Genomic DNA, 68,227 nt, shown 5'->3' with positions numbered 1-68,227 from the left:
AATGAGAGGCCTCCTTGGGAAGGCTGCTGGAGCTACAAGGAGAGAGGCATGTTCTGTGCTCTGGAATTGCTAAACTAGGAGAATCAAAGGGTGGAGTTCCCGGTGGCCATTTGCTCACTTAAAAAAAAAAAAAAAAGCCCAAGGATTGGTAGAGTGGATTTAAAAACATGATCCAACTATATACGGTATATAAGAAATTCACTTCAAATATAAAGATATATGTAGACTGAAAGTAAAAGGATAGAGAAAGATACACCATTCAAACATTAGTCAGTGGGAAGCAGGAGTGGCTATGTTAATATCAGATGAAGTAAACTTTAGAGCAATGAAAATTGCCAAGGATGAAGAAGGACATTACATCCTTTTTTTGGGAGGGGGGTCCTTTTATTTCAATTCAATTAATTAACATACAGTGTATTATTAGTTTCAGAAGTAGAGTTCAGTGATTCATCAGTTGCATAGAACACCTAGTGCTCATTCCATCACGTGCCCTCCTTCATGCCCATCACCCAGTTACCCCATCCCCCCACCCACCTCCCCTCCAGCAACCCCCAGCCTCTTTCCTATGCTTAAGAGTCTCTTATGGTTTGTCTCCCTCTCTGATTTCATCTTGTTTCATTCTTCCCGGGTTTGTTTTTTTTACTAACCAGAATCATGCTGTATGTATTGTTCTTTGATGTGCTTGTTAGAGACGTTCTCAGCCTAGCACACTCCTTTTATCCATTCTATATTCCACAGAAATAGTGTCACTGTTTGGGTTGCTTCATTCTGCTGTTATAATTATGCCCACTTTTGTGCACAAACTTGAGCACAGGGGATGGAATTTGAGGGGAAGAGTGCCAGTTTGAATCCTTGGCAATCTGAGGTGAAGGCGTGTTGACTTGGCATTGAGCAGGTGGCAGGCTGGGCATGATGACTCAGGCAGAAGGGCAGCTGGACTGTGAATTTGGGACCCACAGGCCGATGGCATCTTGTGTGACAGGGACGTGGCTGGTTTTGCTTTTAACTTTTGTTTTTCTGGGAAACTCTCTCTACTTCTATTCTAAATGAAAGCCTTGCTGGATAGAGTATTCTTGGCTATAGATTTTTTTTCCTTTTAGCAGTTGGAATTTATCATGCCATTCCCTTCTGGCCTGCAGAGTTTCTGCTGAAAAACCCACTGATAGCCGTATGGGGTTTCCCTTGTTTGTCACTGCTTTCCTTTCTCTTGCTGATTTTAAAATTCTCTCTTTATCACTACTTTTGGCCATCTTATTTACTTTGTATCTTGGTGCAGACCTCTTTGGGTTGGTTGTGTTGGGGGCTCTCTGTGCCTCCTGGATCTGGATTTCTCTTTCCTTCCCCAGATTCAGGAAGTTTTTAGCTATTATTTCTTCAGACAAATCTTCTGCCCCCTTTTCTCGCTCTTCTCCTTCTGGGATCCCTATCATGTGACTGTTATGCTTGACAGTGTCACTGAGTTCCCTGGGTCTGTTCTCATTCTGTGTATTTTTTTCCCCTCTCATCTGCTCAGCTTGATTACTTTCCATTACTCTGTCCTCCAGGTGGCTGATCCATTCTTCTACTTCCTCTTTGCTATTTATTCCAGGTGGTCTATTTTTATTTCCATTTAGTGAGTCCAATAGCTCTAACTCGTTCTTTTTTATGTCTCCTATCTCTTGGTGGAGGGTCTCATGGAGGTTCTGCACTCTTTTCTCAAGTCCAGTGAGTATCTTTATGAGCATTACTTTAAATTCTCTATCAGACATATTACTTATCCATTTCACTTAGGTGTCCTGCTCTGATTTTGTTCCACTCTTTCATTTGGGACATATTCCTTTGTCTCTTCATTCTGTCTATTGCTGTGTCTGTTTCTTTGTGTTAGGAAAGGCAGCTTCGTCTCCCACACTTGAAAGTAATGGCTTTATGAAGAAGAGGTCTTGCAGCGCAAGGTCTCCTTTTCACCAGAAAAGGGTGCTTCAGGGGGTGTCTCCTATACGTGTGTTGCTCCAGGGGGGTCCTACCATTGTGGCTGGGATGTGTTTGCCTTCAGTGTGGCCTGCGATGGCTCTCTGCCTGTTGTGGGCAGAGTCTGGTGCCCATGGTGTTAGTGGGCCGGTCCGGGGCTGCCTTGGGCTTGAGTTGAGTCAGACCAGGCATTTGCCAGAGATGAAGTAGCACCAAACTGCAGGCACTTTCCCTGTGTTGTCCCCTGAGAAGCTTTTGTTGGTGGGTGGGGCCTGCAGTCAGACCAACTACCTGCCCCCAGCCCACTGCTAGGGTCACAGTCAGACTGGTGTGTGCTTATCTTCTCCTCTCCCTGGAGCAGGACTCACTTTGGAGTGGCGCTGATCCTTGTCTGGGCTGCGTGCACACTGCCAGGCTTGTGGCACTGCTTTGATGGGCTCTTGCCAAGAGCGATTGGAGGGGGTGGATCTGCTTCACTGTGGCCTCTTCTCTCTGCCAGGCTGCAGAGAGTCTGTTCTGCCAGCTTTCAGGTTGCTTTCTGGGTTATTTATGCCGACGTGAGTGTTGTCTAGGTGGCCATGCGGCAAGAGGTGAGCCCAGGGTCGTCGTCCGCTGCCATCTTCCCAGCAGCCTCTAGGACATTACATCCTGATAAAAAGATTTGTCCACCAAGAAGGCATAGCGGTCCTAAATATGTATGGACCAAACAACAGAATTCTAATATACATGAAGCAAAATTGGTAGAACTGAAAAGAGAAACAGACCAATCCACAATTATAGTTGAGGACTTTTAACACCACTGTCTCAACAGTAGGCAGAATTACTAGTCAGAAAATCGTCAAGGATATAGAACAACACTGTCATCCAACAGGACCTAATCGACATTTATAGAACTACTTCACCCAAGAACAGCAGAATACTCATTCTTTTCAAGTGCGCATGAGGCATTCACTAAGGTAGACTATTTCCTGAAAACAAATTTCAGCAAATTCAAAAGAATTGAAATCATACAGAATGTGAACTTTGACCACAGTGAAATCAGACTAGAAATCAGTAATGGAAAGATAGCAGGACATTCTCCAAACACATGGACACACACACACAATAATCCATGTGTCAAAGAGGAAGTCTCAAAGGAATAGGTCACATTGAACTGAATGAAAATGCAGCATATCAAAATTTGTGGGACATAGCCAAAAGAGTCGGAGAGGGAAATTCACAGCACTAAATGTTCATGTTAGGGGCTCAAATCAATAATGTAAGGTACTACCATGAGAAACTAGAAAAAGAAAAGGAAAATAAACCCAAGTAACACAGAAGGTAGGAAAACATACCAACCAAAATCAATAAAATAAAAGACATAAAAACAACAAAGGCAATTAAACAGAAAGCTGTTCTTTGAAAGATCACTGAAATGGATAAGCCTCTAGCAAGGGCAATAAAGAAAAGACAAGGAAGACACAAATTATCAATATCAAGAAGAAATCATTGGATGACCAAGAACTGGCAGATCTAGGACAAGGAAACAGGCATGTGAGGGTCCGGGCAGTAAACCTCACTCTGACTCTATTACAGGTACCATGATGTGTTTTAAGTTCCTAAGTCTAGGCTGGCCCACCAGGGAAAGGGAAGTCTCCCCCAGAGAAGAGGATAGTAGTGAGAATGACATTCCACATCCACCATTCAACTCTGATCTGCCAATAGAAGTGGCTGGACACGTGTCCAGAGATGCAGCAGGTCGGGGCATACAACAAGATGGCACCGAGTTAATGGCCCCATGATGATATCCACTGAACATACCCAGCAGTGCCGTGATAATGATGTCTGTAGAGTAGCACCAAGAAGCCTGTGTTAGGGCTCACCTATCCCTCTTCTGGTATGTTTTAGAGGAATCAGTCCCCTTTCTCCCAGACCCAGGGCCTGCAGCAGAGCAATCTCCCCAATTCTATTGTCCAGAAAACCTACAATAGAATATACTCATCCTCACTAGAGCCACCCCACTCCTTAGGTCTGCCCCTCACCTTGGAAAGAAGATCTGTAAACCTTTTCTGAACAAGCTATCTACTTATTTCTACCCCTTGAGAGAAATCCCTGATTCTTATCACCTCACCAGTGCCAGGGGCCAGGAACTGGGCACGCATGCTGAGCACAGCACAGAGCAAACTATGGTATGGAGGGAAGCAGAGGACATCCGTATGGATGATTTTCCAGCCATTGTCACCATGGTCAAAACCATCACCAGAACCTCCGGAGGTCGCCTCCTCATCCAAGTTGTACCCAGCCAGGTCATTACAAAACACACACATGTGAAAGACAACCACAAGACCCACCAGTGAGTTGATGATGGGCAACCAATAGGTTTCCCGTGCTTGGGGAAAGAAGTCACCACCATCATCCCCACGACACCTGCCACTCCCAACATTCCACTGAAGTCTCGGACCAGCACACTCTGTGTGGATGAGGCCGTAACCCAGCGGGGCTGTGGGGCTTGACACCCGACACCGAGACATCGGCAAAATAATTCCATCTCCATGGATTCAATGTGGAAATCCAAAGGGGTCTAGAGTCCTATCTTGTGGCTGTGTGGCAGGAAGCCGCTCTGCCTCCTTGTAGCTGACAAAGCCACGGATTGGCAAGTCATCCACCAGAAATTGAAAGCCTTAAGCCTTGGTGGCGTGGTGCACATAGAGAGAGCCAGTCAGGAGTTGGACGAGGCTTCCCCAGGCATGGGATAAGAGCAGGGTTTCTCCACCTCAGCACTACTGACATTTGGACCAGATAATTCTTTGTTCTGGGCGGGGCTGTCTTGACATCGGCAGGATATTTAGCCTCATCTCTGGCCTCTTTCCACTAGATGCCAGTAGCATCTCACCAGTTGTGACAATCAAAGATGTCTCTAGACCTTGCCAAATGTCCCTTGGGGGACAAAATTGCTCCCTGCTGGAAACCACTGGGTTAGACCTTGGTATGTTGGGCGTCTCCAAGAAGAGGAAGAAGGCAAAGTTAAGGCCTAGAGAAAGGAGAGAGGCCAAGTGTGAGAAGGCCAGGAGTACACTAAGGGGAAAATCTGTAAGATAGGATTCACTCAAGGAAAAGCATGATACTGGAAGGTTAGGTAGAGAGTAAAAACACCAGTTAAGAAAGAGCCGAGAGGTAGGTATGGAAGGCAACAGAACTACGTGGGAGGAATAGTTGGGACCTTATTACCAGCAGGGAAGCTTGGAGTCAAGAGCCCTGGGCTCTGATATCAGCTCTGCGAACTTCTGTCCATGTGGTTCTAAAACAGGCACCTCTGAGCAGGTATGTTTCTCTGGCAGCTAAATGCCCATAAATACGCCTGCCCTGCCTGCCGCACAGGGTCGTAGTTAGAAGTCACATCAGACAATTTCCATAAAGATGCTCTGAAAACAAAAGAAAAAGCCACAAAGAATAAAATATTGGCCATTCCCACAAACTCCAAAGACCTTAAAAGGAGAATAAGGGAACACTAAATCGCTCTACCCATATGACTGCAACAACTTGGATGAAAAGGACCAATTCCTTGAAAACTACAAACTACCCAGACTCACTCAATATGAAATAGATGATTTTTGAAGTCTTGTAACAATTTGAAAAACTGAATTCTTCGTTTTAAAAAAACAACCCCCTGTCGCACAACTAGTTTGATGATTCACTGGAAGGACTCACAGGACCCCAACATAAAGTTATACTCAAGGTTAAGATTTAGTAGAGCGAAGAACAAAATGCAGGAACAGCAGGAAAAAAGATGTTTATAAGCAAAGGCTGGAGAGGTCAAATGCATGCTTTCGTAATCTCTCCGCAGGGATAGCACAGACACACCTTCTCCATGTGCAAACAGCAGGAGCATATCCAAGATGTCCTGGCCCAGGAAAGACCCCTTGAGTCTTAGGGTCCAAAGTTCTCAGAGCTACTTACATACCTGCCATGTGAGCGAGCATGGCCCCCAAACAGGCACCAGGCACCTCAACCATTCATGAGCATCATGAGTCTTTATGTTACCTTTTTTTCTTTTTTTTTTTAAGTAATCTCCACACCCAATGTGGGGCTCGAACTCACAACCCCGAGATCAAGAATCTCTTCTGACTGATCCAGCCAGGCGCCCCCTCCTTAGTTTCCTTTAAACACGCTGACAGCCTGGCTCTTCTCAACCCGCTGCTTTGGGCATCTAGAATAACATCTCCCCCTGCAGCTGTGCGAATGTTCTAAGAGTTCTGAGAGTCTGCCCAAAGGGTCATCACCATGGAAACAGATAAGTGAGAAATGGGTGACACAGAGCTGCTGTGTGTCTGCTTTTAGCTCACATTCTCAAAACTGAGAAAATTGAGTTTTGAGAAACCCTGGTCTAGACAAACAGTTTTCAGACGTGACACGGAAAGCAGGTTCCATAAAAGAAAAAAAAAATTGCTAAATTTAACCTTTATCAAAATTGAAATTTTTGCTCTGCTGAAGACCCCATTAAGAGGATGAAAAGACTAGTTACAGACTGGGACAAGATATTTGTAAACCGTATATCTGACGAAGGACTTATCTAGAAAATATGAAGAACTCAGTAGTAAACAGACAAGCAAACAAAACCCCCCAGATGATCCAATTAGGAAATGCGCAAAATATATGAACAGACGCATCGCCAGAGGTTATAAAATGTTCAACATCCTTAGGCATTAGGGAAATGCAAATGAAGACATAGCACTTAATCATCTGTTAGGTGGCTAAAACAAATTGGATCTCTTCTATGTTTCCATCTGCAGATGCCTGGGCCACCATCAAAACCAGAACAGCTTTCAGCTAAATTCCTACTTGAGCTATCTTGTACGACCTCTGAGGTGTAAATTGAGTCTACTATTCCTCAGGACGCCTGGGCTTGGTTTACTGTCTCACAGGGATCTTGCCCCTTGTGCCAAAAGAACATAGATTTACATCTGGTGTCACCTTACCCTGAGCATGTGTGTTGGGGGTAGGGGGGTGGTGTCCCTTGGACTTACAGTGCTGTCCTCCAGCCGTGAGGCCAGTGAACAGAAATGCAACTCAGTTTCACCGCAGCTCCCTGCAGAGTTGGCAGATGCCTTAAGGGCAAAAGCAGTTCTAAGAGTTCGTTTATACACCAAACACAAAGGCAACACAAAAGCAAACACATAAACAAGTACAACTACATCCAACTAAAAAGCTTCTGCACCATGATGAAGGAAACCATCAACAAAATGAAAAGGCAGCCTATGGAATGGGAGAAAAGATTTGCAAATCACATTTCTGGTAAGGGGTTAATCTCCAAAATATATAGGGAACTCCTAAAACGCAATAGCAAAAAAAAAAAAAAAAAAAAAACAAATAATCCAGTGAAAAATGGCAAAGGACCTGAATACCAACAGGACATACAATGAAAAGGTGCTCAACATCATTCATAATCAGGGAAATGCAAGCCAAAACCTCAGGGAGACATCACCTCACACCTGTTAGAATGGCTATTATCGGGGAGCCTGGGTGGTTCAGTCGGTTAAGCGTCCAACTCTTGATTTTGGCTCAGGTCCTGATCAGGGTCATGAGATCAAGCCCCGCATCAGGCTCGTGCTGGGCGTGGAGCCTGCTTAAGATTCTCCCTCTCCTTCTGCCCCTCCCCCCTAAAAAAAAAAGAATGGCTATTATAAAAAAGACAAGAGATAACAAGCTTAGCAAGGATATGAAGAAGGGGAAACATCATACTCTGTTGGTGGGATTGCAAACTGGTACAGCCACTATGGAAAATAGTATTATTTTAAATAGTAATTAAAAAATTAAAAATGGAACTACCAATGATCCAGCAATTCCACTTCTGGGTATTTATCTGAAGGAAATGAAAACACTAATTCGAAAAGCTATCAGCACCCCCATGTTAAATGCAGCATTATGTACAGTAGCCAAGTGGAAACAGCCCAAGTGTTCACTGATGGGTGAATGGATAAAGAAGATGCGAGAGACACACACACATACACTGGAATATTATTCAGCCTTAAAAAAAACTCCCTTCTCCACCTGATGTGCTTTTCCTTCAAGACTCAGCCCAAACAGGACCTCTGTGGAAAGTTCCCTATATCTTCTAAGAAACCTTCTAAGAAGGCGTCCCCAAACACTGTGCACACTGCACCATCACAGGCTTTGTCCTGTATTGTTGGTATGAGCATCGAGAAGCACTGACTATGTCTTCTTTCATGAAACAAATTATTTTGGAGTGTCTACATGGATTGGGCACTGGGCTTAGGAATGTGAACTTTAGTCCCTGACACCTCAAGGAAGTCCTTGTTCTAGAGAAGAAACAGCTGTTTGTGAATGAGTGTGATGTGAGCTTTGAAAGCTGGGGGCAGAAGAGGCTGAGGAGGGGCTCCTGGGTGGCTCAGTCGGTTGAGCGTATGACTCTGGATTTCTGCTCAGGTCATGATTTCCTGGGTCCTGGGATGGCCCCCCATCATCTGGACCCTGCTGCCTCTTTCGCCTCATCCCTGCCTTTCCCCTATTTATATAATGAGTCCTTCGGTTTCATTTCTTTGGAAATCCTTTATGATTTATTGAGCACATACTTTTTTTTTCAGGCAATGTGCATGATCTCATTTGATCCTTAAAATAAAATGAGGTGGTTATTTCCATTTTATAGATGACAAAACTGAGGCTGACAGAAGTTGAGACACTTGCTCAAGGTCATTCTGCTTTTAGGTACTGGACCTGGATCCAACCCAGGAGCACGACTCTAAGGTCCCATTCTTAGCCTTTGCAGTAAACTACTTGCTCCCTTCCTAGGCCTGGCCAGCTTTCCAAACTCAGCTCTGCGATCACCCCTTCAAAACTTTAAGGAACTTCGCAGTCTTGCATTCGCAACCCCTCCCCTCTGTGCCCTGATCACAGGCATGACTGAATAAAGAACACTTTGCCCATCAGGGTAATAATTGTTCTTCTGCACCATTTTCCCTCACCAGACAGCCAGTTTATGTTGAGAAGGCTCTGGGTTTTTCCTTATCCTTGTAGTTCCCACACTTAACATAGCAGCAGACGTGGGGTGGGTCCTGAATAAAGATTTGCTGTGTGGAATTTCTGGCTCTGCGACTTGCTAGCGTGTGTAAACTTGGAGAAGTTATGTCACCTCTTTGTGCCTCAGTGTTCTCATCTGAACTCGTGTCCTTTTCTGTAAAATGGGTATAATAATAGCCACGATGGAAGGTCACCATAAGGATGAAGGGAGAATTCATCTCCAGGCTGGCATATGGTCAGTGCTCAATAATATACACCCCAGCCTGGCCAGAGCAGGGAGGAAGGTGTGATAGGGGCTCACAGGTCTCCAGTCTTGCCCCTCACTGAGCACCAGACCTACCACCCCACAGGCTTCTGAAGCCTGGGTCGGCGCTCCTCTCTCCAGCCCCTCCAGCCTCACCAAGGGAGGCAGCTTCGCAGCTCCCTGCAGCAAAACACTGAGAAGGGTTTTCGGAATGGCAAGGGGCCAGCAGAGCGCTGTTCAGAGCCTCAGTGATCATAGGAGATGGACAAAGACCTTTGTCTTAGTGCCTTTTGGAGTTAAGCGCCAATATCTGAAAAACCATCTCTGCATTCCGCACTTATGGTGAACGGCAGAAGCAGAGAGGCCCGGGATACACAAGGCTTGTGGGGGGGGGATCAGATCCAGAAAGCTCTGGAATAGCAAAAATGAACCAAGGGAGAAGCGTATTGTGCACTCACCCAGACTTTGTGAAGAACATCTCCACAGAAGTATAAAAAGAAATGAGTCTTCTCATGCAAAATGACATTTCCATGTTGTATTAGCTTGCTAGGGCTGCTATAACAAAACACCACAAACTGGGTAGCTTCAAAAACAGAGGTTTGTTTTCTGTGTTTGCTGGACTCTCTGGAAGTCCAAGATCGAGCTGACAGGGTTGGCTAATGTAGATGGACTACTTCTCCCTGTGTCCCCGAAGGGTCTTCCCTTTGTGTGTGTGTGTGTGTGTGTGTGTGTGTCCTAATTTCTTCTTCTAAGGGCCCCAATCGTATTGGATTATGGGCTACCTTGATGGCCTCATTTTAACTTAATTATCTCTATAAAGACCCCATCTCCAAGGACAGCCATTCTGAGATACTGAAGACGACACACGAAGTGGGACGGGGCCACAGTCCAGTCTCAGACAATTGCCATGGAACAAAAACCTTCCGGGTACAGAAAAAGTTAGCTAAGTTACACGTTTCTTCAGGCTTTTTCTACCCCTTTCATCCCATCTCGGCTGTCAAATCAATAAAAGTCTCAACGTTTTAAAAATAGCTGAACCATTTTGACATTCAGGAAGGTTCGGTGCCTTCTTGAGCTCTTAGATTTGCCCAGCTTGATATGACCTCATGTTTCAAAGGAAACTGCCTCTATTCAGCGCTTAGTCACAGCTGGCCTTCTGGAACATCCTTCTTAGCATCTGAAGTGGTGGGAGGGGATGTTTTTTAGCCTGGAACATTTTAAGCAATCCAACTCACGCAAATGTTGTTCCTAAACTACGGAGCTACCTGCCTTTTTACCAGAAACAGATGATTTTGCATCAGAATTCCTTTTTTTTTTTTAAAGATTTTATTTATTTGACAGAGACACAGTGAGAGAGGGAACACAAGCAGGGGGAGTGGGAGAGGGAGAAGCAGGCTTCCCACTGAGCAGGGAGCCAGACACGGGGCTCGATCCCAGGACCCTGGGATTATGACCTGAGCCAAAGGCAGACGCTTAACGACTGAGCCACCCAGGCGCCCCCAGAATTCCTTTTTTAAAAAAGTTGCTCTACCACGTATTGGAAGAGACAATGGTGCATAGAAAAACTGCCGTGGACTGAGAGCCAGGAGACCTAGGGATTTTGAGAAAGTCACTTCTCCCTAATCCTGTTTTTTCACATGAAACATGAGTGGGTGAATTAGACACCTTCCTGTCCTTTCTGCTATAAAATTCTAGAAGTTCAATATAACACAAACATGCAGCCTTTGTCACACTGGAATCCTCCTAATTCATGCTTAAAATACAGTTTATTTCATTAAATTTAGACCTTATGCCTAGTAACCCAGTTATCACCCATCTCATATACTCCATAGCAACGCAAAGATGGAGGCCATGGGGGTGAGCAGCCTGAAGGGCTCAACCGCGAACATGGTGTAGTGATATTAGCCACAATTCTGCCACCGGACCTCCCATCTCATTCAAACAGATTCTTCAGATCGGCCCTCATGTTCCCTCAACGTCTCATGGGGTCCCACCCCATGACTTAGAAAGGTCCTTGCTTTCCTATATTTATGACTTTAAAGATCTGATCAAAACCATGGACCCCCTCTTCCCCCCAAATGTAAATGCTGCACCAAAAAAAGGTACAGCTCCTTTTATTTTCCCTACAGCCCTGTGGCCTGGTTCAAGAGAATAGATATGGGTTCAATGATTCAAATGTTGAAAACATTTTCAGTCCCATAAGGTGCCATGATGTCCTTGCTGTTCAGATAATCCTGGCAAACTATACAGAAAAGGCATTTCAGGGATGCCTGGGTGGCTCAGTCGGTTAAGTGTCTGACTCTTGGTTTTGACTCATTGAGTGCAGAGTCTGCTTGAGATTCTTCCCGCTATCTCTCCCACCCCCTCTGCCCCTCCCACACTCACATTCTCTCTCTCTGTCTCTCTGTCTCTCTCTTTCTCTTTGTCAATAAATAAATAAATAAATAAAATCTTAAAGAAAGAAAGAAAAGGCATTTCAGCAGCAGTGAGTTTGGAAATAGACCAACAAAGCCTTGGGATGGCCAGAAAGGGCCCTGTTGATGAGATCCTATGGATGGTGTACGTTACGGTGTTTCACATGGTGTAAAGTATCTCCACATCAACATCCTGCAAAAATCAGAAGGCCACATTTGTGGAGGATGTAAAAGTCCAGCAATTTTCACAATTATCTGCTATAAATCAGGATTCTGCAGTAACAGTCTCCTTCAAATCAGATTGGTATACATCGGTTAGGGTTCAGTCAGAACATGGAGCAACACTGAGTTGCATGGAAAATGCTCTAGAGCCTTGAGAACCAAAAAAAAAAAAAAAAAAAAAAAAAAAACCAAACCCCAAAAAAACCAAACCAAACCAAAACAACAATAAACAACAACAACAACAAAAAACAAGAACCGGTCCCCAGATGCATCAGCACCACTTGGAACTTGTTTAGAAATACAGATTCTTGGACCCTACCCCAGACCTATGGAATCAGAAACTTGAGGTATGGTCTAGGACTCTGTTTTAATAAGCTCTCCAGGTGATTCTGGTGCATCTTAGATTTGAAAACCACTATTCTAGACCTCAGGTAAAACCCTGAGGCTCTGTGTCAGCTAAAATCAAGTCTAAATAGTGAAGCTAACAGTAGCATCTGTGTGAAATTGTGATGTAGGGTTCAGGAAAGGGGTCATGACATAAGGAGCACTTCCCAAGCTAGTCCTATATGACTAGGGTGACCAGATAGCCGGTTTGCCAAGATGTCCCAGTCTACTCTTACTGTTCTCATGCAAGGATTGATATCATCACTGTCTCACCCTCACAAGTGTCCCTGTTTGGATAATAAATTATATAGCCACCACCATGATGCTTCATTTTAGTAGACATGTGGGAAGGAGAACATCACTGAGAAGACCTGTCTACCCATTACATGCAAGCCCAACAACCAAGTCCTTAGGACTTTCAATTATTTCTTATTTCTTTCCCATCTGCTGTGTCCTGTTCCCTTCACTTACCTGTGATGGACCCTCTCATGTCTCTTCTGTGCTCCTATTCTTGCTCTAGCTGGGAGATCAGAGCAGATGGTTAACTGGAGCTCCTAATGTTGGCAAAGGAAGTGGGAAGATGTGTTTTGTAATGGAAAAATGCAGCTGGGGCCATCCAAGGTCGGTCTTAGCTCTTGAAATTTTTGGAGCAGAAAAGGAAATGACCAGAAGGGTGACCATGAGTTGGCCAAAGAGGACTCAGAGATGACGCTTCTCAGGAAGTTCCTTTAAGAAGGTAGATAAAATAGGGGTACCTGGGTGGCATCTACCTTTGGTTCAGGTCATGATCTCGGTCCTGGGATCGAGCCCCGCATATGGCTCCCTGCTCAGCGGGGAGTCCCGCTTCTCCCTCTCCCTCCACCCCTCCCCCCAACTCATCCCCCCCCAAATGAATAAATAAAATCTTTTTAAAAAATTTACAAAAAGAAGGTAGATAAAATAATCTGAACTACAAGGACAATTTAACCCATTGGTTCTCAAGTAAGTATATCCAAATTAAAATGCTGAGAAAAAGGAAAAGCACTTTCCATGGAGATTTTTAAAGCTTAAAATGTAATGTAAAGCTTAAGGAAGCTCCTATTGTTGCCATAGCCGAGACAGGTATGTTTTATTATTGGTTTGTGTTGATGGTTGGTTTATATTTATAGGATAAGTCTCACTGCTTTTAAGTAAGATAGTTGACCAGACAAGGAAAATTTTGGAAGTATTGTACTTCAGTAGAAAAATAGGTCCCTTCAGGATTAACATAATTAAGTAAATTCATAAACAAAATCTGACTTTAACAACATAAATGTTTGAGTGATCAATAAGAGACATTTTCTTCTCAGAAATAACACTGGGTAACAATCACCGATAACATGAAGATTTCCAAAAAAAAATTAACAGATGTGACTACCGTTATCCAGGATTTCAATTTAATTTAGAACCCAGAGAGAATTACTATGATAACTTCTGCTTCTGGTAAAAGTAGGCTAGGTGATTCAGCCCATCTCTCCTCCTGAGGAGACTAAAAAAACCAGTCAGAATATAAAAAACATCCACTTGAAGGCACCAGAGAGCTAACAAAAGAGTGAAGAATTACCAGCCCCAATTCCAAGAAAGGACAGAGGTTCTGCCTTGGGAGCCTGGTTGGGAGGGCTGCCTTTCTCCTGGGGATATCCCCCAATTCCAGAGCTGTTGTTGGCTGGGATGTCCATCAGCTTTTTATTTTTTTTTAACATTATATCATAGTGAATTATACATCTGGCAAAGTGCGCAGATCATAACTTTACAGCTCAATTTTTTAAATTGAAGTATAATTAACATACAGTGTTACATTAGTTTCAGGCGTACAATATAGTGATTCCACAATCCTATACATTATTCAGTGCTCATCACAGTAAGAGTAGTCACCATCTGTCACCAAACGTTATTACCATTTTATTGACCACATTCCCTATGCTGTACTCTTCTCCTCCATGACTTTTTATTTTTGTAACTGGAAGTTTGTACTTCTTAATCCCCTATATCTATTTCACCCATCCTCCCACCCATGTCCCCTCTGGCAACCACCAGATTGTTCTCTGTATTTAAGAGTCTTTGTTTTTTTTGTTTCTTAAATTCCACATATGAGTGAAATCATGTGTATTTGTCTTTGTCTGACTTGTTTCACTTAACATCATCACCCTCTAGGTGCATCCATGTTGTTGCAAATGGCAAGATCTCATTCTTTCTATGATTAATATTCCATTGTGTATATATAAGACATCTTTATCCATTCATCTATTGATGGACACTTGGGCTGTTTCCATATCTTGGCTATTGTAAATAATGCTGCAATTAACATAGGGATGCATCTATCTTTTTGAATTAGTGTTTTCATTTTCTTTGGGTAAATACTCAGTAGTGGAATTACTGGATCATATGGTATCTCTATCTTTAATTTTTTGAGGAACCTCCATACTGTTTTGCATAGTGGTTGCCCCAGTGTGCACTCCCACCAACAGTGCATGAGGGTTCCTTTTTCTCCACATCCTCCCCGACACTTGCGTTTCTTATATTTTTTATTCTAGCCATCTGACAGGTGTCAGGAGATATCTCATGGTTTTGATTTGCATTTCCCTGATGATGAAGGATGTTGAGTATCTTTTCATATATGTTAGCCATGTGTGTGTCTTCTTTAGAAAAATGTCTATTCAGGTCCTCTGTCCATTTTAATCAGATTGTTTCATTGGTGTTGAGTTGCATGAGTTCTATATATATTTTGGATATTAATCCCTTATTGGATATATTATTTGCAAATATCTTCTCCCATTCAGCAGGTTACCTTGCCCTTTTGTTGATGATTTCCTTCACTGTGTGAAAGCTTTTGGTTTTGGTGTAGTCTCAATAGTTGATTCTTGCTTTTGTTTCCCTTGCCTGAGGAGACATCTCTAGAAAAATGTTTTCTACGGCCACTGTCAAAGAAATTACTGCCTATGTTTTCTTCTAGGAATTTTATGGCTTCAGGTCTCACATATAGGTCTTTAATCCATTTTGAGTTTATTTTTGTGTATGGTGTAAGAAAGTGATCCAGTTTCATTTCCCTGCATGTAGCTCTCCAGTTTTCCCAGCACCATTTGTTCAAGAGACTGTCTTTTCCCCATTGCATACTCTTGCCTCCTTTGTCAAGGATTAATTGACCAGATAAGTGTGGGTTTATTTTTGGACTCCCTATTCTATTACATTGACCTACATGTCTATTTTTATGCCACTACTCTACTGTTTTTGTTACGGCAGCTTTGAGGTAGATCTTGAAATCTGGGACTGTAATACCTCCAGCTTTGTTCTTCTTTCTCAAGATTGTTTTAGCTCTTTGCAGGCTTTTGTGGTTCCATCCAAATTTCAGTATTATTCTAGTTCTGTGAAAAAATTCCTCTTTGTATTTTGATTCAGGTTGCATTAAATCTCTAGATTGCTTTGGATCATATGGACATTTTAACTATGTTGCTTCTTGGGGTGCCTGGGTGGCTCAGATGGTTAAGCGTCTGCCTTCAGCTCAGGTCATGATCTCCAGGTCCTGGGATCGAGCCCCGAATTGGGCTCCCAGCTCAGCAGGGAGTCTGCTTCTCCCTCTCCCGTCTCCCCTGTTTGTGCGTGCTCTCTCTCTCAAATGAATAAAATCTTAAAAAAAACAAACAACAAAACCCTCTTATGTGCCAGGCACATGCTAAGTCTTTCCATATACCACCTTGTTTCACTCTAACAGAAATCTATGAGATGGGGCCTCCTGGCTGGCTCAGTCAGTGGAGTGTGCAACTCTTGATCACAGGTTTGTGAGTTCAAGCCCCACGTTGGGTGTGGAGATTACTTAACAAGAGAAGTCTAAGAGACAAGTACCACTACTACAGATCCATTTTACAGATAAGGAATGGAGTTCACAGAGGTTATGTAACTTGTTACTCAAGGTCTCATAACCACTAAGAAACAGGACTCTGACATGGACTGACTCTCTAGGCCTCTGCCAAACCACGCCTGCAGAAGTGCACAAGGAAACTGAGGCAAAAGGAAAACAAGGTAGAGACGGGGGTGAGGTGAGCACACTGAATGGATAAGCAAAGTGTAGTCTGTGCACACAGCGCAATATTACTCAGCATTAAAAAGGAAGGAGATTCTGGGCGCCTGGGTGGCTAAGTCGTTGGGCGTCTGCCTTTGGCTCAGGTCATGATCCCGGGGTCCTGGGATCGAGTCCCGCGTCGGGCTCCCTGCTCTGTGGGGAGTCTGCTTCTCCCTCTGCCTCTGCCATTCCCTCCACTTGTGCTCTCTGGCTCTACCTCTCTGTCAAATAAATAAATAAAATCTTTAAAAAAAAAAGTTTCTTCCAATCCATGAGCATGGAATATCTTTCCATTTGTTTATGCCTTCTTCAGTTTCTTTCATCCATACTTTATAGTTTTTGGAGTACAGGTCTTTCACCTCCTTGGGTAAGTTTATTTCTAGGTATTTTATTCTTTTTGGTGGGATTGTTTTCTTAATTTGCCTTTCTGCTACTTCATTATTAGCATATGGAAATGCAACAGATTTCTGCATATTAATTTTGTATCCTGTGACTTTACCGAATTCATTTACCACAGCTCAATTGAACATGGGCACCCCCAACAGAGACTAGAACAGCATCCCAGAAGCCCCATCACTGTCCTTTCCAATCTCCACCTGCCCCTACAAAGAAGGACCACTAACACAATTTCTAAAATAGAGATGCCTTTTGTCTGGTTTTGCATTCTATTTAAGTGCACTTGTGCAACGTATAGTTGCTTCGGTACATCCATATAATGGAAAAATCTGCAGCAATGAAAAATGAACAAACTTAAGTTATATACAACAACATGGACGAATCTCACAAACATGACATTCAGTGAGAGAAGCCAGACACTGAAAAGTAGAGGTTTCAAAGAAACCCAGACAAAAGTAAACTGTAGCATTACAGTTGCATGCTTAGATGGGGGGTGGGGCATGGGGGATGTGGCCATAAAAATCAGGATATTGATCACTATTAGAAAAGTAGGGGGTTAGGGGCGCCTGGGTGGCTCAGTCATTAAGTATCTGCCTTCGTCTCAGGTCATGGTCCCAGGGTCCTGGGATCGAGCCCCGCATCGGGCTCCCTGCTCCGCGGGAAGCCTGCATCTCCCTCTCCCACTCCCCCTGCTTGTGTTCCCTCTCTCGCTCTATCTCTGTCTGTCAAATAAATAAATAAAATCTTTAAAAAAAGAAAGAAAGAAAGAAAAGTAGGAGGTTATAATTTTGGTAGTGAGTCCAAGTTGGGGACGAGGGTTTTTGGAAGATTGGCGATGTCCTATTTCTCGACTGGGTGGTGGTTACATAGTGGTTCATTCTATAAAATCAGTGAGCTGTACATTTTTCTGTGTGTACTTTTGCGTGCGTATGTTATACTTTAAAACAAAAAGGTTTTAAAACTGCTTAGCTAAGTGGTATGACTATAATCCATAATAGAGCTTATTTGGTTACCCTGGGAATTCATGACATTGCCTAAAAATGTGAAAACCTGTGATTGGTACCAGCTAGCTCTGTATCCAGGGTCCAGCTGAGAACATTCCAAGTCAGCTGTCAGGCTCAGTGCTAGGCTTTATTTTGTAATTTTCCACTGTGGGGATCAGAAAGAAACTCCACTACCTCCCTACATTATATATGTGTAGCAAATAATAGATACCAACGTGAGTTAGCTTAAGAAAAAAGGAGTATAAACCTTTTCCCAGAATCTACCCAGAAGACTGTAGTTGCCTTCAGGAGGGACTAAAACCAGAATCCAAAAAGACACCAGCCCACGAAGGCACCTCAGGATCTTTCTTGTTAGGTCCTCAGGTTCTCTTGTCCCTGCTTTTCTCTGAAAATCCATTTCATTCTTGTCTCTTTGTAGAGAGATGGTCTCTGTCAGCTTCTCTGTCGCTCTGTTCACAGAGCAGAATAAGGGCTCCCCGCAGTTGCTGAGTTTATATATACTTCAGGCCCAGCCACAGGCAGAGGCTTGTCCCAAGACTAACTATGGTTAAGTCCCAAGACAGAGTGTGGTTGGATCCTCCTCAACCCAAAACGGTGGGCCATCCAAGTATATGGTGCCATTTTTCAAAGAAAAGACATAATGATGAACTGGGCAGATGGTCCAAAAAAGAGTCTGCTACAGAAATCAGTCATCTCCCAAATGGTGATAGACTTGCACACACCACACACTCAGATGTTTTTAAAAAGTAATTGTCCTTATATTTCAGAGAGTCGGGGAAAGAAAATGTCTGGCCTCTAAACTAAGGGTTGCTTCTGCCCACCCGCCACGGTCGAATCGGCCACCCCCAGATAGGTTTCTTATTTACTTAAGGCTTTAAAATTAAATCGCTGTCAGAAGGAGAAATCCACAAAGAGAGACTGTACTTCTCAGTAAATTAGGGATAATTAGCATGTATAAAACCAATTCACAAGGAGCAGAGGTCAACAGACCAACCTGGCCTTAGACCTGTTTTGTTGGGCTTACCATGGTGTTAGCCTAAAATTTGAGTGCCAAACACAGAGGCTGCCCACGTGCCCTCCAGAACCCCATGAGCTGCCCTGCTCCTCACTTATTAACCGCGACGCTACGGATGAACAATTGTTAAAAAATAATTAAAGGAGACAATTGCGGTGACACAAACTTCATTTAACGCTTGAAGACGTAAACTGCAAAATGGAGTGGAAGGCAGAAAGCTTTGATAAGATAAAGAGTAAAGAATGAGGAAGAGAAAGAAAATATTTGATTGGCTGGGGCCATCTAGTCAGCCTGGCTTGGGGTGAGTTGGCGTGGTGTTTGGGGATTGGCTGATTGCATCGACTGTGTTCCTGAGCATTTACAGGGACATAGAAGCTGCATAAGTTTCGATGTGCTTATGGAGAAGCATGAGCGGGAAGGGCTCCATCTTGGGCCTAGAAAGTTATCTCAATGCAATCTTTTTTTTTTTTTTTTTTAAGATTTTATCTATTTATTTGAGAGAGAGAGAGCATGAGCTGGGGGGGTGGAACAGAAGGAAAGGGAAAAGCAAGCTCCCCACTGAGCAGGGAGCCCAAAACAGGGCTCAATCCCAGGACCCTGAGATCATGACCTGAGCCGAAGGCAGACGCTTAACTAACTGAGCCACCCAGGCGCCCCTCAATGCAATCTTATTACCAATAGACTCTAAAAGCATTGGTGTTTGTGACTTCTGATCAATTTACATAATTAAATGGTCAATGATTCGATCTCTCTTAATCTATTAACTAAGTAACTAAATCTACTGAAATGCAACACAATCTAAGTAATTCTAAGCCAATTAGCTTAAAATCAATTGCCTAAAGATAATTCACTTAAAGCCAATGGTTTAATCAATCTATTAATACATTTACTTATAATCAGTCATCTAACATCTTATTTTCCCCAGCTTTATGGAGATATAATCGACATATACCATCTTGTAAGCTTAAGGTGTACAACGTGATGATTCAGGACAAGTGTATATTGTGAAATGATCACAGTGAGGTTAGTTAATATGTCCATCACCTCACATAATTACCAACTTGTGTGTGTATGTGGTGAGAGCACTTAAGGTTTCCTCTTTGAGTAACTTTAAGCATATCACACTGGGTTGTGAACTATAGTCAGCATATTTTACAGTAGATTCCCAGAATTAATTCATCTTATACCTGGAAGTTTGTACCCTTTGACCAACATTTCCCCATGTCCCCCACCTCCCGCCCCTGGCAACCACCATTCTGCTGTTTCTTTTTTTTTTTTTTTTTTTTTTTAAAGATTTTATTTATTTATTTGACACAGAGAGAGAGGGAACACAAGCAGGGGGAGTGGGAGAGGGAGAAGCAGGCATCCCGCCGAGCAGGGAGCCCGATGCGGGGCTCGATCCCAGGACCCTGGGATCATGACCTGAGCCGAAGGCAGTCGCCTAACCGACTGAGCCACCCAGGCGCCCCCATTCTGCTGTTTCTATGAATTCTGCTTTTTTAGATCCCACATATAAGTGAGATCATACAACATTTTCTTTGTCTGCTTATTTCACTTAGCATAATGCCCTCAAGTTCCATCCATGTTGTCCCCAGATGGCAGGATTTCCTTCTTTTTAAGGCTGAATAATTAATATTCCATTGTGTGTGTGTATCACATTTTATCTACTCATCCATCGAGGGACACTTAGGTCGTTTCCATGTCGTGGCTGTTGGGAATAATGCTACAAGAACATGGGGCTGCAGATATGTCTTCGAGGTAGTGATTGCATTTCCTTCGGATATATACCCAGAAGTGGGATTGCCAGATAATCTGGTAGTTCTATTTTTAATATTTTGAGGAATTTTCATACTGTCTTCCATAGCTGCTGCACCACGTTACATTCCACCAACAGTGCACAAGGGCTCCCTTTCCTCCACATCTTGGCTGGCACTTGTTATTGCTTGTCTTTTGAATAATAGCCATTTTAACAGGTGCAAGGCGAGATCTCATTGTGGTTTCGATTTTCATTTCCCTGATGATTAGCGATGCTGAGCACCTTTTCATGTACGTATTGGCCATTTGCATGTCTTCTTTAGAAAAATGTCTATTCAGGTCCTTGGCCATTTTTAAATTGAATCACTTGTGTTTTTGCTCTTGAGTTATAGGAGTTCTTTATATATTTTGGAGATTAACCCCTTCTCAGATACATGATTTGCAAATATTTTTTTTCCCATTCCATCAATTGCCTTTTCATTTTGTTGATTGTTTCTTTTGTGGCTCAAAAGCCTTTTTGTTTGATGTTGGCCTACTTGTTTATTTTTGTTTTGTTGCTTGTGCTTTTGGTTTCATATCCAAAAAATCATTGCCAAGGCAATGTCAGGAAGCTTTCTCCCATCATTTGTTAAATAAAACGATTCCTCCTCATTTGAGAATGTTTATGTTTTTACATGCATTTTTTTCTCTTTCACCTAGTTTTGAGTGTTTCATGGGGTTTTCAGCCAATTCATTAAGTGTATTTCCACCTTAAATTTATATTTTAAGGAGGCACTTATTAGACTAAATGTATTTCATATAGGATATATGGAATTAATTACGGTTTTAGGAATCTTTTTTAGTTTTGCCTACATTTGAATAGCCAAGGATTTTTTTTTCCCAGTTCTATGCATGAAATCTTTAACAAAGTAAAAAAACAAAACAAAACAAACAGTGGCCACCAAAATACAAAGACATCTAAAAACACAGCAAAGCCAAAAAGTCATAACAACAACAGCAACAACAACAACAAATCATTTACAAACTCTATCGCAAAATAAATATTTTACATTGGACTAAAATTAAAAGGTCAATATGTCACTGTTTGGCTTGATTGTTAGTCAGGAGAGCCTTAGGCAAACGCACCTGCTCCTCTCCAAATTTACTCAATTAATGAAAACATTACTTGTTGGGGCAAATTTTTGGTCACTCACAACCTCCCCTTTTCCTTTGCAGCCCAGTACATGCTCCATTATCTCCTCAACTGACATCAACAAAATGGAACTTAAGCAAATCATAGCTAAATTGAGTTGTGGTTGTTGAAGCAATGAATGTTAATTACAACAAAAACTGAAAAGCTGGGGCACCAGGGTGGTTCAGTCGGTTAAGCATCTGATTCTCGATTTCATTTCAGGTCATGATCTCAGGGTTGTGAGATCGAGCCCCGTGTTGGGCTCCACACCCAAGATTCTCTCTCTCCCTCTCCCCCTGCTCCTCCCCCTGCTTGTGTGCTCTCGTTCTCTCTCTCAAAAAACCCAAAAACCAAAAAGCAAAAACAACAACAAAATACCTTCAAAAGCTTCCTGTCTATATGGCAGAATCTTTACCCAGTAAACCCATGTTCCTGTAATTCTTCAGAATGACATTCTGGAAAAAGGGGCCCTGACCCTGGTCCAAGCAACTCCGTTCATCGTTGGTGAAGTATACAGCCACATTCTGGAAGGTCACTGAGTCCTGAAAGAATTCCTAAAGTCAGTAATCCAGTAGCTCAGAGCTGGACCAGGGCAATGTATAAGGTTGGGGTGAAAGATGCTCTGGTTCTTTTTTTTTTCTCTTAAAGATTTTATTTACTTATTTGACAGAGAGAGACACAGCGAGAGAGGGAACACAAGCAGTGGGGAGTGGGAGAGGGAGAAGCAGGCCTCCCGCGGAGCAGGGAGCCCAATGCAGGGCTCGATCCCAGGACCCTGGGATCATGACCTGAGCTGAAGGCAGACGCTTAACGACTGAGCCACCCAGGTGCCCCACTCTGGTTCTTCTTTTGGCAGCTTGAATTCAGTGCTGAATGAAATGAATGAAAACTCACTGACCTAGGAAATTCTCTTGCCTCTTTGTGATTTGTCCTTCTTCTTCTCTTTACCAGATTCTAAAACCAAAGTGGCAAATGGCAAAGGTGATGTTGTTCCCAGAATAGACAAGCAGGAAAATCACACCTAAATAGTTTAATTTAAGGTTCATCTGTTGTTTGAAAAAAAAACAAAACAGAAACAACCCTCTTTGTCTGTGTCACTGCTCTCCAAAATTCAGTCATTTGCAAGAGGTACCTCAAATAAATGAAATTATTCATCGCCCCAAATGAATGATTTTGCAGATAATCACCATCATTGAGAGGTAATATTATTGGGGTCACTACCATTGGAGCCCTGTCTTTTCCACTTTGGTGGACCAGAAAAATAGTTTAAAGTTATTTTCCATATGCTTACTCCCCCTGTCCCTGCCTCATCCTTGAAAAAATCTCTTCCCATCCTTATTGCACTAGTGAAATTACTCTCTCTAAGCTCACCACAAATAACCAACCGGTGTCGAATCTAGTGGCCTATTTTCGGTCCTCGTCCTATTTAGCGTCTTTGCAACTTTTAAAATAATTGCCCACTGGTATCGACTGAAATCTCTCTTGGCTCTCAGGACACCAGCCTTCCTGGACTTCCTTTTGGCAGCTCCTAGGTCCACTTCTCATGCTCCTTGTCTCTTTTTTCTTCTGCCTACTTCTGAAAGGTTTTCTGGTCCCTGGAGTTCTGGCTTCTATTTGTACAATCTCTATCTACATGCTCTTCCTTCTACGTATTTAGAGAATGGTTCACCCCCCCCCTTTTTTTTTAAGATTTTATTTATTTATTTGACAGAGAGAGAGAAAGCACAAGTAGGCCGAGTAGCAGGCAGAGGAAGAGGGAGAAGCAGGCTCTCCACTGCGCAGGGAGCCGGATGTGGGGCTCAATCCCAGGGCCCAGGGATCATGACCTGCACTGAAGGCGGCCGCTTAACCGACTGAGCCACCCAGGCACCTCAGAATGGTTCACCCTTACACCAAGCTAGAAACCTGGATGCAGTCATGGAGTCCTCTCACTCCCTCGTCTTCCATATCCATTTGGGCCACCAAGTTTTGTCCATTTTATCAGAGAAAACTTTCCTCCTTCTATTGTTTTCCCGTTACTTTCAGGGCCAATGCCTTAGCCTAAATCTTTGCTGATTCTAGCCTGACCTATCACCATCTCTTTTACACCGGTCTCTCTGCCCCTCAGAACAGCCTCCACACTAGTCACAAGATTTGCAGTTACAATAAATACAGCAGATCCTGCCCTTCTTTTAAAGGTATTTTCTCTACCTAAAAAATGAAGTGTAAGCATCACTGCGTGGCTTGCAGGGTCTCTATGATTTATTCTGCAGTCACCTGTCCTCTAGTCCTCCCACAACACTTTCCCTCCCACCCCTGGCCCTTTCTTGAGACTACCTAGGGTGCTCCCTGTTCCTAGAATGCCTTTTCTCACCTTCACCTGGCATTCCTGTTCTTCAAGATTCTGGTTCAAATGTCAACTCAGGTTTCTTCCCGGAAGACTTTCCTAGCACCTCAGGCCAGGTGAGTTACCCCTTCTCGAATCGCCCTTTGGCGGTCCATTTGAATGGTAATGACAGCTTAACTTTTCTAGAATGCTTATTAGGTGCGCCAAGTTCTTTACTTTCATCATCTCACATTTCCTCATTATAAGAGATTCACTAGGAAGGCATTAGTATTTTTATCCTGATTTTTCACCTGAAGTTTAGCTAGATTAAGGCAAACTGACCATGATCACAAGTCTATAGACAGTCGAGGCTGTTTGACTTTTCCAATATCCACTGGCTCCCAAATTCCAGCATGCATCAGAATTATCCATTGGGCTTGTAGAAACACGGACTGCCTGCATTCCCCCCCCCCCCCGCCCCCCTCAGACTTTCTGATTCAGCAGGTTTAGGAGTGGGGGTCCAGTGATCTGCACTTCCAAACAATTCCCAGGGGATGCCTATGCTGCCGGTTCTGGGACTGCACTTTCACACCTTTGCTCCTGAAAGCGTCTTAGAGAACGCACAGCATCAGCATCCTCTGGGAGCTTCTTAGAAATGAAACCTCTCCGGCTTCACCCTAGCCCTACTGAATCAGACTCTGCATTTTTAACGATTCCAGGTGATTTCGTGTGCACCTTGTTTGTGTGTACCCATCACACACTTTTGTACCGAGACAGACTCTAAAGGGGACAACACGTAATTTTAAATTTTAATTTACAGAGAGCGTCTCTGGGGCAAGAGTGAGCAGGGAGCACTTCCGTCACCCCAGAGTTACAGAGGCGGGGAGGAGGGGCGGGGAGATGAAATTGGAGACTCCCAGGCCTCGGCGCCGCCCGCTCCGCCTCCAAGTCGCGCCGCGCCCCGCCCCTCTCTCCGAGCTCAGCCCGTTAATTGGCCATCGGAGTTCCCCCTGACCGCCCCCCCGCGCCCCGCCCCGGTGTCCGCTCGGCCCCGCCTCCCCGAGGAGGCGGCTACCGCGCGACACCCACGCGGCGCTCTCCTCCCCCGCACCGCGCCGGCGGCTCCCCCGGGTCCTCCGGACCACCGAGCCCTCTTCCTAGAGCAGCCCGGGAGGAGACCCCCGACTCCTCGCTTCCTCGGGTGCCAACGTAACCAGCACCCGGAAGTGCAGACGTCTCCGCACCTAGAGTCGTCTGTACAGCTCCCGTCGTTACTCTTTCATTCACCCCACAAACGATGCTTGGACTCCTGGCCTTTGGCAGAGAGATGAATGAGACCCAGTCCCTGTCCACGTCAAGGACTGCAGGACTGGGTGATCAACTCTGTACCGCCGAGGAGCTGGAGGCGCGGGGGCCGGATCGAAGGAATCTGTCCCGGAGGGGGAACGGCCCCCGGGGCTGGCAGTCGCCTGCCCTGTAGGCGCTCCGGTGTTTGGTGAATGGAGAGCATTCCGGGTGGAAGAAAGGCGGCTGCCAGGAAAACGTCTCGCCGTGCAGGATTGAGGGTGCCTGAAGATGAAGCTGGGAAGGTAAGCAGGGGCGACCCTGAAGGGCTTCGTGGGCGTGAGAAGACATTTAAACAATGTTCTGCGTAGCCCAGATGGTATTTTTAAGCAGGACATTGGAGCTCTGATTTGCACCTTTAAAATACAACTGGAAGCCAGGCTGGGTTTGGAAGAGGGGGAAAAAAATCTGACGTATGTATGAAGTATGGTGACAGAATGGAGACGGGGGTGGCCTGACATTCACTTATTCGTTAAGAGTCTTGTTTCTTCCATTGAGGTAACTTGCATGAGAGAAGGACGGTGTCTGTTTAGTTCATTTCTCTTGCCCAGCACTCCGAAGAGTGCCTGGTACACAGTAGGCCCAGAACTAATGTTTGTTGGGTGGATGAATGAGTCAGTTTGCGATGGACAGGACTTCCTGATTGGATAGCAAATGAAAGTGGGAGGTAGAGGTGAGCATCGCCGAAGACTAGAACACAAATAGTGGAACCCTGTTTAGGGGGTGTTTGCCGAGCTCTTCTCCCGGGCTGCCCAGCAACAAGGTGCTGTAGGGCAAAAGACCAGAGCAGGCTCGCAACTAACGGTGTAGTCAAGGGAGGGGCCCAGGGCCCAGAATGTGCTAACAAGTGCCAGTTCTAGTTCTTAGTCCCACCAACCAAAAATGTCAGTTTCTTTTCTGCCCATTTACAGAACCAAATTTGAGAAGTGCCTGCTTTTTTGTTTTGTTTTGAATCTTACAATCCACATGCAAAGAATCCATATGACTGTGACTTTAAGGTTGTTTGTTATTTCATTATATTCACGTATCATCATTTAATAAAACCATTCCCTGGCGCTTTTGTTGTTTGTTTACCTCCACAGATAATGCAGGAATGAATGTCTTCCTGTCTTGCTTTTCCTTTTTTTTTTTTTTTTTTTTTTTTTGCTTTCGTTGAATGCTTCCACAGGAGATTACTAGTCAGATAATATTGCATCTTTTAGCTCTTACTCATTTTCCCTCACTGCTTTCCAAAAAGTTAATAATAGCAACAACAATATCTCTTTATGCAACAGTTATAAATTATATGAGTATCTACTGGTGGTAGGTCCTGAGCTGGGCTCTAGGGGCATAATATGAGCAATATAGCACAGACCCTGCTCTCATGTAGCTTCCAGTCTTGTATGAGAGGGTGGCATTCATCAAGTTATCACACAAGTGTATAATTACAAACTGACAAATGGCGTGAATTAAAAATACTGGCTGCTAGCTAAGACGGTGAAACCAGTATTACAATTTCAGCAGCACTCGTGGTAGTTTGCGGGGTTTCATTTTTAATTTTCCTACTGTACTACCTTCGTTTTAAATTTTCCTGCTGTACTTGAAACAAATGGTTTCCCAGGATTGCTTTGCTTTGCCTTCTAGGCTTTAAATTAACCTGAGTTGTTCCTCCCTAGTTCATCCTGCTGCTTAAGGGAGGTCCTCTATTGTAAACCAGCAAAAAATTACAAATTTAGGCCTGAATTGTTTCAAGATGAATAGCTAGAATGTACTTAGGAACTTGTCCTATCCTCTCCTCTTTATTCTTTAACAGACTCCCCCTATCAAAGTCATTTCAGCTGTTGGAGCTAAGTAGAGAAGACTATCTCTTGCCTACCTGACTCACAAGGCTATTCTGAGAATTAAAAAAAATAAAAAATTAAAGGGGCTTTGCAAACATGAAAGGTTTTTGGATGATAATCCCTGCATTTGCACTGCCCTCTTTACTATTGTTCGCTTTATTTCATGTCTATTCAACAAATATTTATTGGACATTGATCTTGTGCCAGGTGCTGGGGATGCAAAGAGACACAAGATCCAGGTTCTGCCCTCATGGAACTTACATTGTAATGTGCACTGGAGCACTGTGGGTCAAGGTGAAAAGAATTTGAAAGTCACTACCTACCCAGTCCCATCACTGCACAGACCAGGTGCCAGAGGACTGAACATTTACCTCTCCCATGTTTTGACAGCTCCTCGCTGCCCATGACCCACGGCAGATCTTACCCCTCAGGCACACCCAGAGGAGGCTTTATCTAAGCATTAAAAGATTGGACCCTTTCTGCAAGTAATGGGGTAACAGCTTTTCTTTAAATTCCCATTTAAAGATTTCCATAGTATCCCCTATTCGTATGTATCCCAGTCTCTGGGTGAATGGTTAAGTGGTCCTGTTGTCAATCCTCTTGTAAGTCAGCAGAGGCCCTAAAAACCTTGGTACCAGTTATGATTTTGTTACAGGCACCGAAAGGTAACGTAGCCTCCGGTTTCCTAGACTTAGAGGGGGTGGGGCCAGAGGGGAGGTAGGTTTAGACTGGTCCCCCCCTAATTTTAAGATCATGGCGGGTCCTCCACCATCCTCCTTCTTCAATTTTTCAGCCCAAGGGCTAACCACCAAGACATAGGTCCAAACTCTTATTAAGGCAGCCTCGGTGGAGGAAGGCACACGCGGGGCACTCGTGAAGACGAACATGGGACATCGAGTTGTACTGTGAGAGGTCCGCAGGTGGGGGGGGGGGTGAAAGAGGGACCGTTCGGAGTGTGCGCATTAGAGCCCCAACGTATGCGCTGGCGGCGCAGGGGGGAAGGGGCGGGGCGCCACCGGCGGAGCGGGGCGGGGTCGGCGTCAGCTATGTAAGATGATTGGCTCTGCGATGGGGAAGGGGCCCGCTTCCGCCGGACGACGGAAGTGGCTCTCCAGCCCTGCCAGTAGGCCATGGAGACGGTGGCACAGTAGCGACCTAGGTGTGAGGATTGCAGGGGCGGCGGCCATGGAGGCCGTACTGAACGAGCTGGTGTCTGTGGAAGACCTGCTGGTGAGGCCTGGCCTCGAGGGAGGGAAAGGGAATATTCGGACGGGCGGGTCCCGAGGAGAGTCCGGTTGGGGCCAGACCCTCTACCCAGCATCAGTTTTGCCTAGGGAAGCGGAACTACGGCTCCCGGCATCCTCTGCAGCGTCCGGCCCCTGCCCAGAGGTTCTACTTTGTCCGGTAGCCTAATGGGAATTGTAGTTTTCTGCGCCGCCACGCCCACACTCGGGGCCTGCAGTCTGGCGTGGAAAGACTGACAGGTTCTGGGCGCGTGCAGGAGTTAGGAGGTCAGGGTGCGGACACCTTTTTTTTTTTTTTTAATTGTTCCTTCAGTGATGGGGGGGGGGGGAATATAGCAACTACCATGAAGATTCTTTCATATGTTACTCAGAATCCGGAACGGTGCTAAGTGCATTGCAGGCCATATCTCAATCTTTGTAGCTCTGTGGGCTATTGTGGGCACTGTGAGGACTGTTTTTATTCCTAATTTGCAGATAAGAAAAGGTCCAGGCCCGACAGGGTGGGGCTGGTTGGGGGAAGCAGCCACCGACGAGGGACTGCGGGGGTGGTGGTTGAGCAGTTCTGACAGCGTGTTTACTGTTTAGCCACTCGGGGTCAGCTGCCTCGGGAGCAGTGCCTGGAGCCGCCGGCAGGCGGCATCTCCGCTCGGTACCACTAGGGGGAGGGAAGCGGACGGGGGTTACCGTCCAAGGAGACAGCCCCTCGCTAAGAAGCAGAATCCCTGGGTCTGGGTCCCAGGGATGAAGCTAGCGGAACCTGGGGTGCCGGATGCCAAGACCCGCGAGGGAAATGTGGCAGAGACTGGGGAAGATGGGGCTAACTGGGAATTGGACACGCAGGTCCTGCTAGAGAATGGCGGGCCCCTTCGTTTCTAAATGACTCCTCTCCTCTCCTATGGCAGAAGTTTGAAAAGAAATTTCAGTCTGAGAAGGCAGCAGGCTCCGTGTCCAAGAGCACGCAGTTTGAGTATGCCTGGTGCCTGGTGCGAAGCAAGTACAACGATGACATCCGGAAAGGCATCGCCCTGCTGGAGGGTGAGGAGCTAGGCTGCCCCGCTCTCCCCTTCCCAGCTGCCAGCCGGATCTGCCCTCTACTGCCATGGCCTCGTTCACTCCCTCCATCTCAAGTGCTGGGATCCTTTTTCAACATGGGAGCCTATAATAGTCACCTCGCAGTTATCTTTCTGTAAAGAGCTGCGACAAAGGGCTGCCCCTTAGCCTGGCTTCTCCCAGGGTGCTTTTGGCTAATTACCACCTCATCCTTGTTCAGCCAAACAGAGTCAGAGCACGGCAGTCCCCGCAGGACTCTGGCAATCTGGTAGCCTGACCATAAGGAGAGTGACTTGTCTGAGGTCACACAGCTAATGAATTCGTGGCTGAATTAGGACTAGAAGCTTCTGTCCTGTGTGTCCCAGACCCTCGCTCTTCGCCCCCACCATGTTGCTTATTCAGCAGCTGTTGAAAACCTTCCATGAGGGTGGTGTGGAAGAAGTACAGAAGACAGGCCCCCAGACCTGGGAGCAGATGGTGCTGTTTTGATTGGAATCCTATTTCCTATTGGTTTTGGATGGGTCACCATTTGTCAGAGGCCACAATACCTGACCTTTAAATTTCTCTGTCTCCTGTACCCGTTTCTCTTGGTCAAGTAATCATGTGTACGCAAACAGCGTACTAGCGAAGGATGGCCATTGTAAATCTATAAAAACAAGTCTTTTCTAATGCAAATAACTTCACCCTACATTTGCCCATTTGGCTCATTCAGATTTCTCAGGTTTCCTCTACAGCTGGGCACAGCTGTAGATGGGGTCTCTAAGCATTGCCAGTTCTAGTTGAGGAGACAGAACAGACACTTGGGAAGATTGATAAACACCCGCAAAACTACCAAATTCTACTGCATAGCATACAACCGAGCACATAAGCCTCTGGGAAGTCACTGAATTAACAAAGAATCAGGTCATGTCACTCAGGGAATGCTCACAGAAGATGAGCTTCTAGCTGATTTTTTTTTTAAGGGGGAGAGAGGGCACACTTACTTGAACACTAGTCTGGGCAGCAAGTGACCGCAGTGAGGACGCGCGGTGCTAGAAGTGAGGAGAGGCGCCTCTGGCTTCTCCAGCGCCTTGATTTCCTGTCGGTTCACTTAGATGAGCCAGAGCTGACTGCAGCATGGAGACCAGGGTGTTGATCACCCGGGTGTCCGGCAGCCTGGGTCCGTGCTGCCCCGGAGGTCTGACGGGGAAGCCACGAGTGGCCGGAGCTGAAAGGGAAGCACAGGACGGTGACTTTCTCCCAGGATCATACAGGGGTTCAGAGAGTGGACGGGGTCTCTGGGACACAAGCACTAGGAAAGGAGAGAAGCGGTTTTCACCCTCTTTCCTCCACCCTCCCCAGAGCTGCTGCCCAAAGGGAGCAAAGAGGAGCAGCGGGATTATGTCTTCTACCTGGCTGTGGGGAACTACCGGCTCAAGGTAAGGCAGCAGTGCCGCAGCGCCCTCTCGTTTCCCCGCCACGGGGGAGCCCTGGTCCTCGGGAAGGCCGAGGAGGGCCGTAGGCAGGGGGTGCTGGTGGGGACAGAGGTGCAAGGTGATAGATAGCAGGCTGAGGGAAGATGAGAGACAGAGATTCCAGCTGCCGAGGGTGTGGGGAGCAAGGTGACCTCAGGTGGGGGTGCAGCCCCAAGCCTTGTGTTGTTATCTCCCCCAGCTTATCACCCCCACACAGTTGGGGTGGTTTGTGGACTCTACTCCATGGGGTGGGGCTGGAGTCAGGGAGGAGGAGGGGGGGTGGAGGGAGAGGGAGGAGCCCCCAGGGCCAGTGAAGGGAAGGCCTGTCTGATGGGCAGGAGGAGTGACGGAAGACTGAGGGTGTGTGTGTGTGTGTGTGTGCGTGCGTGCGTGTGTGCGTGCGCGCGCGTGGGTGGGATGTTCTCCCTGAGCGCAGGAATACGAGAAGGCACTAAAGTACGTGCGGGGCCTGCTGCAGACCGAGCCCCAGAACAACCAGGCCAGGGAACTGGAACGGCTCATTGACAAGGCCATGAAGAAAGGTGAACGCTTCTCCTCTGACCTCCTCCACTCCCCACTCTCCTGGGCCCCAGCGTCCCCGGGCGCCTCTTGGCTTTTGGTTAAGTCCTCTTCCCTCCCCCAGGCCTGGGCTCTCCGGTCTCCCTTTAAATGACCCCCTACCCGCCCCCCCCCCAAGCAATTCCTCCTCAGTCCCTCAGAAGCCTTCTTTCTCCAAGCCTTGGCGTCCCTCACCTCATGCCTCCAGGGCAAGAGGCACGTCTTTCGAGGAGCATCGGGCAGGGAGAAAGAAGACGGTGGGCAGGGTCCCTGTGGGGGCTGGGCTCCTGACAGTCTCCCTTTTCCCTTTCCCAGATGGACTAGTGGGCATGGCCATTGTTGGAGGCATGGCCCTGGGCGTGGCGGGTCTGGCTGGACTCATCGGACTTGCTGTGTCCAAGTCCAAATCCTGAAGGAGACTGCACCTCCGCCTCTGCCCAGGGATACGTGGGAGCCTATGGAGGACACTCGAAGAGGGGGGACCCATCCATCCTTGCTCTTTCTTCTGCACCCCATCACTGCCCTCTGGCGTTCAGCCTCCTTTCCCCAGAGACGTGTCCAGTAGCCCCAAACCATGTGCTCCGGGATGAGTGTAAATAAAACTGGGCCTTGGCTTGGGAACTGCTGTGTCCGTGTTGAGGAAGGGGCGGGCTCCATTGGGCCCCAAGGTGGGGGTCACCCGTGGTCCTTTCCTGCTCACCTTCTTACTCCAACCCCCCGTGGCTGGTGTGGGGTTTGCCTTTGTCCGCCAAGCTGCCCAGACCCCACGCCCTTCCTTCCTTCCCCCTCCTCCAAAGCTGTGTGCTTGAGCAGTGGTAGGCAGAACGGGGACAGGGGACGGGGACAAGGCCTTTGCATGGTGCAAGAATCCTGGGAGAAAGCAGTGACTGGAGGCGGGAAGGGCAGAGCTGAGGGGACAGGCCAGGATTTATGTCTCCTGTCTCCTCTGACCCACACAGCTGCCTCTCAGCGCGTGGAGTTTTCCACACCAGGGGGGCCCCCCACTCAGTTTCCTCTAAAACCTCCGCCCTTCCCTCCCTTTGTCTTCCTGCATTCCCCCCCCCACCGCCCCGCCCCGTCATCCTCCTTAGAGGAGGGGCCGCTGCCCAGGGGCAGGAATGGGCATTTGGCAAGAGTTCTTGAGAAAAGTTACAAACTCAGGACATCCCGGTTGTCAGCTCAGAGATGGAAGGTCGGGACCCAGTCCCCACCCAGCCTGCTTTGCCCCACACCCGCCCCGTGCCAGGCTCAGCATGGGCCTGTCTTGCTTCACTGCATACCTCTCGTTCCACAGCCAAGCCAACCTGGCTTGGGGGGATTGGGGAGGAGGCACCTGAGGGGAGCGCAAGGGAGCCTGACACTGGGGCGTGGGGGGGGGGTAGTGGGGGGATACACTCGGCTCAGTGATATCCTGTGAGACTGCCTGGGGGTAGCATCCAGCCCCTGTCCCCTGGAGACTGAGCCCCTGCTGCATTTGCAGGATGAGAACCAGAGCTGTCCTGGCTGTGGCCTAGGGGCAAGAAGTGGTACCATCCACAGCAGGACAGGTGCTCAGCAGGTGCTCGCCGTCGGCTTGGGGTGGGGACCCGGATGTTTCTAATCTGTCATAATTAATAGAGCTGGTGACAGTTCTGATGGCTGATTAGCCACAGGATCACATTCTGGGCCTGTAATTTATCCCCCTCAGTGGCCCTTGGCAGCAAGATCAAGCTTGGTGCCAAGAACCAAAGATCAATCCGACAAGGGGGGAAATTCAAGTTCAGGAAGTTGAAGTTTGGAGGAAAGCAACTGGTGGCCTCACCCCAGCCTGCGGTATCCAGACCCAGGGTGGTCACCAAGGGGGGAGCAGGTCACACTTGCGGGGAGCTTTTGATCTGGGGTCACAGGTCTTAATACAACCCATGAGGTGAGGAAGCTAGTTCTAGTTCACAGAAACAGAAACAAGCTCATGGGGCTCAAACTTCATGCCTGCGTCGCTCTGGTAAATACTGGGTCTGGTTTGAATCCGGGTTGGTTGGACTCCAGAGCAGTGGGTTTCTCCCAAATACCCTGTTCCCTTATTCAACCTTAATTTTCCTTGGAAGATTTGGCCCAAACCCTAGGTCTTTTGCGTCTTTTAAATTGTTCTCACCAACATCCAGGAGAGTGGTTCTGCTCCCCGGATCCTGCCACACCAAAGGTCTGTCTGTGGGCACTCTCTCGGTCACCTTCTCTCTCCTTGTCCTCTTATTCCATTCTCTGGCCCCCGATGAAGGCTGAGTCAGAGACGCTTCCCCTTGGCTCCCACTGCCTTCCATGGGGGCCCCTCCTTGGCTGTATCCGTTTGTTCGTTCGTCACTCCCATAAGTCCTCTCCGCCCCCCCTCCTGGGGCGGGGAGCCCAGAGGCTGGGGGAGGGGGTGGACTTTTGGCCTGTTTCTTTTATTCCCTCCATCTCTTCGTCAACAGCTGCCCGGTGCTCTAGGCTCATTCCTCTGCCCGGACCTTCCGGGAAGCAGAGACCCAGAGAGAGGGCTGACGACAGAAACCGGGAGACAGACCTGGGGTCCACACAGCAGCTGGCCCCCCTTCCTCTCTCCCCAGCCTGCCTTAACACCCCAACTTAGCCAAAACCCCTCAAGTTCTTGCGGGGCTCAGCCCCTCCCCTTCTCTGGGGCCCCCGGCGCCCCTCGGGGCCCTGCATCCCACCATGTCAGTGGCCATGGAGACCTTCGGCTTCTTCATGGCAGCACTGGGGCTGCTGATGCTGGGGGTGACCCTGCCACACAGCTACTGGCGAGTGTCCACCGTGCACGGGAACGTCATCACCACCAATACCATCTTCGAGAACCTCTGGTTTAGCTGTGCCACCGACTCCATGGGAGTCTACAACTGCCGGGAGTTCCCGTCCTTGCTGGCCCTCTCTGGTATGGGGTGGGGAGAGCCCCAGGGGGCAGAGGGTGGCAGGAGGCTGGAGGAGGGAGAGACCCCCAGGGAGGGTGGGTGCTGCCCATGGTCGGGCCTTGGGTGCCAGACTGTCAAGGGAGGCCTGGATCAAGCTGGGGGGAGGGGGGCAGCGCCCTTTCTGGAACTGCGGTAGAGACCTCATCCCACGTGTCCCCCTGCCCTAATGTGACACTCCTAGTGGTTACAAGTGCAGGCACCAGGGTCTGCCTGCTGGGCTTTGTTTACTAGCTCTGTGCCCCAGGCAGGTGATATGTGAGCTTCATTGATCCCATCTGTACGATCAGGGTAATAATCGCCCTGGCTCATGGGATGGCCGTGTGTTGGGATAAAGCACACAGAATGTTAACATGGTACGTTAGCGTACGTATGCACACAACCAATTTCAGCATCTTAGCTCTGGCGTGGGAGGGCTGGGGTTTGTGGGGTGAAGAGGATGCCCCATCTTGGGTTCTTGGGGTTGAGACACGTACGAGCCTCAGGCTCCTGCTGGGGCATCGGTCCCACTGCCATGGCGAGTTCTAAAGGGCCCTTTGAAAGGGAGTCTCCCCGAAGCTCTGAGGGTCTGGAAGCAGGTAGGGGATGTACGCGCGCGTGTGCGTGTGTGTGTGCTCGGCGTTCTCAGGCCGTGTATTTTTTGAAGTTCTTCTCAGGCTGGAGCCTACAGCTCTTTTGGCCCAGAAAGGTTCTCCCTGGTGGCTGTCGTATCTTCCTGCTTCCTGTTCACCCTATGAGTAGCCCCCCCCGGGACTCCCCAGGGGAGTTTCCCTTCAGTCAGCCCCATGCCAGAGACCAAGAGGGGAGGACCAGGTACCCTATGCAGTGTTGCTCCCAAGCCCTCCTTGGAGCCATCGTGCTCTTTCCGGTCCCCTACTGCAGGTGCAGGGTAGTGGACAGAACTAAAGCCAACACTGGGTTTGGAACAGGGCTCCACGAAATCCTCCAGGAATGCCAAAGATGCTCTGAGAAGTTAGGGGATCTGGGTGGGTCTCCATGCCCCCACTCTTCCCAGAATCTTCTGAGACAGCAGTAGGGGCTTCATGCTTTCATCCCTCTCCCCAGGACTTACTGTGTGCAAGGCAAGTGCTCCCCAACCCCCAAAGCTCCCTATAAAAGCTGAGTACCCTCTGGGCCAGAAGCCCAGAATGCCGGGTGGCCTGAAGAGACGTTGGAGGCAGCCGACTCAGCAGCCACGGCCATTCCCACCTCCCCCACCCCAACCATACCGTGGCTTGAGGAGGGGCCTTTGCTGTGAGCCTGTCCACCCGAGAAGGGCCCTGCTTGGAACTGCTGACGGAGGGGCAAGAGCATGCTGGTGGGGAAGGGCAGGGGGCCGCTGCCCAGCGCTGGGCGTCATCCGGGCCCCAGACATGGTTCTAGGCTCTTCAGCTGTTCCCTCTCAGCGCTGTCTCCGTGCAGCCTGTTAGTGGCCTCCTCATACCAAAGCTGGGAAGCCCCAAGGACAAGCGTTAACCTGTCCAGAGTCCCACAGGTGGTAGGGGGGCTGGAACCCAGGCTGGCGGCTCCCGAGGGGAGGTCCTATCATTTAATCCCGCCCAGCCCGCGCTCCCTCGGGGCCCATCAGTAATCTCCCCTTGGTCTACCACGGCCACCTGGGGACCCAGGGCCAGGCAAGTCCCAGGTAGAAATGCATGGTGAATGGGTGCGTAGAGGATACGGGGCAGGGGAGAGGGTGGGAACTCCAGAGGGAGTGGCTGGGAGTGAGAACTTTGTCCCTCCTCCCTACCTGCCAACCCCGGGCCACTCCACATCCTCCTGGCAGAGACCCAGCCTTTCCTTCAGCACCAGAGACACTGCCCCACCCAGGGAAAGGGGAGCAAGGTCCTTGGAGTGCTTGGCAACTATCACAGAGAAGGGGGGAGGGGGGACCCGGAAGGAAGGGGGCCATTTCCTTCAGCTTTCAGAAAGGGGAAACTGAGGCACCAAACATAGCTGAGCTAGATGGGCTTGGATGGGTCCTGCGCCCGGGTATCCCACTTTCCCCCGGCGGAAACGGCCCTCGTCCAGTGACCTATAGGCCGCTGCTGCCCCCTACCGGTCGCTTCGGGAGAAAGCTCAGTTCAGGATGACTAGGGCTGTGCCAGGCACCAGGTGGGCCCTAGAGAGAAGCAGGCGCGGGGAAGGGGCTGGAGTACTCAAGTGCAATTTCTGTAATTCACAACAGAGCATGGTGGGGACCTAACAGGCCAGTGGTTCTCAGCTGGGGGTGATTTTGTCCCTCAGGGATCATTTGATAGTGTCTAGACATGTTGCTTGTCCCTCTCGGGACGGATTGCTACCGACATCTAATGAGTAGAGGCCAGCGATGCCGCTGAACATCCCGCAGTGCACAGGGCGGTCCCCAGGACAGAGCACGCTCCGGCCAGTGTCAGCAGTGCCAGGAGCGAGCCTGTCGCGAAGCGCACAGAAGCCAGGTGGGGGGCGGGGAGCAGACGCTGAGACTCCTTGGGGCTGAGGTGAGCTCCTGGGAAGGAGACCGTGTGACCCTTCAGTCGAATAGGGCCTGACGGGGAAGGAGAGGACTTGAGGGCCTTTATGCGCTGAGACCCGAGCAGGGACTGGCTGTAAGGGGCTGGCTCGGTCGTGGAGGGGGAAGGGGCCAGCTGAGGGACCCATGGCTGCGCCCCACCTCCCCAGGGTACATCCAGGCCTGCCGGGCGCTCATGATCACCGCCATCTTCCTGGGCTTCCTGGGCCTCTTCCTAGGCATGGTGGGGCTGCGCTGCGTGAACATTGGGAGCATGGAGCGCTCCCGGAAGGCCAAGCTGGCGGCCGCTGCGGGGGCCCTACACATATTGGCTGGTAATTGGGGGAAGGTGGTGGGTGTGCCCTGCGTTGTGGTGGGGGGTTGAGAGTGGTGGCAGCGGACCCGGGGTTCCCTGTCCTCTCCAGCTCGCCACTGCGGGTGTGTGTCTCACCTTCCCCATTGCACTGACACCTGCCTTCCCTGCTCAGCAGTTCCCCTCCCCCTGCTCACCCGGCCTCACTCATGCTCACCAAAATCCCTCAGCCACAAATCAGTCCATCAGCAATGTTTCTTGAGCCCCCACTAGGAGCCAGGCATGAGTGAGGTGTGAGAGGGACCCCAAAGGTGAGTGAGCGTCTGCCCCTCTCCCCCCCCCCCCCCCCCCCCCCCGGCAGAGCTTACAGCCCGGCCCGGAAGACCAGAGTTGGGGGAATACATGCAAACCCACTGCACACAGTAACAACACCGGGCGACAGGCCATCTCTTTTCAGTCTGTGAGGTAGGGTGGGTCTTGCCCTCTTCTCTAGATGTGGAAACAGGCTCAGAAAACTCCGGTGACTTACTGGAGGAGCCCCCAGAGAGGGGTGAGGCTGGTCCTGCAGTCCAGGGGTCTCCCTGGCCTCAGGCCTTCACTGCACTGAGTGGCAAAGGCATGTCACAGGCTCTGGGGGCTTTGGGAGGCCGAAGGAACGGGCGTCAGGGCAGGCTGCGCCGGGCCATTGCTGGGGCAGCTGGATTCCCCAGGACGGGTAGGATTTGGTTGGGGCAGATTCCGAGTGAGGCAACTAGGTGATCAAGATGCGGGGCGGGTCGCGATAAAGAACGGGCCAAGGGCAGAACGTGGGAGACTAGACATGAAAGAGGGGCTGCGCTTGGGACCCTAGGAGACAGAAAGGTCAGGAGCTAGGGAGGGAGTGCAACTTGCTCTTGGACTTGCGCTACCCCCTCCTCCTCCCCCTCTGCCGGGCCTGGGGCTCGAGCGTGACCCTCCTCTCCCTCCCCAGGTTTCTGCGGGATGGTGGCCATCTCCTGGTACGCCTTCAACATCACCCAGGAATTTTTCGACCCCGTGTATGCAGGGACCAAGTGAGTGTGGGAGCCCCGCCCTGGGGGGCTGTGGGTGGGACTCGGCCGGCCGAGCTAGCGCTGCCCCGCCCCGTTCCTGTCCCCAGGTACGAGCTGGGCCCTGCCCTCTACCTGGGCTGGAGCGCCTCCCTGCTCGCCATCCTGGGCGGCTTCTGCCTCGGCTCCAGCTGCTGCCGCTCTCCCGACGCGGCCCCGGCCCCCAGGTAAGGGCGGCGTGCGGCGGCGGCAGCGGCGGCGGGGAGGGGGGGGGCTCCCCTCCGCTGACCCAGGCCTCTCTGAACCAGGCTCCCCTACGAGGCCTCCGCGGTGCGGTCCCCCGGCCTCACTGACCGCCTGCGCCCCGCGGCCTCGGACGAAGGCGACAGCACCTTTGGCAAGTACGGGAAGAACGCTTACGTGTAGGACGCCAGTGGACCCCATTCCCCTCCCACTGCCCCCAGCGGAGAGCGGCCCCCCAACCCCGGGCTGCAGGCCACGTCCCGACTCCGCCCCGTGGCCGGAAGCCACGCCCAGACCTGACCGCGCCTCCGGCCCCGCCTCCCACCCCGGCCCCGCCTCTTTCGTCTGGCCAAGAACCCGCCTCCTGAGAACTCACCTCGGACTCCTGGGGCAGGACCTTCTGGGTCTGGGCGCTGGTTGGTTAAGGGGGCGGAGGCGTCCCCGACCGTTTGTATTCTGTATAAATACATGCATAAATAAATTTGTACTATGAACTGTTCAGGGATGGAGGGTGTCATGAAGTGGCTGGCCAAGCAACGGGTGGCTGGGGTGGCCCCCAGGGCCATCTCAGTCTTGGACCCCAGGCTGTCACCTGTCCCTCTCTTTATCACCTTTGGACTGTCTCTTCCGAAAAAAAGAGGAGGGGTTGCAAATGATTTCAAGAGTGTGGCACTCATAATTACTGACAAGAGTCATCAAGGAGCGCATACGGGAAGACCCACCTCTGGGAAACTGAAAGGGGCAGAGATATCTCCCCGGCCAGCCTGAGCTAACAAGTCCCTCTTGACGCTCGACCTTTCTCAAGGAGACAGCTGACCTTGAGCAGAGTTCCTTAAGCTGTGCCTAAGAGTGGACATCACAAATTGACAGCCCTTTGAAATTGTGTGTCAAATCAACCAGGTCTCCCGTAGGCAGATTTTTCTGGGGAAAGATTCAACGACTTCCAGAAAAGTCTCTGAACAGCTCTTCCCAGAGGCTTGCATCCCTGTGGGGGGTGTGTGTGTGACTCAATGGTGTCCAACTCAGACAGCACTGACTGGGTTGTGGGCTGCTTGGAACAGGCCCAGTGGGAGACAGGAAGATGAAGCCATAAGAGAGGCCTGGCATCCAATGAAAGGAGAGGGACAAGGGCTCTAACCCGGTACCCAGCCTCAGCAGTGCTGACCTGATGACCGGTTAGTCACTGGGGGTGGCCTGGGTTCTGGTCTCACCCCTTCTTCCTTTCTCTTTCATCCTACCCACTCCCCTGCACTGACGGTCCCCCGGGATGGAGAGACACCCACATCTGCATTCTAACTGGGCCCTCTCTCCCGAGCCTCAGAAGTACACGCACCCCCTGTGTGTTTTCCCCAGGCTGCCAAATTCACCAACTTCATCGCTCTCCCCCCAGCCAGTTCCTGTCATTCCTGTGACCAGCACAGTCGACCCCTGAGTCACACAGCTCCACAATGTCAAGCATCTCAGGCTCTCCCTTCATTTCCCCTCCGCCACCTCCCCCAGGTCCCGTGGATTCCCCCTCCTCAGTGTTCTTCACATCCACTTATTTCGCTCCTTTCACTGCCTTCGCCAGGTCAGGCCCTCATCGTCTCCTGCTCAGGATAGGGTTCCCCCAGTCGAGCTTCTCATCCGTCTTTCTAATCCTGTCCACATTCCTCTCGTGGAGCGCCAAGCATTGTGCTGCCTTAGCAGGTCCCTAGTGCCTCAGGAGAAAAGCCCAGGACCATTAAGGCCTCGATACACTGCCCTAGCCCTCCTTTCTGTGCCCCGTCCCTCCTCTTCCTCCGTACAACCGTGCTCTCCTAGCGAACTGGGGCGGCTCACTGGCCTTGGGAACACACTGGCACTGGGGCGTCCCATGGGTCTCCCCAGAAGCTGTTAAGGGGGTTCCTGGTCAAGAAGTTTGCTGAAGTCTGTACATCCTTTTCCCCCTCACTCTCCGCTCCCATAAAGTTTATGGATGTCCCGCTGGCCAAGCCAGTTACGTGGCCAAGTGGAGAGTCAGTGTGGAAGGGACTGCACGAGAGCATGGGCCCTAGTGTCACGGTCTTACCCATCTACTGTGCCAAGGACTGGCCCATGGGGTTTGCTTTGTTAGCAAACCCATAGCGGGTTTCTCTCTCAAAAATGAGACCTACCCCTTAAGAAGGGTCTTACGACTCTGAGAGGCCATCAGAGTTCCTCAGGGACGCCTGTATCCTGTGTGCCCCCCGTCCCGCCGTGAAGAAGAACAAAAGCCAATTACATCTCCTGACACCACCCAGCGCACTTCTGACCCCAACTTCCACCTGCCCCCCGCCCCACAGCTTCTACCTCCTTTCCCAGAGCCCAGCCTGCCTCTTCTCACCCCTTCCCCGCTCTCAGGAAAGCTAACAAGAGCCAGCCTCCATACTTGAGCAACTAAGTACTCGCCTTAACACGGGCACTAGGTTAAGTTTTGACATCTTCCGTCCCTCCTGCATAGTCATTTGGCTATTAGGAGCTATCAACACACTTACCCTTTTACACAATACTTATTTCCTTCTTTGCTATAAGCTAGTGTGGCGCCAAGACACGGCTCCTGCCCTCAAAGAACTCACAAGCTAGGAGCCGAGAGAAATGTAAACAGCGGGTTGCCGGGTTAGGTGCTCGGCCTACGGCGAGGAATGTCCAGTCTTCGGAGGAACAGGCTGTCACAAGGCTCGACAACAAACTGCTGGAGGTCTTAGGCAATCATGTCAACGGCTACCACTGACTGAGAACTTTCCGAATGCCAGGCACTGGGCTGGGCGCACTGTCCCGTTTAATCCTCCCACTATCGGGGTGGTGGCTCTAAGAAAGAGTGACCTGTAAGCGACCTGTCCGAGCTATGCAGTTAGGAAACAGTAGGACCAGCAGGACCAGGATTTGCCCAAGACTGAAGACACACCTGGCCTGCTTCGCAGAATTCTGGCCTTTCCAAACTAATTCAACCAAATTCAACTCTCATTGAGGGCCGTAGGAGTGAGCCCCCAGGCTCTAGAATCAACCTCTTCTGCCCCCTGTGCGCCCAGGAGGCTGTGCTGCTCCCTCACTGGACACTGGGACCACCCTCTACACGCTTTTGGCACCCTGTTCATTTCCCAGAGACCCGGTGTCTCCCAAGGTAGAGACCAATCTCCCCAGCACGTAGGAAGCTGGCGAGAACTGTTCAAGGCTTTCCTTGTTTTAAGTGGGGGTCCAGAGACCCTTCCTAGAGAATGTCAATGGAGGACTCCTGGAGCCCCCTGGCGTCAGAGCAACGAGGAGCCCGTGGGTCTGGCTCTGTCCTATCAAGGTCAGCTGGCAAGTCTGAGTGTGTCACCGAGTAGGCAAATCTTACACCAGGCAGAATCTACGTAATTCTTTTTGTTACAGCAAAATATGGAACAAAGCCAGCGGATTTAGGAAATAAACCAAAGAGATCGTGCTCAGTGCAAATCTGACAGGAAGTCCAATGCAGGTGACCACAGCGAAGTGCTGATGGCGTTTCTCAGCCAAGACATAGTCTTTTATTCCCCTCCCTTCTTTCCTTCCTTCCTTCCTTCCTTTTTTTTTTTTTTCTGTTTTCTTGCTTGCATGTACTTCCTGATGGAGAGGAAAACTGAAAGTTTAGGACCCAGGAAAGTTTCCCTTCACGGGAGAGACAATAAATTTAGGCCAGAAGTCGGAAGCCAGCAAACCGGACTCCTGGTGTCCCAGTTACTAGTGCTGCGTAATAACCATCCCAAGACGCAGTGGCATGAACCACTTGATTATACACACGGATGCTGTAGGTCAGGCATCTGGGGCGTAGCTTGTGTCTGCTCCGTGATGTTGAGGACACGGCCAGGAAGCCTCCAATGGCTGAGGGTGATCTGATGCCTGGCGGCCGGAGTCATCTGGAGGGCTCTTCACTCCCATGAGGGAAGCCTGGGCTGGGGTGGCGTGAGGGCCTGACTCGGCTGGCTCTGGTGGCGGGGGCACCTGCGTGTGGCTTCCCTGTGCAAGCCGGGTGCCTCGTAGCGCGGCAGCTTCAGGATGGCTGGATTTCTCACACGGTGATGGAGGGATCCAGAAGGACAATTTTCCTAGTTGACAAGGCAGAAGCTTCCCTACCTTTTACTACCCATCCTTGAATGTCACATGGTCTCAATTCTGCCACCCTCTACTGGTTGAAGCAGTCACAATTCTGCCCCAATCCCGGGGGAAGGGGACAAAGACCCTACCTTTTGATGAACGGACAGTCAGAAAATGTACAGCCATCTTTTAAAACCACCAATTGGGGACTGTCCCCAAACCGTGTCCTCACCATCAGACTTGGAGCTGTCCCTAACACCACTGACCCAACCTCAAGTCTCCAGAGAAAGGGCAAGGAAGACACTGGGAACATTTGGGCCAGCTGTTGTAAAGCCCCAAAAGGGGGGAGAAGAGCCCATGAAGGTGCCTAACATGGAATTTGCTGGATCCCATTAATATCTTGAGGTCATTTTTTCAACAAGTACAACAAATACGTCCTAAGCATCTGCTTTGCTATGTTCGAGCGGGGTACAGGGCCTTAAGACAGCAACTCCAAGGGGCTTTATGAGCTCATAGCTTGCAGTCCACTTAGAGGAGGCTGAGTGTAAGAAGCTTTAATACCACGTAAGAATTACAGCATCCGGAGCCCCCTGGGTGGTTCAGTCGGCTAAGTGTCCGACTTCCACTAGGTCATGATCTCAGGGTCCTCAGATCGAGCCCTGTGTTGGGCTCTAAGCTCAGCAGGGAGTCTGCTTCTCCCTCTGCCCCTTCCCATGCTCATTCTCTCTCTCAAATAAATAAATAAATAAAATCTTAAAAAAAAAAAAGAAAAGAATTACAGCATCCAGGGCCACCAAAAACAGAGGCCTCTATATCGTGAATTCCCCCATGCTTCCCAGAAATTTCTGGGTTTTCTCTGATACTAATAGTTTCACACGCTGCAGTCCCCGGTAAGAACAGCCTCCTTGGGACAACTGCTCCTCAGACCAGCGGCACCAAGGACAAGGGTCGCTCTCTCCATTGGGTTAAAGACCAGAGGACGAAGCCAGGGCTGGCTCCTTCCACAGTATCGTTCTACCCCCGTCCCCAAAGCTCACTCTACTTCCCTGTCACCCAGTCCTGGCGGCACTCAAGTGATACTCAGAAGAACTAGAGAAACAAAAAGCAAAAGCAAACGCACTCAATAAATCACCAAAAAATGACAACAAGCGGCAGCCAACAAATGCAGAGACGGGCGATGCAGGAGAATGGGATAAAATCTTCCACAGTCAGATAGGCAGACCGTGGCAGGGGTGACTGACAGATAGAAGGAGAAGCCACAGAGCAGTGAGTAGGACAGGAGACCTGTGACCAAACAGGCTCCTCCTGGTATGAAACCTTTTATTACAACAGCACGCTGAGGGCCCAGCCCACTTCCCTGCACACAGTCCCTGGGAGTAGAGTAAGACTGCTCTTCCCTGGCAGGTCGGACCCAGCTCTGGTGGGCGAGCGAACGGCCCCTCTCTTGGTCCAGAAGAGCACCTGTCCCTTTGGCCAAGCCCTCTCCGAGGCTGGGGTGACGCGCAGAAGGCCCTCTCCTCCGGGGACGCCCAGGCTCACACAGTCCACTTCAAGCACCTGCAGGCAGAGGAAGGCCAGGATGAGGAGGTCTGGGGGCCCTCGGGGCTACAAGGGAGAGGATGCGGGCCTCGGGGAGAGGGGAGAGGAGGGGGTGCTCCGAGCTCACCTGGTCTCCTGGTGGGTTCCCAGGCAGCGCACGGTGCAGTACCGGGCGCCGCAGCTGACACACGTGTAGGGGGAGGGGAAGCCGCAGACGGCACAAAAGGGGCGCTGGGGCCGGGCCGGGGGTCCTGCACAGGCTGTCAGGTAGTTGGGGCCCTCGGCCACACTCAGGTTCTGCGGAGACAAGGGGAAGGGTCCACAACGCCCTGCCCACCCACGTACCAAACACCCACCCCAGACCAGGACCTCTACGGGCTCGTTTCTTCCCCGTGGGGCCCTCCCAGCCGCTGGGCCGGCCCCCCCCTCACCTGCTCCTCCAACAAGGCCTGAAAGTTCTTTCGGAAGCGCAGTTTAAAATGATCGCCTCGAGTTTTCTTCTTTTTCTTTCCTACAAAGGAAGGGCAATTACGGTTTACCCCCTGAACGACGAGGGGGTTAGGGGCACCAACCTCCTCCACACAGTTAGAAATCCGTGTGTAATTTTCAGCTCCCCCAAAACAACTCCAAATAGCCTACTGTTGACCGGAAGCCTCCCTGATAACAATAAACAGGCGGTTCACACAAATTGTATACGTTATATGTATTACAGACTGTATTCTTACAACAAAGCTAGAGAAAACAAAGTATTAAGAAAATCGTAAGGAAGGGGTGCCTGGGTGGCTCAGTCGTCAAGGATCCTGGGATCAAGCCCGCATCGGGCTCCCTGCTCGGCTGGGAGCCTGCTTCTCCCTCTCCCACTCCCTCCGCTTGTGTTCCCTCTCTCGCTGTCTCTCTCTCTGTCAGATAAATAAAATCTTTAAAAAAAAAAAAAGAAAAGAAAATCCTAAGGGAGAGAAACGACATTTATAGGACAGGACTACAAAAACCCACGTACAAGCAGACCTGCACAGTTCAAACCCGTGCTGTTCAAACGTCAAGTGCAGTTACTTGGCACATGCCAAGAAAAGCCCCATCTTTCTCTGCACCCTCATTCCCGACACCCATGAGTCCACTTCCTGCCCACGTGCTCCCCTGGGTTCCGAGTTGGCCTCTTCCTCCCACGTGTGTCCCTCCCCTCACTTCTCCAACCAGCACCTACACGCATCTCATGCTCCCCTAAGGCTCTGTGTCAGAGCCGGAAGGGCTCTGGGAGCTCAGCTCCTCCCTGTGCTGTATTCTCCATCTGCTAGAGGAAGCAGAGGCAGGGAGGGGAGAGCGGCTGGCTCAGCGCCGCAGGAGCCAGTCCCGGGCAGAGCCAGAGGAGCTCCCCTGTCACCTGCCCACCCCCCAGCCCGATGTCCTTCTACAGTCCTGAGCTGGGCAGACTCCTCCCACTTCCTCCCGCCCTTCCTCCTCCTCCACCCGCCTCACCGGTGTCTGCATCATCATCAAACTGAGGCAGCCTTTTGCCGAGCTGGGGGAGTCCCGCATGGGGGTCGTCCTGGAAGTTGTCGTTCTCCAAGGCCTCGAGCTGCCTGTTGATGCGGCGCTGTCGCGCGGCCCTGTCTAGCACCCGCCGCTGTCCAGGGTCCTGGGAGCGAACTGGATGGGGCAGAGCCAGAATCACGGGGGCACAGGAGGAGAGAAGCTAGGGTGGCCTCAGCCTTTCCTCCCAATCCCCAGACCCAACCAACGAAATGCCTCCTGGAGACCTCTCACAGCTGGCAGAAATCACACAACCACGCAGATGGGGACCACGATACACTCTGGGCTTCCTGCCTCCACTGGGACTTTAATGCATCCCGCCTTCATCCTCAGCAACCCCATTTCCTGCCACAAAGGACACGGGCCACATGTAGAGAAGCTCATCTTTCAGCCCACCCTCAAATATAAATGTATGGGCACCCACCTTCCCTCTGTTCCAAGTGGATGCACCCCCACACACACCAAGTCCCACTGCTAAACCCGACCCTTCACCTCCAACTCGAGTCCTTCCCTCCCTCCTGCATCTTCAACCCCTCTTCCCCCACAGGTATTTTCCTTTCACTGGAAAAACCTGCCAAACTCTCACATGTCAACCCAACATCACAGTGACTCATCTTTGAGAGAATGATCCATGGGATGTTTCATTTCTTCATCTCCCATCCACTCCTCAACCCCCAGCAAACTGACTCCCATTCAGTGGAAACCATTCACATTCAGGACCCCGGTGACCTCATAAGGCCAAATCCAGTGTGTATTTCTACAATCCTCCTTTTAAGACACCTTGAGACTGTACCGATTATTTCCCTTGGGTGGAAAGAATGCTCTCATTTGCTTCCTTGACATGACTTCAGGTTTTCCTTATGGTTATAGACACTCAATGAATATGCGTTTTTTTAAAAGATTTTATTTATTTATTTGACAGAGAGAGACCCAGCGAGAGAGGGAATGCAAGCAGGGGCAGTGGGAGAGGGAGAAGCAGGCTTGCCGTGGAGCAGGGAGCCGGATGCAGGGCTCGATCCCAGAACCCTGAGATCATGACCTGAGCCGAAGGCAGACGCTTAACAACTGAGCTACCCAGGCGCCCCCGAATATGCGTTTAATAAAGAGATATTTTGTGCAGAATTAACAGACCCCAGTGAACAACTGGAATGGTAATAAGAGAGAAGTTTAAAACGGTGAGGTCAGCAGGTGATTTCCTACAGCTGACTGAACAGCCAACAGTTGTGGGGCTCAGGAGAAAGTTCAAAATTGACAGCACCACTTTTGGTGTCATTCGCTTTTGGGTGAGAGTTAGAGCCCCATGTTTGGGGTTTAAATCCCAGGAAGAGTAAAAAGATTGAGAAAGAGATGGGGACAGCCCTCTTCTTAGCAGGGAGAGAGTAGGCCACATGAGAGACTTAGAAGAGTAGCCAGAGATGGCCCCACTGACGCTGTAGCTCAAAATTTAAAATCTTCCCATCCAAGTCCGCTTCTCCTCCTGTACACTCTTTAAGTAAATGGAACCATCTACACAGACATCCTAAGCAAGAAACCCAGGAGTTATTTTAAACCTCTCTCTTTATCTCTCTTTATCAGGGTCTGATAATTCTACACAAAATATCTCTTTATTCATTCAACAAATACTCACTGAGTGCCTGTAATCATAATAATAGCATCTACACTAAGCTCTTTGTGTAAGAGCTTTAACCCTTTATCAACCTTATGAGAGAGAGATTATCATCCCCAGCTTACTGAAGTTCAAAGGTTAAGAAGCGTGTCCAAAGCTCACATAGCTAGTACGTGGCTGGTCAGAATTCTGATCCAGAACTGCCCAGCTCTGGATCCCTGCATACTGCCTCCCCTCCAAGTGCCCGGCAGTGCGCTAGGCCCCGGGAATACAGGAGCTTACAGTCAGGTGGGGAATACAAATGATCAAATAAACACGCAGAGTACAGCATAGTATATGCTCGCACAAGGAAGTACAAAGTGCTATAGAGCACATGCCAGAAACACCTAATTTGGCCTTGGTGTAGTCAGAAGATTTTCCAGAGGAAAGAAAGTCTAGGTTGAGATCTGACTGAGGAATAGATGTTAGCTTGGTTGGGGAAGAGGGAAGGGTGTGTCAGGCCTTTGTACCAGCATGAGAGAAAGCTTGGATGGGAGACCATGGTACCTTCAATAAATTATAAAAAGCTCAGAAGGGCTGCTATATAAAGTATGCTGGGGTGGGGTGGGGGGAGACTGTGGATATAATGTCAGGCAGACCATTAAAAATCTTACCTTTAAGTATCTAAAGGAATTTGGATTTGGAGATTTACAGTGAGAAAAACGGAGATCCAGCAAAGAGTCCTTTTAAGAAAGGACTGACATGATTGGAGGGCGTCTGGGTGGCTCAGTTGGTTAAGCGACTGCCTACAGCTCAGGTCATGATCCTGGAGTCCCGGGATCCAGTCCCGCATTGGGCTACCTGCTCAGCAGGAAGTCTGCTTCTCCCTCTCCCGCTCCCCCCTCTTGTGCTCTCTCTCTCACTCTCTCTCTCTCAAATAAATAAATAAAAAATCTTTAAAAAAAAAAAAAAGAAAGGACTGACATGATTGGATTGATTAAAATCAATCTGGCTGAGTGTTCCACCCACATCTCCTCTTGGTGGGGGGAGGGGGGGACTAAACTACTCCATCCTTCCCTAACTGGCCTTCCAGCCTCTACACCTGTGCTGTACAATAAGGTTGCCACTACTCTCACGTGGTCATTCAAATTCGATGTAGATTAAGTAAGATTAAATAAAATGTAAAATTCAGTTCCTCGGTGGCACTAGCCACATTTCACATGCTCAAAAGCCACATGTGGCTAAAGCCTGCCATGCTAAACAGTGCTGATTAAGACCATTCCTACCATTCTAGAAAGTTCCACCGTACAGTGCTGCTCCGTACTGAAGCCAGAACTGCCTTTCTAAAAGATATATCTGTCTCGGTTATGCCCCTGCCTTAAAAGAGCCGTTGGTGATTCTCCACAGAACTGAAACTCTCCGGCTGTGTACAGAATGCCTTTCAAGTGCACCCCTCCCCAGCCCTCCAGACTCTCCTACTATTCCTCCACAAGCCCCGAACTGTGAACGTGGCTTCCTAATCGACTTGCTTTTTCTCGCTCTCCTGCCTTTGCACGCGCGGTTCACGCTGCCGGGAATGAGCCTCGGCGCACCTGCACTGAGCGAAACCGTGACTCGACTTTCAAGATTCAATCCAAGCATTTTTTTCTCCCTCCAAGCCTTCCCTGTCCCCTCGGTCCCAGAAGCCAAGTTAGGTGCCACTCCTCCCCGCGCCCAGGAGCTATGCACCCCTCTGCCGTCGCACGTATCACTCTGAAATGCAGGCAGGCCTGCGTGTCTGTCCCCCTCCCAGAGAGCCAGCTTCTGGATGATGGGGACCTTTTTCCTCTCTCCATCCCCAGCGCAGGCATGGAGCGGGCATCAATACAACATGAATGGATGGCCTAAGGGGCTACCCCGACGCCAGGACCCGAGGGCGGGGGAAGGGATTAAGATTAATAACTGGGTGAGAACCCCCTAGGCCAGGGTCGGGTCTGGGAGGAGGTAGGGGGCCAACCTCCCAGGGGCTCACATACCCGAAGTTTTCTTCTCCACCATTTCCACAACACAGCTGACGGAAGAGCCTACTGCGCACGCGCGCTAAACCACCCGCTGCGGGAGGGGGTGACATCACTTCCGGAAGCGCGCGCGCAGAGTAATCCCAATGGAATTCCTATGCGTCCGCATTTTACGTGGTGTTGCCCAGGAGACGAGGAAGCTTTCCGCCATATTTTATAGGGGCAAAACCACTTCCGGCCTGAGTGTAGTTGTGTATTTTGTGGGACCCCCGAAATGGATCACTTTAAAGAGGTGGTGCCAGTGGTCTTTTGAGAAATGTCATTTTCCTCTCGTGCTTCTGAAGATGCCACCATCACAAAGGCAACCCCTGGAGTTTCTCCCGGGGGAGGTAGAGATGATGGGCTGGACTACCAAAGTGGGCAGGCTTGAGTGGGCAATCCGAGAGGCCCCCGGGGACCCTCTGCCGAAACCTCAACCCCCACGCCCCTGGGGCCGCTGACTCCTCGGCCTTCTCCCTCCTTGCCGCCCGCTCCTCCACTCGTCTCCGCTCTGCGCGCCCCCACCGCCGAGCTCTCCCAGCCTTCCGCCCCGCAGCTCCGTGCAGGGGTGTGGCAAAGACCCGCCTCCGCATCCCGCCCGACCTGCAGGGGGTCACTTCCCCTCTCCGGGTTTCAGTTTCCTCATGTGTCAGGAGGCGCTGCGCCGGGCTGGCTCTCACCAAAGTCCTCGGCTCCGGATCGCTGGCCCGAGCCCCCGCCCCTCCCCCGCTTCCCGGCCGGGCGCCCCCTCAGCTGGCTCCGCGCAGCCCGCGCGCTCACGCCCGGGGACAATCCTCGCCTTGTCTGCGGCGCCCGCTTCTCGAGTTCTCAGTAGCCTCGGGCTACGCCTTTTTTCCAGGGCGGCGCCCTATCCCTGCTCCTCCTCGCGGCTGGCCGCACTGCAGCCCCCGTCCCTCTTCCCAGAGCCCCTCCCCGGAGTTGGGATCTCGGCGCACGGCCCCAGAGCCCTGCGGGCCTGTGTGCCGTCTCCGCCCGCTCCCCGCCATGGCCGCCTCCGGCCCGGGACTCCGGCTCCTGCTGGGGCTCCTGCTGCTGCTGCAGCCGCCGCCTGCGATCTCGGCCTCCGACCGTCCCCGGGGCAGCGACCCGGTCAACCCAGGTGAGAGCCCCGGGAGCGCCGACTGGGTGCCGGGTTTGCGTGCCTGCCCGCGGGGCCGGGGAAGGGGTCGCGGCCTGGAGGGGGTGGCCAGCCTCTCCCACGCCGTGCGCCCCCCACCGGGCGAATCACGCGGCCCCCCCCCACCCTGGGCTGGGATTTCCAGGCTGCCATGTGAACTGACCCCGAATTCCTGGGTGTTACTCCCATCCAGCTCTCCACTGGGGCCAAAGTTCCCCTGGTTGCGAAGAGTTTAAGAGAGAATCGGAAAAAAAGAGGACAGGAGCAGAGTCGGAGGGAGGGCAAGGGGGTCTGCGGTGAGCGGAGGGCGGGGGGCGGTGAGCTGGGTTGAGTGGGTCCCGAGCGCCAGTTCCCGGCTGGTGACAGAAAAGCTGCTGGTGATCACGGTGGCCACAGCCGAGACGGAAGGATACCGGCGTTTCCTGCGGTCCGCGGAGTTCTTCAACTACACAGTGCGGGTGAGGAGAGGAGGGGCGGGAGGAGAGGAGGGGCGGGAGGAGTGGGCTGAGGGCTGGATGCCTGGGGCCCCACGGTGAGCCTGGTCAGGAGGGCCCAGCCCGCCGGCTGATGGCGGGTCTCCCCGACAGACCCTGGGCCTGGGAGAGGAGTGGCGAGGGGGTGATGTGGCCCGAACGGTTGGTGGAGGACAGAAGGTCAGGTGGCTGAAGAAGGAGATGGGGAAATACGCAGACCGGGAGGATATGGTCATCATGTTTGTGGACAGGTAAAGGGGCTGCGGATGCGGAGCAGGGGGAGGGGCAAGCAGGAGGAGGGGGTGAGGAGCCCGAGGTTCCTAGTGGCGCGTCCTGTTCACGCCCCCTTTTCCTCACCCAGCTACGACGTGATTCTGGCTGGCAGCCCCTCGGAGCTGCTGAAGAAGTTCGTCCAGAGTGGCAGCCGCCTGCTCTTCTCTGCGGAGGGCTTCTGCTGGCCCGAGTGGGGCCTGGCAGAGCAGTACCCTGAGGTGGGCACGGGGAAGCGCTTCCTCAACTCTGGTGGTGAGTGGCAGAGTGCCCAAGGCGGGGGGGGGGGGGGAGGGGGGGGGGGGCATGGAGCATTCCAGGGGCCCGAGGACTAGAGAGGGGGAGTGGGAACGGGTCCCTGGGACCCCGAGAGTCTTGGAGTCACCACCCGCCCACCCCGACAGGATTCATTGGCTTTGCCCCCACCGTCCACCAAGTCGTCCGCCAGTGGAAGTACAAGGATGACGATGATGACCAGCTGTTCTATACGCGACTCTACCTGGACCCTGGGCTTAGGGTAGGGAGCAGCGGTGGAGGGGGCACTTGCAACTCCATGCGGGCTGAAGGGCAGATGAGGGGGATGGGGCTTTAGGGAGGCTGTAGAAAGAGTGGGAAATGATGGCCCACCCCATCTCATCCCATCCAGGAGAAACTCAGCCTCAATCTGGATCATAAATCCCGGATCTTTCAGAACCTCAATGGGGCTTTAGGTGAGGAAAAAGGGCTCTACTTCTGTGATTTTATTTAACACAACAATCCTACAAAGGGAGGGCCACCTGTTGTGGGGGAGGAAAATGCCTCCCTGAGGGACTGGTGACTTGCCCAGGTCACTGGGTAGTAGGGTGAAACTCCCCAGGGTGGCGGGAGTCTGGTCAGTACCCTCAGGAGAGAGACGGTGGCCGCTCCCCGCCCCCCCTGGAGCCACAGTCCTTCATCCTCTAGAGAAGGATGGGCTCCCCGCCCCACTCCATATTTAGAAGCATCTGTTGCTTGGCAGCTTTGAGAGGAAAAGAGTCTAAAGCTGGGCTTTTCTTCCCCAGATGAGGTGGTTTTAAAGTTTGATCGGAATCGTGTGCGCATCCGGAATGTGGCCTATGACACACTTCCCGTCGTGGTCCATGGGAACGGTCCCACTAAGGTGCTCCAATGGTTTATACCCTCAGCCCCCCCGCCCCTGCCCCAGTCAGACCTGGCCCCCGCCCCTGCATACCTCTAGCCCTTCCAAGCAGCCAGTCCTCCCCAGCCCCAGCGGCAGAGGTGCCGGGAGAGGTTCTAAGTGTCCATCTCTCCCCTCCCTGCCCTGTCCCCTGCCTGTCCACCTGACCCTCCTCACCTCTGCTGCTGGACTCCTTTGCTTCCTCCTCTCACTGCCTCTCCCAACAGCTCCAGCTGAATTACCTGGGAAACTATGTCCCTAATGGCTGGACTCCCCAGGGAGGCTGTGGGTTCTGCGGCCGGGACCGGAGGACACTCCCGGGGGGGCAGGTGAGGAGGGGTGCTGGAGGGGCGGGGGGGGGCGTGGGCAGGACCAGGTACTGAGGCAGAGGGTGCAGGGAGAGCATGCTGGGCAGCAGCACACGGGCCAGAGCTCCTGGGGACTCCCAACCTGGCAGGGTGGTGGAGGACACACCAGTTTGGGGGCCTGGGCTGTTCTCTGAGCCCCATCGTGTCGTATCTTCCAGCCTCCCCCCCGGGTGCTTCTGGCTGTGTTTGTAGAACAACCTACCCCGTTCCTGCCCCGCTTCCTGCAGCGGCTGTTCCTCCTGGACTACCCCCCCCGACAGGGTCACCCTCTTCCTGCATAACAATGTGAGAAACCCCAGCAGCCTCTCCCTTGTGCGCCCTCCCAGGGGACTCTGCCCCTGCCCCGACTGGAACTGCCACCCACCCAGACTCCTTCCTACACCCTTTCTCTCACCACCTTCCCCCTCCTGGGCCTCGGGCGCCATCTTTTCTGCCCTCTCCACCCCCCTCCCTCTCCCCCCCCCCCGCCCCCCGGCGGTGTACCCCGCGCCCCCCATTGCCGACTCCTGGCCGCAGCTCCAGGACCACTTCTCAGCTGTGAAGCTGGTGGGGCCAGAGGAGGCCCTGACGCCAGGCGAGGCCAGGGACATGGCCATGTGAGTGAGCACTGGGCGGGGAGGACGGGTGAGGGCCGAGGGGTGCTGCCAGCCACTGCACCCAATCCCTTCCCTCTCCATGTGCCATGCAGCCTGGGTCAGCCTCCACGGGGGCGCCCCCCAGCCAGGAGAACCTCGGGGTCTGGGGGAAGCAAGCACACCCCCCCTCCCCCCGTAGTCTTCCTCCTCTCCTCCTGGTGCTTCTACCCGCTTTCTTCTTCCCCTCCTCTGCAGGTGGGGGGGGGGCGTTCTCCTACCTGCCACACAGTCCCCTCCTCCCCCCGCCTGCTCCTGTTTTAGCTCCTCTGTTCATTGATCTGTCACCTCCAGGGACACTTGTCGGCAGGACCCGGAGTGCGACTTCTACTTCAGCCTGGATGCTGACGCTGTCATCACCAACCAGCAGACCCTGCGCATCCTCATCGAAGAGAACAGGTCGCTTGCCCGGCTCGGCCACAGGGTCCCCAGATAGTCTCGGGGGAGTCCCCACCTCCTTCCCGGAGCCCAGGGCTCACCCCTGCCCCGCCCTCACCTCTGCCTGTCCACAGGAAGGTGATAGCGCCCATGCTGTCCCGGCACGGGAAGCTGTGGTCCAACTTCTGGGGAGCCCTGAGCCCCGACGAGTACTATGCCCGCTCGGAGGACTACGTGGAGCTGGTGCAGCGGAAGCGAGTGTGAGTCCTGCCGGGGGCCGCAGCCCCTCTCCTCCAGCCCGGGCCCGCAGACGCCTGCGCCTCCCCCCCCCGCGCCCGAGGCCCCCCCAGTCGCAAGGGCACAGCTGTGGAGCTGGGCTGACTGTGCAGCCAGCCTGAGGTGTTGTGACAGGGAAGCCGGTGGACCTTCTGGCTTGGAGAGTGGGGGTGCCCTGAGGGAAGGGGCTCCTGGGTTGAATTGGGCAGCCTTGGGGGAGGGTCACCCACCTAGCTGACGCCAGTGTGGGTGCCTCCAGGGGCGTGTGGAATGTGCCCTATGTAGCCCAGGCATACATGATCCGTGGTGAGACCCTGAGGACAGAGCTGTCCCAGAGGGAGGTGTTCTCGGGCAGCGACACTGACCCAGACATGGCCTTCTGTAAGAGCCTGCGGGACAAGGTGAGTGGGGCCTGGGCGCCTGAAGCCAGGGTGCTGGGAAGCAGCCAGCTGTGTCTCCTTACACCCCCCCCCACCCTGCCCGCCAGGGCATCTTCCTCCACCTCAGCAATCAGCACGAATTTGGCCGCCTCCTGGCCACTTCCCGGTATGATACCGACCATCTGCACCCTGACCTCTGGCAGATCTTCGACAACCCCCTGGTGAGTGCCTGACGTCTTGCTCAGAGAACGGGACATGCCCTTCACTATAGGAGGGCGCACGCACGCATGTCCTCGCTCCCAGGCTCCGCTCCTGCCTGGGGAGAGGTGGTCGTGGTCGTGGTGCTGGGGCTTCCTGGGTGGGACTGGAGGGAGTGAAGAGGGCACACATCAAGGTGCGCACCCCTCCCCATCCTCCCCCAGGACTGGAAGGAGCAGTACATTCATGAGAACTACAGCCGGGCCCTTGAAGGGGAGGGGCTTGTGGAGCAGGTGAGCCGCGAGCAGGACCCCTGACCGCCCTGGTGGCCACCGCCCCTGAGTCCACTGGCTGGATTAGTGGTTCCCAAACTAACTTCCCTCAGACAGATAAAGGCAAAGGCTGAGCAGATAGGCCTTCGGCTCCCCGCCCTGCCGCTAATCAGAGCGATCCTTTCTTGTTTATTGGGCCTATTAGTGTTGTGGGTGAAATGACAGTTTTGTAAAGAAGCCCCAAACCTGGGATTCTGGAACCTTCCTGCCTTCTGTGCCGGGTCCCCTGCACTGCTCCCACCTTCTCCGGCCCCGCCTTTCCTGGCCCATCCCCATGCTCAGATCCCCGTTCCTCCAGCTTCTCCCATCTCCCGGCTTCTCTTTCTGCTCCCTGCTTTCGCTCCCCTGGGTTGGCTGCCTGTCTCCTCCGGAGAGGTCTGCAAGCATTCCCCGGCCCTGTTGTTCTTCCTCTGTCGGTCCTCAGCCGTGCCCAGATGTGTACTGGTTCCCGCTGCTGTCCGACCAGATGTGCGACGAGCTGGTAGAGGAAATGGAGCATTACGGCCAGTGGTCAGGAGGCCGGCACGAGGTGAGAGGGGCCGGGGCAGGGGAGGAGGCGAGGGCCACCGGGCGAGGGAGGTGCGGCTGTGATGGAGGGGAATGGAATCAAGAGAGTGGGAGCAGAGAAGGGGACCCCCGGGGGGGACCCACAGGGGGCACAATTGCGTGTGTGTGCGTGTGCCTTCATTCAGGAACTCCTTCCTGGGGCACGCAGGTCCCAGACACTGGCTACTGGCCTAGGCGATGTGGCACGTTGAGCTGTCCTGGTCGAGCCCTGCCCTCCGGCCCCTCACCCGCTAGAGTCAGTAACAATAGCCCCGCTCCTGAAGGCTGACGGGCAGCCCAGATGCTGTGGGAGTCACAGGAGGGGCTTTGGCCCAGACGTGGGGGGACCGAGGGGCTTCACAGAAGAGGTGACATCTTCAGGGCCAGGGGGAGTGAGTCAGGCTAAGTGGTCGAGGCTGCCAGACCCGGGTCACACAAGCTTTCAGGCCTGAGAGCGAGAGGAGGGGGAAGCTGGCGCAGCCCTGTTGGGGCTCAGTGCCCACCGCCCACAGGACTCGAGGCTGGCGGGAGGCTACGAGAACGTGCCCACCGTGGACATCCACATGAAGCAGGTGGGCTATGAGGACCAGTGGCTGCAGCTGCTGAGGACATATGTGGGACCCATGACAGAGAGCCTGTTCCCAGGCTACCACACCAAGGTGGGCCGCCGCCCCTGCTACCCTGCCTCTACCTTCCCACACCTGGGTCCTGGCTGGAAGTCTCCCCATGGCGCCGTTTCAGCCCCCGTAGCATCCGGAGCCTCGTGGAAAGGGCTTCTGCAGGAGGGCAGCCGGGAGGAGTTAGCAGAGAAACCCCCGCGGCCCTCCCCCTACCACCCTCCTCAGAAGGCCCCCGGGACCTCACGGCCGTCCCTCCAGTGTCTCCTGTCACGTCCCCACAGACCCGGGCAGTGATGAACTTCGTGGTCCGCTACCGGCCAGACGAGCAGCCTGCTCTGCGGCCCCATCACGACTCGTCCACCTTCACTCTCAACGTGGCCCTCAACCACAAGGGCCTGGATTATGAGGTGAGCCCCGAGCGCCCTCCCGCGTCAGGGCACCAGCAGGGCCCCTCCACACGTGCACGCGTGCGCACATGCACGCACCTGAGCCCCCGGGACTTTGCTGTCCTGCCCCCTGATGACCCCTACACACCCTTCAGTCACCCGCCCTGCCCCACGGCACGTCCTCTTCATGTTTCTAGTTACTTCGAAGGTGCCATCTCCTGGACCTCTTCCAGGCTGTGTGCCTTGCCGCGCCCCCCCGTGCCTCCCTTGTGTGCCGACACCCCAAAACCCCGTGCCTGCCTCTCTCCCCACTGTGGCAGCCAGCCCCCCAGCCCCCTGTCTGCTCACTGTCCACTTCCGTTCCCCTGTCCTCTTCCAGGGAGGCGGCTGTCGCTTCTTGCGCTATGACTGCATCGTCTCGTCCCCGCGGAAGGGCTGGGGCCTCCTGCACCCCGGCCGCCTCACCCACTACCACGAGGGGCTGCCCACTACTCGGGGCACTCGCTACATCATGGTGTCCTTTGTCGACCCGTGACACTCAACCACTCTGCCAAACCTTCCCCGCCGTTGTGCCTTCCTGCGCCCCCCTCTTTGGAGATGGGGGTCTGTCTGGCGCCTCCCTTCCTGAGTGGATGTTCGGCGTGCCTGGGACTGAATGTGTCGCCTCCCCCCCCCAACACACGGCCCTCTCAGGAAGCTCCTGGAGCCCCCTTGCCCCTCCCCACAGTCCCCAAAGATTCATGGGGAGAAGGCTTCTGGGGCTCCCCATACAATAAATTATTGTTTCTCAGCCTCCCTCCCAATAAAGGAGGATTTGTAACTAGTGAGTCCGTGTCCGTCTTTCCCCTCCCCGCTGACCTCGTATCCCTCCTGCCCCCAGAGTGGAGGGAAGACCTGGAGCTACTCCAAAGAAAAAGAACAGAGAGGAAAAGGCAGAAAGCAGATGGTAGAGCAGCGTGGGAACCGAGAAGCTTCCCTGGATCCCATTTCTCACTCTGCTGTATTGCCTAGGGGTTGGGGGGGAGCCTGAGAAGGGCCAGGCACCGAGGGCTTCACTTAGATTCAGGTGAAAGCCCACCCTGGCCTCCCCCAGCCTCTTCTCCCTGGCGTTTTCTCATCCCTTGAGGGCATCTTCTTCCTTGCATGAAGCAAGGGGGTGGCAGAGCCCTGAGCTGGCCTCTTGGGACAGTGCTAAGGGAAGGGAGGCCCCCTGGAAGCATGTGTTCCAAGGGAAGACACAGGGGGCTTCTGGGACCCAAGCTTTTAGTCAGGGAGGATCAGGAAAAGGGAAGCCTTGGAGGGTCATCCCAAGAAAGCTTCCTGGAAGAGGGGAATGGAAAGTAGCCTTGAAAAAGAGGTGAGACCTCCTGAGAGTTGATGTCTTCCAGCTTCTGGGGGGCCATCAAGCCCTTGCTAAGCCAGCGAAACCCCTGGAGGCACCCTGAGGACCTCAGGCCATGTTCCTTTAGCTTGATCCTTCGCAGGTCCTAGCACCAGCCTACCTTCCTGAATGTCTCTCCCAACTGGTCCCCTGCAGAAGCCTTTTGAAAACCAAATGGGCCCATTTGCTGGTCCTTGGACATTTCTTGCCTCCAACACCTCACGTGCAATCCACCCCTTTCTTGCTATTGCCCGGACTCCCAGGAAAACCTCCTCTGTGAAGCCTTCCTTCCTGACAGGTGGGACTGGTCCCCCTTCCGTGTGGACTGAGCATCTCTCTGGCCAGACTTTTCAGTGCATCTCACCCGGTCTCCCTGCGGATGGAAGTGGGCTGAGCAGGGACAGGAGACATTACTTCCTGGGGTGGGGCGAGGGGCAACCCACAGGAGAGTGAAGCAGGGGGCAGGACAGAAAGGGTGAGCCAGGCTGAGTGGCATTGGACGCTGCCTCATCCTGTCTCCTACCATGCTCATTTACTGAGCATCCCTCACCTGCTGGGCACCTGTCACAGGGTTAGGGTTGATGAGAACAACAGCTGTCTTCTTGTGGCTCACAGCTGGGGGTAGACCTTAGCCAGAAAATCACCACGAAGGAGGGAACATGGGAAAGTATTTTATGCCAGGAGAGAATGGGACAGAAGATGTATGTCAGACTTGCCTAAAGAAGTGACATTCCCTGACCCGGAGAGGGTCCACGTCTCTGGCCCGTGTTGGGGAGGGCCCCGGCCATGTGAGGACTGGTCCCCGCATACTTGGAGGGTGTGCCCTTTTGGGCTGGCCAATTGCTGGCCTTTCTGGCCATTCCTGCTGGAATGTCTCCCCACAGAAGCCTAAGTTACTCCTTAGGGGCCAGACCAGGGCAAAAAGGGGTTTCTAGCTGCTCTCACTTGTGTGGGGAGCCCTGCCATTCGTGGTACATACCACCCTGGCAACACCCCATTTCCCCAGACCTCTGCCAGCCAGCTCTTCAGAGGCCCCTCAGAGGCCCAAGGTCCTGACCTCCGCAAGGTCCACACACCCTCACTCCCAGGCTCCTGGCCACGCCCCTGGGCATTTCTGTTTGGTCCTATTGGTCACAACCCTGTGAGCTCGGGCAGTCGTTAACCCTTTCTTGCTGGGGCTCACAAGGGTACAGGGTTCAGGTCAGCAAAGGGGGTGGACACAGGAGCCAAACCAGGGCCAAGGGTCAGGGCCAGCGGGTTGGACCACAGGGAGTGTACTTAAGAGCCCACAGTGGTCCCTATGGGATGTGCCTCCACAGTATGTCAGCCTCCTCCAGCCACCTTGCCGGCGTCTTCAAGTGGTTGCTGTCCTGCGATGGGTCTTCTCCCACTTGGGGCTCGGTGAGGCTCAGCACCTGGCACTCTGCTTCCCTGTTACCAGGAGGGAGGCAGGACAGGGCTCTCTGGGGGCCGCTGAGGGAATGAGAAGGAAATAGCTGGGCAAGAGGGCCTCCAACAGGGACGAGAGGGCAGAGGCAGGTAACTGGGGACTTAAATGCCTGGGTCCTTAATATCCCCCACTCCATCCTCCAGCCCAGGTGTGCCTGGCCATGCTGCTCCTTGCTCTTCTAAGCCGAGCAGGGACACGCCGAGGGCAGGAGGCCGACGATCTGCCTGGGTCCGCAGCTGGGCCATCTGGAGACATTTCCTAGATTGTGTCCCTGTCTTGGTGAGGCCATCCAGGAGTGGTGTGCTGGGTGGGGGCAAGGCTTTGGAATAGACTCTTCTCTGGTTACCCCCCAAAGTCTAATCTCACGGTCAGAGTGGAGTATGTTGCCTCTGCCCCCAGCTGGTTAAAACCGCAGAACTGGATCCCTCTGGCAACTACCTCTTCAGCTTCCACCCTCACGGGGTCCTGGTCACCAGGGCCTTCAGCAACTTCTGCGCGGAGGTCACCGGCTTCTCCAGCCTCTTCCCTGGCCTCCGGCCACACCTCCTCATGCTGCCTTGTTGGTTCTACCTCCCTCTCTTCCCGGACTACATCGTGTGTAGTGGTGAGAAGTGGGGAGATCCCCCAGTCCCTGCTGTGTCACCCCCCACATCCCTGGGGTGGGGGGGTGGGAGCTCCTGGTCCCAGCTCTACCTTCCTGGCGCCCTCCTCCCCCTTTTCTCAAAGCCGCAGGCATCTGGGCCCCCTCTCCCCTCCCCCCAGCTTTGGTGTCCGCTGACCAGGCCAGCGGCTGCCTGTCTGTTGTTCCGGCCTGGGGGCGGCCAGGTGGCGGTCCCGGACTTGGGAGGGCCCCTGGAAGCGCTGGAAGCAAAAGCCGGCGAGCTGATTTTGTGGCTCCGGAATCAGAAGGGCTTTGTCGCGTTGGCGCGGGAACAAGGGTGAGGAAGCCGCAGTGGCCGGGCGGGACGCTCGCGGGCTACCCTGTCGCGGAGGAGCGTGGCGCGCCAGGGAAACCCGGAGTCAGGCGCGCCTCTGCTCTCCCCCAGGGCCTCCCTGGTGCCCTGCTTTCTCCTTCGGGGACAACGAGCTCTTCCAGCAGTTCCCGAACCCTCCCGGCTCGCGGCTGCGGGGCGCCCAGGAGGCGCGGCAGCCGCTGCTGAGCGTGGTCCTGCCGCTGTTTCAAGGTCCCTTGGGCCTCCTCCTGCCTTTCCGCACGCGCATCCACGCCGTCGGTGAGCCCCGGCCTCTGCCCCCTCCGCTCCCCGCCGGCGCACCCGCTCCTGCGGAGCTCCGGCCCCGCGCGCTCCCCGCGCCGGGAGGTGAAGGTCCCTGCCTGCCGGCCACGTCTCGGCCGCGCCTCATCCCCTTTGGCAAGCGGCCAGGCCCTGAACACTGTCCCGGACGGTCGCGCGGCTGGGCGGGAAGGGCACGGGCTGGAGATCCCAACCACCGCCCCTCTGGCGTCCCGTTCTGCCCGCAGTGGGGGCCCCGATCCCGGTGCAGCTGTTCGAGGAGCGCAAGGCGCGCTACGGCCTCCCGCCCACCCGCACCCCCTCCTCGCCTGGGCGCGCCGCCCCCGCCCTCCCGGTGCCCGCGGCGGCCGTGGTGGGGGGCAATTAAACGTGGCAACAGAGCTGCGGTGTGTGCGTGTTTGTGCGGGGCCGTGCCTCCGGGTGATCTTGACCCTCCCGGAGACCGGCACCCAGATCCGGGGCGCGCAGCGGGGGCGTGCCCGGCCGCCCTGGAGATCCCACGGTCTCAGCGGAGCTTCTGGCCCCCGCCGGCGGCTGGGACCCGGTGGGCGGGCTCCCCAGCTCCTTCTGAGCCTCCTCCCCACATCAGTTCCCGGACAGCTGACACACTCACTATATCCCTCACCTATTCCCTGCAGCCTCCCAGCTCCGCCCAGCGACCAGCCCAAACCGACTAACGCTTGCAGCTCAAAGATCATTCTGGGGACGTCTGGGGCTCCGGATCTAGACGCGCGCAACACACCCGCAGTCCCGGGAGAGCCCGAGGGTTTGGCCCATCGGGCAAGAAAGCCTTCCATCGGCCCACCAACCTTCTTCGTTTGTGCTCCGGGCCCTGGAGCCTCGCTGGCAGAGGGCAACGACTGGGACAGGAGTCTCCACAGCCCCGCCGCGACCCCACCATGGAATCCGTGCAGAAACAGTGGCCAGAAGTAGTGAGCGCCTACCAATACGTGCTCACTTTCCTCTTCATGGGTGAGAGGCCTGGTGCCCTGGGGTCCCCAAAGGGAGCAGGGACCTGGGGGAGAAAGGCTGGGGCCCCATTTGCGTGTGTGCCTAAGGGCAAAGGGACCAGGAGAGGGCCAGAGTTCAGGCTGGGAGATGGCTGGGTGCACACCAGCCATCTGTGAGGGGGGAGGAGAGAGCCGCTGCATGGAATGACCCATCTTCCAAAGCTAATGCACTCTTCTTTGTCATCTTTCCCACAGGCCCTTTCTTCTCCCTTCTTGTCCTCTTCCTCCTCTTCACGTCATTCTGGTCCATCTCTGTTCTCTACTTGGTGTGGTTCTTCCTGGACTGGGACACGCCTAACCAAGGTGAGCACTGCTGGGCATGTGCCCAAGGAGCGGAGATGGTGGCCAGGTGCCTCCAGAAATTCTTCAAAGCATCTCTCTGCCCCAAGGTGGAAGGCGCTTTGAGTGGACCAGGAACTGGGCCATGTGGAAACACGCCAGGGATTATTATCCTATCAAGGTGACAGGTTACCCTCCGCAGAGACACTCTTCCTCCTCCCTCTCCTCAACCCCCACCCCCACCCCTACTCACCCCTGCCTATGCCCCCTGGGCTCCCTAAACTCAGACAGTGGGGCATGGGGCAGGGGCTGCCGAGTGGTGTTCCACAGTAGGTTCTCTGTGCTGTGCACTCCATTCAAGGACCTTGAACTCTGAAGTCGGTTAGGGTGGAGGGCAACTCTTTCCAGCTGGTATCCTGCCTTCCACACCTCTTTCCCCTCATGCTACCTAATCCCCTCTGCCCCAAGCTGGTGAAAACAGCCGAGCTGCCCCCTGACCGGAACTATGTGCTGGGTGCCCACCCACATGGGATCATGTGCATCGGAACCTTCTGCAATTTCTCCACCGAGGCCAACAACTTCTCCAAGCAGTTCCCGGGGATTCAGGTCTCATCGGCAGTGCTGGCCTCCCTCTTCCACTTCCCAGTCTATCGTGACTACATCATGTCCTTTGGTGAGCCTCGAGCTGAGTGGGAGGAGGCACCTGTTCCCTCCGCCCACCCTTGACTGCCTCCCACGCCCCTCACACAGGGTCCTGGCCTAAACATTGGCCTGGCTCACAGTGGGCATCAGCGAATAGCTCTGGTTGCAGCAAATGTCCTGCATCCTTGCTGGGAGAGGCACTGTAGGTCACACTGACATGGGCGTGGGGATGGCAGGTTTGGAGGGAATGGGGTGTGGGGCTCACTAGAGGGCGGGTGAGGGGCTAGGCAGCGCAGGAGGGCGTGGTGACCGTCCCCCACCTCCTCACACACGCAGGAATATGTTCTGTGAACCGGTGGAGCTTGGACTTTGTTCTGTCACGGCGCCGGCTCGGGCAGGCTGTAATCATCATGGTTGGGGGTGCCCAGGAGTCCCTGTATGCCATCCCAGGAAAGCACAGCCTCATCCTCCGGAATCGCAAAGGCTTCGTGCGCCTGGCACTGAGGCACGGGTGAGTGGGGTGCAGGTGCCCAGCCCGGGGCTGCTGTTGATGGTCAGAACTTCACATTGTGTCTGCGGCTCTACACTCTTTTGTCCCTACCCATCCAGGACCCTGTAGCCGGGCCTCTGTGTCCCCAGAGCCCACACTGTGCTCCCTGGCGCATGTCAACACTTGAGCACTTTCTCTGTGCCAAGCACCGTGCCCACTTTTGCCAGGCTTCTGCCCTCTCTGAAAGAGCAGGATCATAGTGCAAGTAGCAGGACCTTGGGCTCAGAAGTCCTGGATTCAAAGCCCTTTCTGACACTACCTCAAAGGCGAGACCTTGGACATGTTTCTTTACCTGTGAGATAGGACTGATACTTACCTTGCTACAGTGTTGTAGTTGCAAAGACTCGATGAGAAAATGTATACAGTTGACCCTTGAACAACATGGGTTTGAACTGCAACAGGTCCCTTATACACGGATATTTTTACAATATAGTACTGTAAATGTATTTTCTCTTCCTGATGATTTTCCTTTTTTTAAGATTTGATTCATTTATTTATTTGAGAGAGAAAGCACATGCGTGAGGGGAGGGAGGAGCAGAGGGAGAGGCAGAGAACCTCAAGCAGACTCCACACTGAGTGCAGAGTCCAACTTGGGTTTCGGTTCCACAACCCTGAGATCATGACCTGAGCTGAAGGCAGGCGCTTAACCGACTGAGCCACCCAGGCACCCCTAGCTTACTTTATTATAAGAATACTGTATATAGTACATATACAAAATATTTGTTAATCGACTATGTTATTGGCCATGCTATTAGTAGTTAAGTTTTGGGGGAGTGTTAAGTTATATGAGGATTTTTGGGGTGGGGGTCAGTGCCCCTTACCCCATGTTGTTCAAGGGTCAACATATGAAGGCCCAGGACACAATCATTTCTCAAGAATTGTGAGTCCCTTCGTCCAGATCTTTCTTTGTCATTTGCTTGAAACGGCCTTGGGCAGTGGAATCCGGAGGTGTAGGGAGGGATTTGCGGTTCTGTCTTGGGATGCTCCGAAAGCCACTGGCCTGACCACCCTTCTTTTCTCTCCTTGTCCCTTCCCAGGGCCTCCCTAGTACCTGTGTACTCCTTTGGGGAGAATGATATCTTTAATTTTAAGTTTTTTGCCACAAACTCCTGGCAGTATATGTGCCAGGTCGCCTTCAAGAAAATCATGGGCTTTGTTCCTTGCATCTTCTGGGGCCACGGGCTCTTCTCGGCCAACTCCTGGGGCCTGGTGCCCTTCGCCAGGCCCATCACCACTGTGGGTGAGTGCCCATCTCCAGGCAAGAAAGCTGCTGTTGGCTGTGTGGGCAACAGAGGTCCCCCGCCAACCTCTGTCTCTCCTCTTCCTGCAGTGGGCCGCCCCATCCCAGTGCCCCAGCGCCCGGACCCCACCGAGGAGGAAGTTGACCACTATCACATGCTCTATATGGAGGCTCTGGAGCAACTCTTCGAGGACCACAAGGAAAGCTGCGGTGTTCCAGCTTCTACTCACCTCACCTTTATCTAGCCCTTGCCGTCCCCCCCCACCCCGCCCCCAGCCCTGAGCCCCTCAGCCCAGGGCACCAAGACCCTCCACCTACTGCCTCTCTGGACTGCTCCTTCTCTCCCACCACTATGTTGTAGAATCTGATGCCTGCAGAGCTCGCACCCTGGCTCTGGGGGTAAGGGGGCCCAGGCATGATCCACCCTCATTCTCCTGTATTGCGAAGCTGCTGCTTTGGATTGGGGATCGGAATTCCCCTCCCAGCAAGCCTTAATTCTGCTGCACGACCTTGCGTACGTCTCTTTCCTTTGCTGAGCCCTTTCTCCCTCTGTGAATGAAGGCGTCTGCTTCCCCAAGAGCTGTAGGGCCTTGGGATTAAGTTGCGGCGGGCGGCTCTAGGGAGGGGTTCGCTTTGCAGAGTGAGCTGGAGAAGATAGGATGGATGGTGGAATAGTCAGCCTGAGCAAAAGCTGAGCTTGGTTAAGGGTTCCTGGCCATATGGGAAGTGGAATGATCTCTGATGGTAGAAAAGGTAGCGTTGGTCCATAGCTTGCTACTGCACCCCTCTCCATCCTTTATGTTTCCTTGTGGCTGGGAGATGAATGAAACAGGGACCTGTTTGACCAGCACGAAGCCCAGCTGCTAGCCCAGTGTTAGGTCAACATTAACGCAGTCGCTCAGTAAGCACAGGACTCTTGTGATGATCAAAGAATTAAGATGTAAGGGCTTAGAACGGAGATTGGCAAAATATCATCATTCCTCATCACAGACACGGTGTCAGTCCAAGGAGAGGGTAAGACTGGACAGTCTAAGGGTCCTCATGTGGTCATAGCATTCCCTGACAACATCAGTCCTGTTTGCTGACTGGCTTTGCGTCTGTATCCAGGACTTCAGAAAAACTCGCTGAAATGTAATTGGAATGCAACTCTATTAGTCTCCCACTGTCCTATAAAATACATTCAGTGGAAGAATTTTTTTGTTGTTGTTGTTCCTGGAGGAAAATCTGAGCAGCCCCGGGACTTATCTGGGTCACAGGTGGTAAGTTCTTCATTCACCTTAAGTTGGTACATAGACATGTAGCGTGAGTAGTAATCCACACTTGGATCTTCATCCAAAGGTGGGAACCTTCCATCTCCAGCAAGGGCAGCGAGTGGGATACCTGCTTGACCAGAAGGGGCAGCTGGGGAAGGTGGAGTAGAAAGGGGATGGAGTTGACCTCTTTCTTCCCCCACCTCCTCCTCCCTTTTTAGCCTCTGTTACTGAACCCTAGGGACTGGAGTATGGGGCGGAGGAGGAGAAAGAGGATCCCAAACATTCTTGATGACATTGTCCTAGGATAGCTTCATATTCTCTGGGCCTCCAGACCTTCCAAGCTGATTCCTTTTCCTCGGGGGCGGGGAGGGGGGGGCGCTCTCCTGGATTCTCCAGAGTATTCTCTTTTAGATTCCTCTGCCTCATCATCTGTCCCTGGTTTTGGGCCCATGGCACTCGACATAGGATTTCTCCTTAGGAATCCCATTGCTTTTCTAGGCTGGGAAGTAGAAAGAGGGATGGAAAATAAACAGCTCCAGGTTGGAACACGCTTAGCTTAGATACCATTAGAATATAGGCTGGGCTCAATGCAGCCACTTGTCCTTCCTTCTTTCCTGGATGGGAACATCCAGTCAGCTACCATCTAGCCATTAGACTTCTCTGGTGGACACGTCCCCCAAACCTTGGGGCATGCTAACCTCTTTGAGTCTTGCAACCTTTGTCACTGATCCTGTGAAGACAAGCCTTGCCCTCCAGGGGTAAGGCTTGCAGAGCTCAGAAGTCCTTCCCCCACACCTCTCTCCTTTGTGTCCAAATTCCAATCTTTGTCATGGGTCAGGGACTCAAGAGTATCTTCTCAATCATTTACTTGGAATATGTGGTCTTGCTTGTTGCATGTTGTCTGGTCTGGTCACCTCTGGAATGCATTGCCTACTTGTTGGAACTTCGTGCTCCAAACTTTAAGGATAGCATCACATGTTTTTCTCTGGATTCTATCCCAGAGGGACAAAGGCACCAACTTCTAGTGAGAACCTGCCACCAAGAGCTGGTGGTATGAGGATTAGATCGCTTTGGGCCTTCCTCCAAGAACCCCCCTGCCCTTCTCCCCTGTGAGTGGTAGATGCCTATCTCTGGGGAGGGGAGGTTGGGCTGGGTGGTAGGTGAGGAATGGGACCTTTGAGGACTGGGGGAGAGGGAGGAGAGGACTTCACTCCCCATCATTCATTTCTCCTGTCTGAAATCCAAGACCAATAGAGTCAGGGGATGGGAGGGATTGGCCTGAGGCTGGAGAGAAACAGGAGAGGCCAAGAAGCCCAGTTAGGACTGGGTTGGCCCTAGAGTAAAAAGGAGTAAAGTGCTCCCAGTACTTGTGAAAACAACTGGGCAAGTTTCTCAAGAAAGTGGTCATGTCTGATCCCAGTGGAGAGAAGGAGAATTGAGAGGGAACATTATGTTTCATGTGGAGACATCTGGGTGAGAGGAGAGGTCACAACACAAACCAGAAAGGTACAGGAAGTTCAAGATCAGGCTTCTGTCTCTGGGAGAGAGACTTGGTGCCCATATCCATATGTGTGTTTTGGGGGTGGGGTGCAGCAAGCAGAATGTGTCATCAGTGCTGAGGGTTTGGCAAGACTATGCCAAAGGTGTAGTAAAAAGGGCAGAGGGAGTTGGAAGTGACACCCCTGGGGCGCCTGGGTGGCTCAGGTCATGATCCCGGCGTCCTGGGATCGAGCCCCGCATGGGGCTCCCTGCTCAGCAGGGAGTCTGCTTCTCCCTCTGCCTCTGCCCCTCCCCCTGCTTGTGCTCTCTCTCTCAAATAAATAAAATCTTTTTTTAAAAAAAAATTTATTTATTTGACAGAGAGAGACACAGCGAGAGAGGGAACACAAGCAGGGGGAGTGGGAGAGGGAGAAGCAGACTCCCCGCTGAGCAGGGAGCCAGATGCAGGGCTCGATCCCAGGACGCTGGGATCATGACCTGAGCCGAAGGCAGACGCTTAACCGACTGAGCCACCCAGGCACCCCTCAAATAAATAAAATCTTTAAAAAACGAAAAGAAGATGACACCCCTGGACAATGACAAGTGTCCCCTGCTGGATTGAGATACCAGGTGAGACACTCAGAATGGCCTTTTGCACATCAGTCCCCTGTTTCCCAGAAGCTGCTATCATATGGGACCGCTCCTCAGCAATCAGAGAGGTCTTGCCTCTTCTCTCCCATCCAACCTCTTCTCCTGCTGTCAAGATGCTCTTTGAAAAACACTGCTTTCTTCATGTGATTCTCCCTGCTGGATCCTCACTGTCACTGGATTCTCGTTGTTAGAAGGTGTGAAATCCTCAGCCCAGCATTCGAGGTAGCCTTCAAACAGAGCCCAGCCCGGCTTCCCAGCCATCCCTGACTCGGCCCTCCTTCCTAAGTGGAGAATGGATGGAACCCCTACCAAGGAGTCACAGCTCAGCTCCCAGGGTTCAGCCCTCACTATGTGCGGACCTTCAGGTTCACGCACTGCCTCTAATCCTCCCATCTACACCACAGTGTCCCCGCTGAGCTCGAAATGACGTATGCACGGAAAGGCTTAGCGTGACACTTGGCAGGGTGCTCAGCAAACATTTGTTATTGTCACTCTTATCTCGCCCACCTCTTTCCACACAATCTTTTCCTAGCCATGGCCACATCCCAAGCCTTACCCTATGGGATCTGCATTATGTGCACCATCACATTATGTGGACTGGTGTTCTGTTACCCCAAACATATGGCTCATCCACGATCTTTTATCTCATATTATTAAATGCGGATGTTAAGGGCGGGAAGTGTGTCTTGTTTGTTTTTGCATTTTGACCGTGTTCT

At 52.2% G+C, this 68,227-nt stretch overlaps 5 protein-coding genes across 6 annotated transcripts; 4 read left to right on the top strand and 1 right to left on the bottom strand.

Annotated features, from left to right (window-relative positions):
* The first annotated feature begins 25,052 nt into the window (after positions 1 to 25,052).
* On the top strand, positions 25,053 to 32,037 carry FIS1 (fission, mitochondrial 1). Of its 2 annotated transcripts, none has more exons than XM_032431054.1 (5): positions 25,053 to 25,535; positions 29,257 to 29,389; positions 30,746 to 30,822; positions 31,295 to 31,400; positions 31,732 to 32,037. In XM_032431054.1, exons 1-5 carry the CDS (start codon positions 25,446 to 25,448, stop codon positions 31,827 to 31,829), a joined length of 504 nt encoding a protein of 167 aa, XP_032286945.1. In that variant the 5' UTR covers positions 25,053 to 25,445; the 3' UTR covers positions 31,830 to 32,037. The 2 variants fall into 2 exon arrangements, with proteins under 2 accessions (XP_032286945.1, XP_032286944.1); XM_032431053.1 differs by lacking the exon at positions 25,053 to 25,535 and adding an exon at positions 28,186 to 28,340.
* Positions 32,038 to 32,816: 779 nt separating this feature from the next.
* Positions 32,817 to 38,890, top strand: CLDN15 (claudin 15). The gene is made up of 5 exons (XM_032431052.1): positions 32,817 to 34,321; positions 37,017 to 37,181; positions 38,130 to 38,211; positions 38,298 to 38,414; positions 38,496 to 38,890. The coding sequence occupies exons 1-5, from the start codon at positions 34,105 to 34,107 to the stop codon at positions 38,611 to 38,613; spliced, it is 699 nt and encodes a 232-aa protein (XP_032286943.1). The 5' UTR covers positions 32,817 to 34,104; the 3' UTR covers positions 38,614 to 38,890.
* Positions 38,891 to 43,258: 4,368 nt separating this feature from the next.
* ZNHIT1 (zinc finger HIT-type containing 1) lies at positions 43,259 to 49,238 on the bottom strand. The gene is made up of 5 exons (XM_032431212.1): positions 49,150 to 49,238; positions 45,496 to 45,666; positions 44,454 to 44,533; positions 44,150 to 44,319; positions 43,259 to 44,040 (listed from the first exon to the last, which is right to left on the bottom strand). Exons 1-5 carry the CDS (start codon positions 49,169 to 49,171, stop codon positions 44,019 to 44,021), a joined length of 465 nt encoding a protein of 154 aa, XP_032287103.1. The 5' UTR covers positions 49,172 to 49,238; the 3' UTR covers positions 43,259 to 44,018.
* Positions 49,239 to 49,804: 566 nt separating this feature from the next.
* Positions 49,805 to 57,124, top strand: PLOD3 (procollagen-lysine,2-oxoglutarate 5-dioxygenase 3). Its single transcript, XM_032430774.1, is given in 20 exon segments — positions 49,805 to 50,290; positions 50,675 to 50,766; positions 50,896 to 51,032; positions 51,143 to 51,306; positions 51,456 to 51,568; positions 51,698 to 51,761; positions 52,092 to 52,189; positions 52,435 to 52,536; positions 52,734 to 52,823; positions 52,825 to 52,860; positions 53,050 to 53,171; positions 53,502 to 53,606; positions 53,720 to 53,845; positions 54,121 to 54,262; positions 54,349 to 54,462; positions 54,664 to 54,732; positions 55,196 to 55,300; positions 55,830 to 55,976; positions 56,219 to 56,344; positions 56,703 to 57,124. Coding segments are annotated over 20 exon segments (2,223 nt in total). The 5' UTR covers positions 49,805 to 50,175; the 3' UTR covers positions 56,859 to 57,124.
* Positions 57,125 to 61,306: 4,182 nt separating this feature from the next.
* MOGAT3 (monoacylglycerol O-acyltransferase 3) lies at positions 61,307 to 64,373 on the top strand. Its single transcript, XM_032430677.1, has 7 exons — positions 61,307 to 61,379; positions 61,613 to 61,720; positions 61,807 to 61,877; positions 62,165 to 62,369; positions 62,675 to 62,849; positions 63,926 to 64,128; positions 64,219 to 64,373. The coding sequence occupies exons 1-7, from the start codon at positions 61,307 to 61,309 to the stop codon at positions 64,371 to 64,373; spliced, it is 990 nt and encodes a 329-aa protein (XP_032286568.1).
* The last annotated feature ends 3,854 nt before the right edge of the window (positions 64,374 to 68,227 follow it).

Source organism: Phoca vitulina, unplaced genomic scaffold (assembly GCF_004348235.1).
Source record: "Phoca vitulina isolate PV1807 unplaced genomic scaffold, GSC_HSeal_1.0 scaffold45, whole genome shotgun sequence".
Taxonomy (NCBI): domain Eukaryota; kingdom Metazoa; phylum Chordata; class Mammalia; order Carnivora; family Phocidae; genus Phoca; species Phoca vitulina.
This window is presented reverse-complemented; position numbering and strand designations above follow the sequence as displayed.

Excerpts from the sequence above, each read along its gene's own strand:
- FIS1 (XM_032431054.1), top strand. The coding sequence starts at position 25,446 with ATGGAGAGCATTCCGGGTGGAAGAAAGGCGGCTGCCAGGAAAACGTCT. Across the intron at positions 25,536-29,256 it reads CTGAAGATGAAGCTGGGAAG|AAGTTTGAAAAGAAATTTCA; the intron begins GTAAGCAGGGGC and ends CTCCTATGGCAG. Across the intron at positions 30,823-31,294 it reads TGGGGAACTACCGGCTCAAG|GAATACGAGAAGGCACTAAA; the intron begins GTAAGGCAGCAG and ends CCCTGAGCGCAG.
- CLDN15 (XM_032431052.1), top strand. The coding sequence starts at position 34,105 with ATGTCAGTGGCCATGGAGACCTTCGGCTTCTTCATGGCAGCACTGGGG. Across the intron at positions 34,322-37,016 it reads GTCCTTGCTGGCCCTCTCTG|GGTACATCCAGGCCTGCCGG; the intron begins GTATGGGGTGGG and ends CCACCTCCCCAG. Across the intron at positions 37,182-38,129 it reads GGCCCTACACATATTGGCTG|GTTTCTGCGGGATGGTGGCC; the intron begins GTAATTGGGGGA and ends CTCCCTCCCCAG.
- ZNHIT1 (XM_032431212.1), bottom strand. The coding sequence starts at position 49,171 with ATGGTGGAGAAGAAAACTTCGG. Across the intron at positions 45,667-49,149 it reads GGTGGAGAAGAAAACTTCGG|TTCGCTCCCAGGACCCTGGA; the intron begins GTATGTGAGCCC and ends TGCCCCATCCAG. Across the intron at positions 44,320-44,453 it reads AGGCCTTGTTGGAGGAGCAG|AACCTGAGTGTGGCCGAGGG; the intron begins GTGAGGGGGGGG and ends TTGTCTCCGCAG.
- MOGAT3 (XM_032430677.1), top strand. The coding sequence starts at position 61,307 with ATGGAATCCGTGCAGAAACAGTGGCCAGAAGTAGTGAGCGCCTACCAA. Across the intron at positions 61,878-62,164 it reads GGGATTATTATCCTATCAAG|CTGGTGAAAACAGCCGAGCT; the intron begins GTGACAGGTTAC and ends CTCTGCCCCAAG. Across the intron at positions 62,370-62,674 it reads TGACTACATCATGTCCTTTG|GAATATGTTCTGTGAACCGG; the intron begins GTGAGCCTCGAG and ends TCACACACGCAG.